General features: G+C 35.5%; 1 protein-coding gene, 2 non-coding genes and 1 pseudogene across 3 annotated transcripts; 1 reads left to right on the top strand and 3 right to left on the bottom strand.

The window, feature by feature from the left end:
* The first annotated feature begins 26,969 nt into the window (after positions 1-26,969).
* LOC107915584 (trans-resveratrol di-O-methyltransferase-like) lies at positions 26,970-39,327 on the top strand (annotated as a pseudogene).
* Positions 38,380-38,486, bottom strand: LOC121222717 (small nucleolar RNA R71). The gene has a single exon (XR_005920083.1). It is a non-coding gene; the product is annotated as a small nucleolar RNA R71 (small nucleolar RNA).
* A 4,261-nt stretch (positions 39,328-43,588) lies between the features above and the next one.
* LOC121202825 (probable O-methyltransferase 3) lies at positions 43,589-45,284 on the bottom strand. The gene is made up of 2 exons (XM_041103456.1): positions 44,343-45,284; positions 43,589-44,160 (listed from the first exon to the last, which is right to left on the bottom strand). The coding sequence occupies exons 1-2, from the start codon at positions 45,120-45,122 to the stop codon at positions 43,843-43,845; spliced, it is 1,098 nt and encodes a 365-aa protein (XP_040959390.1). The 5' UTR covers positions 45,123-45,284; the 3' UTR covers positions 43,589-43,842.
* Positions 45,285-48,706: 3,422 nt separating this feature from the next.
* On the bottom strand, positions 48,707-48,813 carry LOC121222767 (small nucleolar RNA R71). Its single transcript, XR_005920138.1, has one exon. It is a non-coding gene; the product is annotated as a small nucleolar RNA R71 (small nucleolar RNA).
* Positions 48,814-72,089: the final 23,276 nt, after the last annotated feature.

The raw sequence follows: 72,089 nt of genomic DNA, 5'->3' as shown, positions 1-72,089 counted from the left end.
GGTTATTTTGAAAACTACTATTGTGAGTTCCGATATATTAATGGTGGTTGCTTTGAAAAATTAATACTTTGAATTGTTGTCTAATTGTGAATATTTTATGCAATATTATCTAATGCATCTTACTAACTATTGCACTAATTTTCTTGTGATTGAACTCACACTAAGCGTTATAGCTCACTCCCCCCTTAAATTTTCATCCTTAAAGATAACCCACCAGGTTAGGAACGCAGAAGTGGCAACCGAAGTGTCTCGGCTCAGTTTCAAAATTTCAATTTATTAAGACTTATAATTTGGGGTATGCTATTATTATAGTTTGTACTACATTATTTCAAACTATGGCATGGAACCTAGGTTTTAGATTTGAAAATTTATTTTGCATGACATTTTATTTAAAATTTTAAGATATTATGCTATAATTATTAATTTGTATGCATGAACCCCCAGTTTTCCTTAAAACCAATCGATATCATTTCTTCTGCTAGTAAATTAAAATTAAGATTTTGAGGAATAATAAAACGGTTTGTAATCGAATTTTTCTACTAAATTAAACGAAGGTTTTAAAATGGTTGTTTTCTAAACTTCGATAACCCTGGTAGGCTATCTCGATGGCTGATGTTGTCTTCTAGATTCGGTCTAGCATCTAGGTCAGGTCGGGGAGCTTACAACACCGGTGGGCACACTATTTTTCTACTAGAATTGGTACATAACAGTACCGATCTATTTCGATATATGATTTCAAATTTATCGATATTTTAAAAAAAGAATTTAATACAAATAAATATTTACAAATATGAAATAAATGATATTGAATAAATTTCAAATATAAAATATTCATCAATTATATAAAAATATTTATTAATGAACTCCACAAATAAAAATTCTGTCATTCAAGAAATTTAAAATTAACAAGGCAAAAGAATGTGAATATTGATGCAGAATTTACCATAATATAATTAACAAAGATTATTAGATTTTCAGTATCTAGATTAGATTACTTATGTAGGATATATTAAATAATATGATACAAAGGTAAGCACTTACGTACTAAGTCGCGGATTGAGACAAGGCAACCGTCCTCGCCGTTTTGTCTTGATAAATTAATGACCTCCACAAATAATAATAGTAACACATTTGCGTTCATATTAAAAAATGATCCGTGTTAATCACACCAAAATATAATATTAAATGGACAAATAATTGCTGCTTACACCAACTAAGCTAAAATCTCTAGTTATTTAAAAATAAATAAAACAAACAACGGTGTTAGTCAACCGAAGACATTTTTGCTGATGTTCATGGCGTAATTACAGGGTAGACGGTCACCCTTTACCGGCATAATATCTCTTTCAGTGTCTTTTAGTTATGAATTATTTAATTTAAGTTTCTTTTAACAATTTTTTTAATTTTAATCCCTCAAATTTTTAAAATTTTATTTTGGCTTCCCGTAATGAATTGTTGGCTTCGCTCCTGATGGGGTTTAATCGTCAAATTCAATAGTTAATAAATTATTAATTTGAGATTTGAGTTTTTTCATAATCCAGACATCCATCATTGAAAACAGTGCCACAAGTGCTTTCTAATATGGTATCAAAGTAGGCTTTTGTTTTCTTTTTTTTTTTGCTTCTAATTTCTCCGTTAGCTATGGATGCTGCGACCTTTAACACATCAATACTTGGATGATTTAAAGCATTGATCACACTTTGACAATCAAATTCAATCACAATATTATCTAACCTCTGAACACAAAGCCACGGTAACGCTTCGTAGACATCAAATATCTAAATAGAACGAGTGTCCCAATATGCAATTATTTAATATTTATACTATATTAAAGCTTTTTGCTTAGTTCATGTCACAAGTTAACTTGAAATGTCATAAAAATCAATATGAGTATATGATACCAAATGCAATTAAAGATAATTATATCACTAAACTTTAAATTGTGACCTATTGATCTAGTTGTTCACCTTTCCTAGGACTAGGCTAGGGAAAATATTCGTTGTACAAAAAAAAAATTATATCACTACTATAAAAAAGGCTTAGTTCAATGCACAACCCTCAAACTATAGCACTTCTTTTGGTTAGATACATTTTTTTTGTCAAATCCAGTACTTAAATTATAATTTTGTAACCATTATGGGCCCATACCATTATCACTGTTAAAAAAATACCCTTTAGCAAATTAGTAGTTGACACGTGGAATTTTTAATAATATAATAAAAATAGTAATATTAGATATTTGAGCACCATCTCTGTCTAAGTGTTATGATCCAAACCAGTCCATTGTCCTCCACTTATGCAAAGATTCATAAGCAAAAGTATATGTTCTTTAATTGGAGTACCAAGCTTTTCCTTATAGTTCATCAATTTCGTAAGCTTTTGCAACATAGCAAGAGGGTGTCGCGACACAATCCTAAAATCAAGCCGTAGCTCGTAAACTACCATTAGTGTCTCGACACAGGCCAGAGGGTGTCGCGACACCGACATGACATGAGGAATTAATTAACCAAGGGTGTTTGCACAACAAACTTCAATGCAAAACGTCAGCCGAATTAGGTCAATGATTGATGACCAACCCTAGGCCTACAAATAGAAGGATCTAAACACTTCATGAATAGTTTTTATTTAGCTTTGCATTCAGTTTAGTTTTTCATTAAGTTTTCATTAGTTCGTGCTTCTGTTATTAAATTATCAGGATTTTTCTCATCTCTACTCTTGATTTTTTTATAATGTTTATATTTTACTCTCAATTTCTTTGCATGTGTTAAATCCATGGAGAACTAATCTAGTAAGGAAGATTAACGAGTGGATGTGGGATTCATTAACTTCTATTTAGAGATTCTTAGCAAATCAGCTGGTTGAGGATAGGAAGAACTTAAAACCCTAGGCTTGATGACTCTAATAAGTCATATAGGTGGGAATGAACCCAAAATCAGTATTACCTATTCGTTAAAACCTTAACCCCATTTAGTCTGGACTGTGGGATCGAGAGATAAGTAGTTTTTGCCGACACATTAGGTTAGTGGAAGATAGAGAGGCCTTATGTAGAACCCTAAGTAGAAGCTAATTATGAACACTAAAACGAGTTAGTCTTCCATCATTAGAATTGATAGAATCTGCACTCTATTCCCATTCTTAATTATCTTATTTTTATAAAAGATATTTTCTCATCACCTTAGGATATATTGTAATATAATTTAATTTAATTACTAACTAGACCCATCAACGTAGAAATTAATATTAGTTTAGTCTCACCTCCCTAGGGTACGATCCTCAGATACTTTCATACTTTGTTGTAAACTATATTACAACCTGACCATATACTTGTGGACACCGCCTTAATTCCTATCCTTAGTAGCAGTATTCACACCTCTGGTGTTGGTACGTTGGGAGGCGGTTAGTAACTAAGTCGCACAATTATTTTATTTAGAGTGACTAAATTGAGAAAAAAGTTAGAGTAATCAAAATAGGACAAACCCTATTTGAGTTTTAGCGAATCTAGTAGAAAATTCTAGTTTTTAGAAAAGCTAGTTTTGGACCTGCATTTTGGTTTGAATTAAGATGTGTTTTGGCTGCTAATTGCTTGTATATGTTGTGTGGTTATATATGTAAAGCTTTGGAACTGTTGAGGCCCTCTTCGAGTAAGGCAAAAGGTGAGAAAAAACTAGTTTGAGCTTGTGATTTTCAAGTGAAAATTTGAACGATGAGTGTTTTGGAATCATTGCTTGTAGGTATGATTCATAGTGTTAAACGAGAGCTAAACCGCTATCATAAGTTTTGAAAGTAAGCCTTCCTATCCCATTTGTTTCTTTTTTAATTGTGATGAATATGTGTAGTGAGTTGTGATAATTGATATAACAAAACAGTAAGGAATATGTGAATTATTTTAGTATGTGTTATGTGATCTAATGATATTGTGGCTTATGGAGCATTGTGATTGTACTTGTAAGTACATCAATTGTCAGTATGATAAGCAAGCTATGTGATAGTGATAATGTTGCATATTTTTTTATCAATAACTAAGGTTGTGTGTCTTAAAATGGTAAGTAAAAATGAGTGAAACAATGGATATTTTGGCCTTGTGATCTTTTGAAACCATTGGATATAGATGACATGCCATAGGATTTGTGAGTACTCACCCTTGTGTTGTGATTTGGGGCATTGAGGCCCTCGATGGATTGGAGAAATAAGGGCATATGAGCTAAGCTCCATTTACCGGGATATGTTGGTGTGTTGGACAGTGATAGCTTGATGCTTCACTTATGGGATATTTTGGACTCTTTGAGTCGTTAATGTGTTGGAGATTCGTGTATCCGATGTGTGGTGATAGAGCCCACTTTTATGTTTCATAGTCTTAAGTGGCCAACTTATCGTGAATGATTTTATGTTTATATATATGTTGTAGGTAGGTTTATGAGAAATAGTAGCTAGTTTGATTTAGTTAATGAAACCTGTTTATAGTAAATATCTTGTTATGAATGTTTCTGAAAATGTTCATGACCTAACCTATGTTGAAATTGTAACACCCCAGAATAGAGTCTAGGAGTTTTAGGGATTTTAGCCTTAGAGTGCTCGAAATTTCATAGCGTGGTAAATCAGAATTATATTCAACTGGCATCTTAGCTGCTAAATAAATTTTTGAAAATAAGATTTAAAAGTCTTTCAATTTGGGCCAAGGGACTGATTTGAAAAAAATGGCAAAGCTAGGAGTTTTTAAGAGGCAATTAGCCTAAATTTTAAAATTTCAGCCTATTTCCTGCCTCAATAGTAAATTTATTGTACTTTCTTCTTGACCTCTCCCTTGTGGTAGGCCCTTACTCTTCCAACACTAAACCACTTGATTTTGATTTCCAAACTATAAGCTGTTGATTTCCCTCAATGCCTAAGCCTTAAACACTCATAAAATCACTTCAAAAAACACCCACAACTCCGTAGATTTTATCATCTTCTCCAAACGTGGATTTTCTTGGGTTTGCATCAAAAGTTTGATTTTCGGCCATCAAAGATAATTTTTTGAGTTCTTATGAGTTTTTCATGATATCTAGTCCTTAAAATTAAAGTATTAGCCATTGAATCGTAAATTTTTAATAAAACCCAAAATTTGGGACATTAATGGTGGATTTTTGAATTTTGAGTAAAAACGTGGTTTTGAAGTGTTTTTCAACTCATTTTATCATGGTTAGAAGGTTTTTAAACTCAGTTTGAAGTTTTGTTGATGATTACTTACGTTTTAATGAATTTTGTGAAAATTGCCAAAAAGATGTCAAAAAATTACGATAATATGAATTGGGCAGTTTTTAGTAGTTTAAGAGTTGAGGATTTGACGTAGATGACTAATTAGATGAACATAATTCATTTGGGCAAAAAGGTTAAGTGTAGACCGAGTTACGAGCATTATAAGTTTGTTATGTTAAATTTTGGTTACATAAGAACTTAAAATAGGTTGATGTTTTAGTTGGTTTAAGTGAGTCCTTGGCTACAATCTGGTTGTGAATTTTGTATGGTTATTATGTGTTAAGCCTCGGATTCATTGGAGCCTTCTACAAGTTAAAGGAAAAGCTAGTTGAGTTTTTGAATTCTCAACAAAAGCGTAGGGGTGAATGTTTGGAATCACTGCTCATAAACACGAGTCAGGTGTTATTGGAGAATCTAGTAGTAGCCTAAATCTCTATTCTAAATTCTGAGCATAAGTTTTCTTGTATCTATATTTGTTTTGTGGATTTGTGCTTATATGATTATGAATTTGTGCATGGTGATAAGAAGCTCAAGTATGTGATATGTGGATATGGTATCTGTTGTGAAAAGTGAAAATGTATACATGACATATATGTTATATGAAAGTGATAGTATTTTGTAAAAGATGCTAACATGCAGTGATAGTGCACAAATAATCAGTAAGTGTTATGTGTTTAATTTCAAATATTTTGGCCTTGTGATTTTGAAACCATTGGTGTAACACCCCTAACTCGTCTCTGTCACCAGATTAGCGTTATAGAGCATTACCGTTAGCTATGGATGCTACGACCTTTGACAGAATCAACAATCAAGAAATTTTTCATTGCATTTGCTTTTTGTTTCACATAAAGTAGTAGTGCTTATCGATGACAGTACCTTCTTGGCTTGGAAGTAGTATGTTTTACTGGTAATCAAAACTCACAAATTACATTCTTTTGCTAATGGACCAGTTCATATACCCTCAAAAGAAGATGATGCAGCCAATGGTCTTACTGTTGAAAACGTAGCGTATGCACAGTATGAACAACAAGATTCAACGTTGTGTGCTTAGCTTCTTTCCACAGGAAGTGCTTCGCTGCATAATTAGTTGACTGGGATTCATCTTCTGCGTTTGAACTTTGGGGGTGCTCTCATGCAGATTTTTGGAACTCAATCTGCTACTAAAGCCATGAGGTATCATTCTTTGCTACATAATTTTAAAAAGAATGAGCTTTCGATATCAGCCTATTTGGCTAAAATTAAACACCTTTGCTATTCAATGGATAGGTGCGATCAGCATATCTCTCTAGAGGAGTATCAATCAACCATTCTTAATGGCTTTCCTCCAGAATATGACCATGTCATTTCTATAATAACGACGAGTCAAGTGCCATTCAATTTACAAGGCATAATGATGATGCAGTTGGATGCTGAGCCCATCAACAAGTACATCTATCTCAGGTCACATTTTCAGCCACTCTTGTGATGGAGAACAAATCATTATCATTTGCTTCTCCGTCTACTATGGCCATTCTTGCGTATGTTGGACAACCACTGCCTCAGGAATTTCGTTCCAATAAAGTAACTAGGTTCGTGGTCAGGGGCATGGGAGATTTGGTGATGGAATGTGGCCTCAATGTCAGATTATGACAAGGTTGGTATCTAGAATGTACCCCAGAGCAGAAACTAAAGGGTACAATATCCTTATTAAAGGAAAAGGCCTATCATTGGTGGCAGGCTGTTGAAAAAGGTACTTAGGTTGAACGTATCAAATGGAAATATTTTTTGGAAGCTTTATAAAGAAGTTTTGTGGGTGCAAGATATGTGGAGGCTCGCAGACTTGAATTTATTGAACTGAAACAGGGTGATAAGTTAATAGCTGAATATGAAGCTGAGTTTTTAAAACTTAGTCGTTATGCCCAGGAAATGATAAGCACTGAACAGGTTAAAAGTTTGTAATTTGAAACTGGGTTGCAAAGTGATATTAGTATACATGTTGCCACTTATTAGGAAAGGGTATCTAAAAGTCTGGTGGAGAAAGCCAAAACTGCTAAGAAGATTAAATAGACAACTCATATTGAATGAAAGAAAAGCTAAAGTTTAGTTAAAAGATATTCTGGTAACTTTGGTTTGGACATCCGTATTGTCAAACGGACTAGAGAAATTAAACCACAACAAAAGGGAGCTGAGGTGAATGATAAAAATGAAAAACCCAAATATGATTACTGTGGTAAGCCCCGGTGAGTATTGGAAAAAGAAAGGCATCTATTATGTCTGTGGTTCAATGGACCACCTTATTAGAAATTGTCCGTAACGTACAGGTCTAAACCAAGCTCCAGCCCAAAATCAGATAGAAAACTAGAAGCCGGCCCAACCACCTTCGAGGGGCCAAGGCCAGAACTAAAATAATAATGCCAGTGCCAATTGAACTAAGGCTAGACAACCTACCCTAGTCTACACCGTAAGAGGTCGTAAGGAAAAGGATAATGCCAATGTTATAACATGTACATTTATTGTTAACTCCACCCCTTGTTTCACCCTAAGTGATATAAGTTCCACCCACTCCTATGTATATTGTGAAATGTCAGAAAAGCTAAGTGTTAGGGTAGAAGAGACCACTACTATCGTAACTATGTTAAGCCCTTTGGGACAATCTGTTACCGCTAATAAAATCTATAAAATATGTTCGTTAGAGGTTTCAGGGGTTGTGTTTCTTACTGACCTTATAAAGTTACCTTTTGGGGAGTTTGATTTAATACTAGGTATGGGTTGGCGAACTTAGATTGTGCCACAAAGATAGTAAAGTTAAGAACAACCGAGGGTAAAGTTAAGAACAATCGAGGGCAAAGAAGTTGTCATGTTTGGGGAACATAGAGGCTATCTATCTAATGTTGTGGCAGCCATGGTTGTCGAAAAGTTAATTCAAAAAATGTGTGAAACTTACTTAGCCTATGTATTAAATGGGAATACCGATAGTAATGCCTTAGAAAGCATTTAAACTATTAAAGTCTTTCCTGATGTATACCCCAAATAATTACTAAGAATACCCCTAAATCTTGAAGTAGAATTCAAAATTGAAATTATGCCCGAAACCAATCCCGCATCTATAGCTCCTTATCGTATAGCCCCAAAAGAATTGCACGAACTGAAAATCCAACTTCAGGAACTTTTGGATCGCGGGTTTATTACGCCTAGCATGTCACCATAGGGAGCGCCAATCTTTTTTGTGAAAAAGAAAGATGGAACCCTTATACTTTGCATTGATTACCATAAGAAACAAATATCCTTTACCTAGAATAGATGACTTGTTTGACCATTTTAAGGGAGCCACAGTGTTTTCAAAGATAGGTCTAAGACTAAGGTATTTCTAGCTTAAAGTTAAAGAAGAAGATGTACCTAAAATTGCCTTTAGAACTTGTTACGGGTACTGTGAGTTTCTTGTAATGCCATTCAGTTTAACCAATACCCCATTTGCTTTTATGGACCTTATGAATTGTGTATTTGAACCCTTCTTTGATCAATTTGTTATGGTATTAATTGATGACATCTTAGTCTATTCTAAAATCAAACTTGAATATGATGCACACCTTAGGAAAGTCTTACAAATCTTCGTGAAAAGAAACTTTATGCCAAGTTGAGTAAATGTGAATTTTGACTTAAAGAAGTTATGTTTTTGGGACATGTGGTATCCGCCAAGGGTATCTTAATAGATCCTAAGAAAGTGGAAACAATCCTTGAATGGAAACAACCAAAAAATGTTTTAGAAATCCACAGTTTTTTAGGCTTAACAAGGTATTATCATAGATTTGTTGAAGAATTCTCCGTAATAGCCGCCCTTCTCACTAAACTACTTAGAAATGATGTTCCTTTTAAGTGGACAGAAGAATAGCACACCAGTTTCGAAAAGCTCAAAATTGTTCTAACTCAAGCACCCGTGTTAATTCAACCTGAATTTGGGAAAGAATATGTCGTGTACAGTGATGCGTCCTATATAGGCCTTTGTTGTGTGTTAATTCAAGATGGTAAGGTACCGCCTATGCGTCAAGACAATTGAAAACTCATGAATGCAATTATCCAACCCATGATCTAAAATTGGTCGTAGTAGCTTTGGCTCTAAAAATATGGAGACATTACTTGTATGGGGAAAAGTGTTACATCTATACTAATCATAAAAGCCTTAAATACCTCCTTACCTAAAACAAATTGAACCATAGACAACGGAGATAGTTAGAGTTGTTGAAAGATTATGATTGTGTGATTGATTGCCATTTAGGGAAAGCTAATGTTATGGCAGATGCCTTTAGCTGAAAGTCGATGACTGAATGAAGAGCAATATTAGCAAGGTTAAGTTTGCATGACAATTGAAGTGTGTTAGCCGAGTTGCAAGGTAAACCTTTAGACATAACCTTGTTACCCCACATTAAGCAGATAGAAGAGAGTAAAATCAAAGATTTCACATTGAATGATAATGGAGTATTGTGTTTCCGATGAAGGTTTTGTGTGCTGAAAGATGAAGAATTAAGACAAACCATGCTTCGAGAAGCACATGCTAGCCCTTATGACATGCATCTCGGAGGAACAAAGATGTATTAAGACATCAAGGAGTTATACTAGTGGCCAGGTTTGAAATGAGATATAATAGACTTTGTAGTTAAGTGTTTGACTTGTCAGCAAGTGGAAATGGAGCATCAGTTTCCTTCTGGGCTATTGCAACTTATTAAAATTCCACAATGGAAGTAGGAGCGCATAACGATGGACTTTTTTAGTGGGTTACCCTTAACATCGACTAAGAAAGATTCAATTTAGGTTATAGTGGATTGGTTAACTAAGTCAGCTTACTTCTTACCAGTACTCAAAGATAGTCAGATTGTATGGAGTACCCTTGTCTATTATTTTAGATCAAAATCTCCATTTTACATCTCAATTCTAGAAGAAACTACAAGGATCATTGAGAACTAGTTTATATTTTAGCACTGCTTTTCATCCACAGTCTGACGGTCAACTCGAGTGGGTAATCCAAATTCTAGAAGACATGCTGAGAGAATTTATTATTGATTTTCGAGGCAGTTGGGAAGATCATTTACCCTTAGTTGAATGTTCGTATTACAACAGTTTTCAAGCAAGCATCCAAATGGCTACATATGAACCTTGTATGGACAAAAGTGTAGAACCCCTTTGTGTTGGATTGAACTGGGAGAAAGAAAATTTCTATGTCCCAAATTAGTTCAAGAGTCTAAAGAAAGAATAAAGCTGATATAGGAGAGATTTTAAGCAACTTCCAATAAACAAAAATCTTATGCAGACCTTAAAAGAAAAGATATCGAGTACAATGTGGGAGATTAAGTCTTTCTAAAAGTATCACCATAAAGAAAGGTGTTAAGGTTTGGTCAAAAAGGGAAACTCTGTCCTTACTTCATAGGACCGCACAAAATCCTTAAAAGAATTGGTCCTGTAGCTTATCAACTTGAATTACCACCTGAATTGGATTGTATCCATGACATCTTCCATATTTCCATGCTAAAATGTTATCGTTTTGATCCATTGCATATTGTGCCCATTGAAAAAATTAAGGTACAATCTGATTTGTCCTTCGAAGAAAAACTCGTTAGAATTCATGAAAAGGATGTGAAAGTTCTGAGAAGGAAGCAAATTCCTTTAACGAAAGTGTTGTGGTGAAACCATGGAGTTGAGAAAGTTATGAGGGAAACAAAGGATTCATTTCATCAACAATATCCTTACTTATTCGAAACAGGTAAAATTTCAAGGACGAAATTCCTTTAAGGAGGGGAGAGTTGTAACATCCCAAATAATATAATGTTAGATTTTTAGTAATTATTAATAATTAAATCATAGCCTAGTGGTTAAGAGCTTGGTAGAAAGTATAGAGAACTAAGAGTTGTAACATCCCAAATAATACAACTGGGCTATTTGCCCATTAGACCTCAAACTCTTGCTCAACCCAATTCTTTAAAAGTCTCTTCCTAATTAACTAAAATTCCCATTTGTTATTTTAGCAAATTAAAAACCTAACCTCTACTTCATAATCTCAAAAAACTCTCTCTTACAATTTTGTTCTCAAAACGTTACTGCTGGAAAAAGAATCTTTGAATTCTTGAATCCTTGCAATCAAGCCCTAATCTAGTGTCTTCATCAAAATCATTGAAGTTTGCAGTACTTACTTGTCAAATCCTTGTAAAAAATCAGTAAGTATCTTGTTCCCTACCAATTAGGACCTTCCAATCTTGGGTAACAACAAGCTTTAACAGATATTTAAATCTGTTATTGAATCTTTAAAGTTTTTGTCAAAACACTCTCAAATCTTGAAAACCCCTTACTGATAATCTCGTTTAGCCAATTGAAAGGCCATTGTAGGTGTTTGGATCAAGCTTGAACGTGGGGTAGTTGCTTGAGATCTCGAAAAAGTAAGGTGGGTGACATTTTATGAAAAATCGGGTCAAAATTCAAAACTGCCAGGTATACACAGTCTACCACAAGGGCTTGTGGCCCACCCATGTAGGTTACACGATCCCTCACAAGGCTATGTTCCCTTGCTTTCCCTTGCATTCATGCTTTGCACATGGCTTGGAGACTTGCACACAGCCTGGTCGCACGGCCATGTGGCTCCTACAACTCATCCCCTTCACATCTTATGCGGCCTATTCCTACACCTTCACCCTTACACATCGCACAGGGCTTGGGGCTTCATACACGGGTTGGTCACACGACGTGTGGCCCTTGAAACATAAAAATTACAGGTTTTCTTTATCTAGATTTATTTTTTAAAACTCAGCCCCTGATTAGGTTTTTAATGGCATCTAGAGAACTAGATTTTACAATTAGGTCCCGGACTAGGAATAAAATGGATAAACACATGAATGAACGAATTTATGATTTAAATATTTATGGTTGATGGCATAAATTCGTGAATGATTTTATGGTTACCAATAGAATATAATTTCTTAGTAATGTTTGTTTAAATTTGTGAATGATTATATATATTTACAAATTGTTATACATGCCAAATAAATTTTTCGTATACCTCAATGATTGATATATTTATTGCCCTATTTCTCCTATGAGGTAGAATGTTGAATGATTATTGAATGAACGAACTGAAAGATCTAATTATATTGTATATGCATGGGGGATGTTATGAAAGGTGGAAAAACGATAGTTCATACTGCATAAATGAATGTTCGCTATGTATTCAAAGTCTTAGTAGATTCCAACTACGACTTTATTTACTGGCCATCCACGATCCCTCTAAAAACTTTTATCTGGGAGCAGTTGTGGATCTTCAACCGAACGACAGCTTTTGTCTGCACCCAAAAGAGTGTAGTGGTAAAAGTCCATGAGGTGAGTAAAAGGTAGAAAGGGTTCTAGGGAAATCCCTGTTTAGAGAGCTAGTGATCAGGGGTAAGATTAATGAATGTTAAAAGAAATGTTAAACAAATGTTGTATTGCATAATATGATCATCATTGAAAGGCACCTGATGAAATAACTGAACTGATAAATGTGCATATACCCACTGTGAATGATATTATGACTCTCTAGTAGAATTGTTCAATTGAATTTGATTGAGTGTTAATGTTTGCTTGTCTAGAGTGACAGAAACTGAATTATCATATTGTTAAGGTTATTATGTGAATTTGATTATAATGATTGACATGCATGTTCAAATATTGAATTGATCTATTGTAAAATGTCTCCCACTAAGCCTCTCTAGCTCACTCTCCTATTTTCCATCTTTTTAGATACTCCAACGGGCTAGAACGTGGGCTCGACATATGGAGGGTCCCAGCTTGTCATGAACTTTATCTAAGAATATTATTATTAATTCGGTTCTCAATATTGATATTGTCATTATTATTGTTTATGGATCCATGGCATGGGATATAATGTTTTAAAAACTGATCATTTAGGATGCATGATATGGATTATTAGGAAGTCTTGAAATTAGTTGAAAAGTTATTTATATTTATTATTAGGGTTTTACGATGAGATTGAGTATGGTTCTTATACATATATGATAAAAACAGTGTTATTTCTTTTAGAATATGTTAATTATTCGCAACTTCTATATTTTTTTGAAAATTTCGCTGGAAAATTTAAGTGTATAAAATAGGTTTAGATTTGAAAATTGATTCCAAACAGTATTACATTTTGTCTGTAGATGTGTTTTCAAGGCACACGTGGATATATTTTCTTCGCAAGAAATCTGATGCGTTGCAAATGTTTTTGAATTTCAAAACTCATATTGAACTTCAGCTAGGTGTCAAGATCAAAAAACTTCAGACAGATGAGAGAGGTGAGTTTCGCAGCTTTACTTCATATATCAAGGGTTGTGGTATAGCTCATCAACTCACTTGTCTGCACACATCTGAGCAAAATGGGATGGTGTAAAGGCGTCATTGGAAGATTGTGGAAACTGGTTTGGTTATGCTTGCTCATGCATCCTTACCTTTGTCTTATTGGACTGATGCCTTTTAATTTGCGTATGTCATGAATTTGCTTCCTACAAAGGTGTTAGGTGGAATATCTCTGAGTGAAAAGCTTATTGGTCAGAATCTTGATTATAAGAAGCTTCATGTGTTTGGGTGCTTATGCTCTCCTTTGTTGAGACCATACAACTGCCACAAGTTACAGTATAGGTCCACGCCTTGCACATTTCTGGGCTATGCACCAAATCACAAAGGTTATAAATGTTTGGATAAGACTAGTCGAGTGTACATTTCTCGACATGTTCAATTTGATGAAGAGGGTTTTTCCATTTGCCAAAGTTTCAATTTGGAAGTATGGTGTATCTTTTGATAGTTCCAGTATTGTTACTACTCTTCCAATTGTTATGTTTCCCTCACCTGTGAGTACTCATCCTATGGTTTCTATACCAGCTCCTTCTGAATATTCTATGCAATATCCTTAATAGGACTCTACTGTTTCAGGCTTGTCCGTATCAAAATCAGATGACAGTCAGCATACTCAGACTATAATTCCTTCTACCAGTTCAATGATGCAAGGTTCAACTCAGAGTAATATTCATCCTATGATTACTCGGAGCAAAGTTGGGGTTAACAAGCCAAAGGTTTACACTGCTACTCTTAGTTCTGTTGAGTCGATTGACATTCATGAAGCTATGGCCATTCCCAAATGGAAGGATGTTGTTCATGATGAGCTACAAGCTCTAGTAAAAAAATAATATTTGGGATTTATTGTCGACACCAGCTAACTGATTCCTTGTTGGCTGCAAATGGTTGTTCAAGATAAAAAAGAACCCAGATGGTAGTGTGGCTCGAAACAAAGTTCGTCTGGTTGCTCAAGGTTTTTTTCAAGCTGTTAAATTGGATTATCATGAGACATTCAGTCCTGTGGTCAAAGCAAACACAGTTCGAGCTATTATTGAGCTAGTTGTGTCGAGAAAGGATAAACTACACCAAGTTGATGTCAATAATGCTTTTCTAAATGGTGATTTGGCTAAAGATATAGACAAGAGACAATCACCTAGTTTAGGGGCCTTGGATGTCAATGGGAAGCCTTTAGCTTCTCGACTGAACAAATGTTGAAGTCAACCCCCATGCAGCAGCCAAGGTGACCATGCAAGGTGGCCATGCAGGGATCGTGCTTTAACAGCAAACCGAAACTGCATTATTTCTTTTGGTTACTCAAATGAACATTTTGTGTTTTAGTTTGTTTTGAACCAAGTTGGTAACTGTATTTTGATGTAATTAGGTGCTGAATGACAAGTTTAGGTAGAAGTTTTTGTTTTTCAATCAAGTTTACCAAGTTACTAGGCAATTTAGTGGTGTTAGGTATGTTATTAGGTGATTACTTGTTTGTTTTACTTGTTGACTAATATATGTAATGGCTTAATGCCTTGTTGATGTATCATTGAAAGAAATCAGCTCATTTTCATTCAATCTTCTTCTGTTTTTTCACTAGCTAGTTTCATTTTCTGTTTCTGCTTCCGAGTTTGTTTCTTCACCAAGGCTCGAGGCTTGCTATTCAAGCAAGATACAAAACAGCCTGTTGCTGCCTCTTGCACCAACAATTGGTATCGAGAGCTCTTGTCTTAGTGGACCTATTGCCTCAAATCAAGGAACCTGATGGCTTCTTCAGGATTTTCACCAGCAGCCCCACCAGTCTTCAATGGAGAAGGCTTTCACATATGGCTGGTCAAGATGAAGACTTACCTACAGGCCTTCGATCTGTGGGAAGTTGTTAACACAGATGTTGAGCCAGCACCACTGAGGGCTAATCCCACAGTAGCTCAGATCAGACAACATGCTGATGAGAGGACCAAAAGGCACAAAGCCATGTCCTGTATTCAGAACTGTGTATCAGATGTCATCTTTACCAGAATTATGGCCTGTGAGACTCCAAAACAGGCCTGGGACAAGCTTAAGGGGAGTTTCAAGGCACTGAGAGAACAAGGCAACAGCAGCTGTTGAACTTGAGAAGGGATTTCGAGAATTTGAAGATGAAGGAAGAAGAAACAGTGAAGCAGTATTCAGATAGAATTATGGCAGTGGTTAACAGCATAAGGCTCCTAGGTGAGCACTTTGATGAGGCAAGAATTGTGGAGAAAGTCCTCTCCACTTTGCCTGAGAGATATGAGGCCAAGATATCCTCCCTAGAGGACTCAAGAGACCTTGCTAGCATCTCTTTGACTGAGTTAATCAACACCTTCTATGCTCAGGAACAAAGGAGAGCTAGCAGAGCTGAAGATCACCAAGAAGGTGCATTTCAAGCCAAGGCCAGAGAAGCCTCGAGCACCAATGCTCAAAGAGGCAAAAAGCCTTGGAAAAATAGGCCTAAGCCTGATGCTGCAAGGAGCAATGACCAGCCCTGCAGATATTGCAAGAAGCCTGGCCATCCAGAAGACAGATGCTGGTTTAGGCCAGATGCAGTATGCCAACACTGCAAGAAGAAGGGCCATGTTGAAAGGGTCTGCAAAAACAGGAGTAAGCCAAGGCAGAATCAATTTCAGCAGTCAAAGGTTGAAGCTCGAGTAGCTGAGGACAGTAGTGACCAAGAAGAACAGGTCTTTGCTGTTTCCTGTTTAGCTGCTGAGAAGAAATGCTCAAAAGGCTGGTTGCTGGACAGTGGTTGCACTAACCACATGTCACCAGATGCCTCCTTGTTTAAAACCTTGGACAGAAGTTATAAAACCAAGGTCAAGGTTGGAAATGGTCAGTTTATAAGGGCTGAAGGAAGAGGAGAAGTGCTGATATGTACTCCCACAGGCAACAAGATCATTCCAAATGTGCTGTTGGTGCCAGAGATTGACAGAAACCTTCTCAGCATAGCTCAACTGCTCGAGAAAGGTTATTCTGTTGTGTTCAAGGACAAACAATGCCACATTACTGATCCAAGTGGATCAAGCCTTATGACAGTCACAATGACTGATAAATGCTTTGAGGTTCATTGGGCAAATGACTCAAACTCAGCATACACAACTTCTGTTGATGACTTCAAGCGTTGGCATCAAAGGCTTGGACATGCCAACTTCAGATCAATGGCTCGATTGGCCAAAGAGGGCATGGCAGAGAACTTCACCAGCTCAGTGGAGCATGATGATGTGTGTGAAGTTTGCCAAATGGGGAAACAGGCAAGACTGCCATTTCCTACAAATTCAGCTTGGAGAGCTACTGAAAGACTGCAGCTGGTGCACTCTGATGTATGTGGCCCGATGAGGACTGAATCACTCAGCAAAAACAGGTATTTCATCCTCTTTATTGATGATCTTACAAGGTTTTGCTGGATTTTCTTTTTAAAACACAAGTCTGAGGTAGCTCAAGTGTTTGTGAAGTTTAAAAATGCTGTAGAAACAGAAACAGGTTGCAAGCTGAAATCGATAAGGACTGACAATGGCACTGAGTACACTTCAGCTCAGTTTCAAGCCATTTGCAATGATGCTGGTATCAAACATCAGCTTACAAATGTCTACACACCTCAGCAGAATGGGGTAGCTGAAAGAAAGAATAGAAGTCTGATGGATATGGCCAAATGTCTCCTGTTTGAAAAGAAACTGCCTAAGACCATGTGGGCTGAGGTAGTAAACACTGCTGTTTACCTTCAGAACAGGCTTCCTACTAAAGCTCTTGCATCCGAGACACCTTTCGAGGCTTGGTTCAGTTTCAAGCCTTCCTTGGCACATCTGAAGGTGTTTGGTTGCTTGTGTTATGCACAAATACCAGCAGCAAAGAGAGACAAGCTCTCTAAAAGGGCTCAACCAGGTGTTCTAGTAGGCTACAGCTCAGTCAAAAAGGGCTACAGGGTTTTGGATCCCTTGACAAACAAAGTCCAAGTGAGCAGAGATGTCATCTTTGATGAAAAAGCCTGCTGGAATTGGGAGAAAAATGAGCCAGAAACAATTTTAGAAGACCTAGTGCCTAATCAAGCTGAACTTGAGCAGCTAGGACCTGAAATGGATGTTGATGATGTGCCTGTGAGAGGCACAAGGCTCCTAGAAGATATTTATGAAAGGGCACAGGTTGCAATAGCAGAACCTAGCAGTTTTGAAGAGGCTGAGGCAGATGAAGGTTGGAAACAAGCTATGGTTGATGAAATCAACATGATTGTAAAGAATCAGACATGGGAGTTGGTTGAAAAGCCTGCCAACAGAAAGACTATTGGTGTAAAATGGGTCTATCGAGTGAAGCACAATGCGGATGGAAGTTTAAACAAGCTAAAGGCCAGACTAGTTGTAAAGGGCTTCAGTCAAAGGTATGGTTTGGACTACATGGAAACATTTGCTCCAGTAGCCAGACTCGATACAATCAGATTGCTGATTGCAGTTGCTGCTCAGAACCAGTGGACAATCCACCAAATGGATGTCAAGTCTGCATTCCTCAATGGATTCCTAGAAGAGGAGATATACATCGAGCAACCCCCAGGTTTTATAATGCCTGGTAAGGAACATTTGGTGTATAAGCTAAGAAAGGCCTTGTATGGCCTAAAACAGGCTCCTCGAGCCTGGTATGCTCGAATTGACTCATACTTGGTCAGTTTGGGATTTGAAAGGAGTGCTAGTGAGCCAACACTCTATGTTAAGAGGAATGGAGCTGAAACACAGCTTATTGTGTCACTATATGTTGATGATCTTCTAGTGACTGGAGGAGACAAGCTTGTGATGGCTGATTTCAAAGCAAAAATGAAGGAAATGTTCGAGATGTCAGATTTGGGGTTGATGACTTATTTCCTTGGAATAGAGATACAACAAGCTGATCAAGGAATCTTTTTGGGACAAAAGGCGTCTGCTTTGAAAGTTTTATCCAAGTTTTCAATGCAAAATTGCAAGCCAACATGCACACCTATGGCAGTTGGCATAAAACTGTCGAGCCAAGAAGAACACGAGCCTGTCAATGAATCATTTTATAGGAGCCTTGTTGGTTGTTTGCTGTATTTAACAGCAACAAGACCTGACATTCTGTTTGCTGTGAGCATGCTATCAAGGTTCATGCACTGCTGTAACCAGCAACATTACAAGGCTGGGAAAAGGGTGCTAAGATACATCAAAGGTACCTTAAACCATGGAATACAGTTTAGAAAGACTGAAGAGTTGAAACTGATTGGCTACACTGATAGCGATTGGGCTGGTTCAAAGGATGACATGAAGAGCACTTCTGGCTATGCTTTTACTCTTGGCTCAACTATGATTTGTTGGAGCTCAAGAAAACAAACAATGGTGGCTCAATCGACAGCAGAAGCAGAGTATGTAGCAGCTGCTAATGCTGTTAATCAAGCTATGTGGCTGAGAAAAATTTTGGGTGATTTGAATCTACAGCAGAATGATGCAACTGTGATACATTGTGACAACAAGTCAGTAGTTGCTATTGCTAAAAACCCTATCTTCCATGGCAGGACAAAACATTTCAACATCAAACTCCATGTGATAAGAGAAATGGAACAAACTCGAGAGATCAAGCTAATTCATTGCAGCTCAGAAGATCAAATCGCTGATATCTTCACAAAATCACTTGGTGCATCGGGATTTGTAAACCTAAGGAAGCAACTAGGAGTCTGCTGCATAGAAGCTGAGGAGGAGTGTTGAAGTCAACCCCCATGCAGCAGCCAAGGTGACCATGCAAGGTGGCCATGCAGGGATCGTGCTTTAACAGCAAACCGAAATTGCATTGTTTCTTTTGGTTACTCAAATGAACATTTTGTGTTTTAGTTTGTTTTGAACCAAGTTGGTAACTGTATTTTGATGTAATTAGGTGCTGAATGACAAGTTTAGGTAGAAGTTTTTGTTTTTCAATCAAGTTTACCAAGTTACTAGGCAATTTAGTGGTGTTAGGTATGTTATTAGGTGATTACTTGTTTGTTTTACTTGTTGACTAATATATGTAATGGCTTAATGCCTTGTTGATGTATCATTGAAAGAAATCAGCTCATTTTCATTCAATCTTCTTCTGTTTTTTCACTAGCTAGTTTCATTTTCTGTTTCTGCTTCCGAGTTTGTTTCTTCACCAAGGCTCGAGGCTTGCTATTCAAGCAAGATACAAAACAGCCTGTTGCTGCCTCTTGCACCAACAACAAAGCTATCTATGCTTTTAAGCATGCATTGAGAGCATGGTTTGAAATTTTAAAGGGTTTTTTAGTTCAACAGCTGAATTTTTAGGTTTCACGAGCTGATTCATCATTATTTTTCAAACAAACTCTATCTGGTTGTATTTTTCTTCTTGTATATGTTGATGATATAACCTTGACAGGTGATATATGCTCCGAGTTAGATGATGTGATTCAATGTTTGAACCAAACATTCTCCTTAAGGATTTAAGGGAGTTGAAATATTTTCTTGGCCTTCAAGTGGATACAAATGGAGATTGTATGCATGTGTCTAAGCAAAAGTATGCTGGAGAACTCTTGGAGCGAGCTAATATGGCTAATGCTAAATCAGTTAATACACCTATGGTAAAATCCCCTGCGCTCACTTCGTTGACTGGTTCTCCACTTGAGGATGGTACCAAATATTGGCAAGTTGTTGGTAGTTTGCAGTACGTATGTCTGACTCGACCTGACATAGCATTTGCTGTTAAGAAAGTCAGCAAATACATGCATTGTCCACATGATGTTCATTGGACGGCTGTCAAACGGATCCTACGTTATATTCGAGGTACACTAACTCATGTTCTGGTTTTTCAGCCTTCGAATGTCTCCTTAACAGGTTTTTCTTATGTTGATTGGGCTAGCTCTCGTAAGTCAACATCAGGATTTTGTGTGTATCTTTGCAACAACCTCATCGGATGGACTTGTAAGAAGCAAAGTGTTATATCTCGATCCACCTCAAAAGGCGAGTATAGAAGTCTAGCTAATGCAATATCCGAAGTGACATGGTTTCGTTCTCTGCTAGATGATATAGGTGTGAGGATTAAAGGTACACCAATAATTTGGTGTGATAATTCTAGCATGACGTCTTTGGTAGCAAATCCAGTGTTACATGCTCGTGTCAAGCATGTTGAGCTTGACTTACGTTTTGTGCGTGACAAGATGCTTAACGAACAACTTCAGGCCAACTACGTTCCTTGGAATGATCAAGTTGCTGATGTGCTTACCAAACCGTTAAACATTGGTGCTTTTTCTTGTTATCACATAAATGTAATCGAATATGTAGGGGGAATATCAATAGTAACTAAGAAATGTAAATTAGTTAAGAACAGTTCAATGTTAGTTAAGTAGGGAAGGATAACTTTATATTCTGTTAATGATTATTTTTGGTGTATAAGTATTGAGATCTAATTGTATTTGTTAAGTCAGATTAATAAATTTCCTAATTTTCATATTTCTATTACTTTCGAAGAAATAAATAATTGACTCCGCGAGATTTAAATTATTTTTATTACTATAATATGTACGTTTGAAACAAATAAAACAGTGATTTAAAACTAAATATACTACTCACGTTATCAAAAATAAATAAGTGAATTGACTTTTTCAATGCACCAAGTTGCTTAAAATCAAAGCCATATATATTTTCTCCGATGATGCAATTAATTATTGATTGAGGACTTGGACGGTCATTATAATTTCTTAACGTGTCAAAAATCTGATCCTGTTTTTTAGGCTCGTTTTTGAAATTAATAAATAAACGATAGATGTGATAATATTGTAGCACATATTCGAATAAAAGTATCACCATTTTTTTTTGTATTTTATTTTTCTATTGCAAAAAATAGTAAATTATTCCTAGTTTATTATATAAGTGAGTAAAATAGTTCATTGTTAAAATTTGGTGTTTATATATAAGGTATAAAAATAAATTTAGCCTCAACCTTTATATTTTTATTCAATATGGCCCCTACTCTTTTATTGGTATTAAATTAGAAATTTTTGAAATTAGTAAGGGTAAAGGGTAAAAAAGCCTTTGTAACAAATTAAAAAAAATCAATTAAGTTCTTGTAAAATTTTCTAAAAAATTTCAGTTTACTTTCAATAAAAGAGTATGGGTCAAATTCAATAAATATGTAAAAATTGAAGGCTAAATTTATCATTATATTATATATATAAACACCAAAAAAAAACATTTAATAGTACAACTTTGACGGAGAGACTATTTTTCTTACTTATCTAAGGTACAGGGAATATTTTACTATTTTTTCTTCTAAGAAACTAAAATACAATTTAAAGTATAGTAAAAAAGGTATTCTAATACGTTTACCTTTTTTCTGGATTTTGGGTCTTCAAAATTTTTTTGGTTTTGTTTCTTCTTTATCAATAAGATTTCAATATTGCAGCCTGATAAGAATGAAATGTTATCCGATAAACAAATAATAATATACGTGATCATATTTTAGTTTGCTTATAAAGTTCAAGTCAATTTATTAAATTTTTAGTGAAGATGATTATTTTCATTCAAACGGAAACAACCGTACAACTATATCCTAAATTCGGCCTAAATGTTTCAATTGAATTTAGAAATGTTACGTAAAATAATTATAAATCTAATTTTCGTATATTTTAAAAAACATCGTAAAATTTTGTTACTTAAAAACTCTTTTTATTAGAAAACATATTTGACATTATTATTTGATTGAAAACGTTATTTGTTTACATTTCTAAATAAAACGGATACTTTGCAATGGAAATTCTTAGGTCATTATATTTTAGAAAACCAAGTTTATTTTCTCGAAATCGATTGTTTGCAGGGAAATAGACATTTTTGATAAATCGTTTTATCAGTATCATGCAGAAATAAAAAATAAAATCCAAAACCAAAACGATCCCAGAATATCCAAACAATCCAAATTTTACAAAACACTTAAACCCAATTTAAAATAGTTAAGATGAACAAAATACTAATATAACCGAGCTCCTGTCGCACCGACCCGCCTAAGTCTATGAATTACCTAAAAGTGACAAACAAATAGAGAATGGGTTTTTGTAACTTAGTGTGTAACAACCAACTCAAACAGATAATTATTACCAGACAATTTAACAGTACAGAATCTTAACAAAGCAATTCAGATACAAACATACATATATAATTCTTGCCCCCAACTACTATACACCATCTTCAACAATCCAAAAGCACCATATGAGGTTTGAAACACTCATCCAACCCTACACACCACTTAGTGTCGTTAAGACACTTACAAAATATTTGCATCGGTGCTGCCAGTGTAGAGGGCGAGATGTCACATCTCACAGAAACACTTCCTCCACATAATATATATAACCCATCCTAAAATCAAATAAGATCAGAAAAATCATACATAACATATCAGATACAAATTAAATATTTTGTTCTCAATTTTAATTATCATATCACATCCCAAATACACTTGTGGATAGCAGAAAATATACCAAAAAATGACCAAATTTCATGTTTTATAATATATTTAATCACATATCGACCCTACGGAAGGCCTATAGTCGATCGGAATGACGGGCACGACCTTAGGGGAAATTTCTGAATTTTAGGCATTGATGATATGTTTTGATGATATAAATTGTGGTACCAATGAGGGTACATTGGTTAGTCACCTAAGATGATTGTTTTGGCATGTTATGAGTATGTTTGATCATATTTTGAATAGGTTAAATGATTGGTTTTTAAGGTTCTTAATACCCAAGAAAGTAGGAAATGGTAAACTTGTTGTTTAAGGTACATTTTAGGTCCAAACGGCCAAACACACGGGCATGTGACTTGGCCGTGTGAGACACATGGCTTGGTGACATGGCTATGTGTCATCTGTTGAGTACTGAGGGTGCAAGTCAAATAGCACACGGGTGTGGGACACGGCCGTGTGTCTCAAATTCAAATGTTACACAGGCATAGGCACGGGCTGGGATACTGCCGTATGTCCCTATTTCGATTATTACACAGCCTGAGACATGGGCCTGTGTCTCAGCCGTGTGAGGCACACGGCCTAAATACACGACCATGTGACCCTTATTTTCGAAATTTTGTAAATTTTTCCTAGGGTTTTAAAATGATTTCAAATTGGTCTAGATTTGTTTCTAAAGTATTTTTAGGGCCTCGAGGGCTCGATTTGGGGACAATATGTGTATGCATGAATGATTTAAGTTATGTTTATGCTATTGAATGAAATTAATTGTAGAATTTATAATTGTACAGTCATGCTCGTAACCCTAATTCGTGACGGAGAGGTGTTAGGGGTGTGACACTGTTAAAATTAGGATGCACGATGGGACGATTAGGACACTCTCAAATGTCAGGTATGTTCCTGGTTTACGAAAGAATCTCATCTGCTTGTGTGTTTTAGACTCAAAAGGTTGCAAAATCAACATTGAGTCAAGCATCATTAAGGTGTCTCGTGGGGCTCTTGTTTTGTTAAAAGGTAAAAAGACCGGTAGTCTTTACATTCTAGAAGGTTCTATAGTGACCGATGAAACCAGACATCCCTCGTCCATTACAGAGTCGAAGTCAACTCGTTTGGAGTGGAGGCAACTTGGTCACAGGAGGGAAAAAGGTATGATTGTTTTGTTGAAGAAAGGTTCTCTTTTGGATGCAGGTTTTGAAAAGTTAGGGCACTCTGTTCGTGAAAGTCAGACCCGGGTTAGTTTTGATTTAGCAATAATGTTAGAAGTCTTCCAGCTTCTAAGCATAGATTCAACTTAATTAATTCTCTACATAGTTCAACATAGGCCCGTGGCGAGATTTGGCAAAAATGACGTTGTGAAAATATGAATCAAGGTGGAGATTTGTTGAGTATGCCTTACATTTCAGTCAAATTTGAGAGGTAATCTCTCAGTTAAACTTTGTTTATCTGTTTCAGTCGAACTCTAATTAGTCTAGATTATTTTATTACGAATTTAGCCTATAAATATGCTCTTTTATAACCTTAGAAAATACATCCATTAAAAAGGATTAGAACTCATTACACTTTTGGAGAATTTTGTATTTACGTTTTGAGGGTTCTTTGTTTTGGGGTTTAGTTTTTATCTCCATCTTTTATACTCTTCGTTCTTTTGCCATTATAGTAAAATTACTTTTGCCTGTGGTTTTTTATCTTCTTTAAAGGGGTTTTCTCACGTTAAATTTGTGTACTCAATTTCTCAATTACTTCAGCTATTTTTTATTTGTTTGTTGCTTAATCAGGACAATCCCTACATATTCATATAAAAGAAGATGTATATTTGTATAAAGAATAAGTATAAATAATATATATACTAAACATAGCAAAAAATAAATTAATGTCATTACTCAATCACTTTAACAAGCATGCGGTTAGATAATTTTTTATATACCGTAATACAATAAAATACAAAATATTATTAGGTCACAATAAGATATTAAACTTGCAAAGGTTTAAAATTAAAAATTTCTAACCTCCAACTCTTATAGCATAATTTTAATTCAAATTTTATTATCATGCAATATGGAGTCTTTCTTTTTTTTTTTATAAGACTTTGCCAAATTTAATGTTTTAGACATGCTACAGGCATGAACACAATGCATTCATATTTATCATAATGTTTATTAGCATCATCTTTTTTTTAGCCTTATACTTTTCCACAACTAATAGAATTATAATGTCAATATAAATTGTGACAGTTTATAATTCCGTTGTCACTCCTTTTATTTTGTATCAACTATGACATTTACTTCTAAAAATGTCTAAATCAATGAGAGGTCCATAATGTCATTAACTCAACAAAAGAAATATAATTTCTATAAAACTTTGTGCAATATTCGCTTCAGGGATTACGTCAAAATTGTCAACTTTCCAAATTAATTTCAATGATAAAAAATGATCAAATGTGTATATACACATGTTCCCTTTCATTTTTTTGATGAAACCTTGGAAAAATACACAATCAATATGCACGTGTCAAATGATTTTTGAGTATCACAAAAATATTTTTGTTCTCTTTGAAGGGCTATTTGGAAAACTTTAGTGATTCTCTTATTTAAATTTACCATTCCACTTTATAGGAGAAAAAAGAATTATTATAATCACTATAATTATAGTGATTATTATACCCATAATAGCTCATCAAAGACCATGCTCATAACCGCAGTTATAACTTTGTCATTTTTAAGATTGACATTCACTTTAGAGAATGAAATATATCTAATGATAATTTTTTTATCATAATTTTCTTTCAAAACTAATCCATAATTTTAAAGAATCTTTTACACACTTTCTTAGTGAGGTTGTAGCAAAAAATTCATTATACAATTCTCAAGCATGTATAAATTTAAACTCCAAACTAATTATTGCATATAATATACCTTTACAATAGATAAGAAGATATAAGAACAATAATATATTTTAATCAAAATTAAAACTAAACCAATCAATTCTATAAAAAAAACATATACTTCACGTAGAAATTCCAATTATTAAACTCAAGAAGGGATTGATAAATTCATAGAAATGCAAATAGAGAATTATATAAATTTAACTTCTTAATAGAAATCGAATCAAATTTAAAAAATATATATATTAGACTTACTTAGGTAATTGTGGATGAGAAGTATAGACTATGAGCATTCTTTGTAGTGAAGAGAAAGTGGTCGTCCCCAAACAAATCTCAAGCAACCACACACGATTTTTTAACCAAACAATTAATTTCCAATGCTTAAAGCCCAACAAAATTTTGCACAAACTAAGAACCTATTACTCGTTAACAAAATTGTGCTGATAATGTATTATAAAACAAAAAGAAATATAGAATGAACAAGAGAGAATAACAAAAAAATGAAAGGATTATTCAACTTTAAATTTGGGATATATAGAAGACTTATACATATCTTCTATTTTTAGGGCCTCAACCACCATAAGTTATAAAACTCTAATAAATATAATTAAGGTTCCTTATATATTTTTAGGGGTACGAGAGTTGCAAGAAAATGAATTCTTGGGCATTATGGGGCTGCATGAACATCTATTTTACAATAATAAAAATATTATACTAATAATATCAATTATAATTTAAGAGAAATGATATTTCTTTAATTTCTTAATTATTTTGTTTTAAAGGTTGATTGAAGACAACATTGGATGGAAGATCAATTCGCCTTTGCAATATCTTTAATGATATTTCTTTATGGTAGCGTTGGGCTCATTTACTATTATTACAATGAACAGATTTAACTCTATTATTGAGACGTTACAACATGGGAACCAATGACCACGAAAAGGCATAAAAATATTCTAAAAATAGAAAATTTCAGTGTTGTGCAGATTCAGAGTAAAGCCATACTTACAGATATGTTTCACGGTCTATAAATAGCAAATTCCAGTGTTACGTGGGTTCAGAGCAAGGCCAAAAGACCTTGGCTAAGATGGATATGGTGAATGCGAACGGAGAGTATGTTAATGAGCTACTTCAAGCTCAAACTCACGTTTTGAACCACATTTTGAATTTCATAAATTCCATGTCTCTCAAATGTGCAATTCATTTAGGTATCCCATATATTATTCAAAATCATGGCAAGCCCATAGCCATTACTGATTTGGATGCTGCACTGGCAATGCTCAACCCTACCAAGGCATGCAACATCTACCGACTCATGCGTATTTTAGCTCATTTGGCCTTCTTTGCACAACGAAATTTATGCAATGATGCTCAAGAAGATGGTTATGTTCTTAGAAATGCTTCTCATCTGCTACTTAAGGATAATCCCTTAAGCGTAACACCTTTTTTGAAAGCTAAGTTGGATCCTATTTTAACAGAGCCTTGGCATTGTTTAGGCACCTGGTTCCAAAATAATGATCATACTCCATTTGATACCACACACGGAAAGACATTCTAAGACTATACCGGACATGACCAAAAGCTAGATAGTTTGTTTAATGAAGGCATGGCTAGCGATGATCAATTGGTTAATAGAAATCTTATTGACAAGTGCAAGAAGGTGTTCAAGAGATTGAATTCTTTGGTGGATGTTGGAGGTGGTACCAGAACATTGAGCAAGGCCATTGTTGATGTGTTTCCACACCTGGAGTGTATTATGCTTAATCTTCCTCATGTTGTTGCTAACTGTTGGAACTTTTAGCAGGAAAACAAAAGATAAAGAAAAAAAAACTGAAGCAAAAATAGAATGAAACTTTGCAAGAATGATAACTGAAAAATTCACCTTGATTTTCATTCAAAATTTTAAAAATATAAGAGAGTAACAAAAGAGTTGGACAGTTACTAATGACTTAACTGCTCCCACTAATACATGAGTAATACTAACTTAAATTACACACAAAAGTAAGCTGACATATCAGCTATTACATCAATTCAAATCACAAACTAATCCTACTAACTTTGTGAACAAATTACAAGTAAACTAAACAAAGTTACATAGGAACAAAATAAACTATTGCATTCTGTTCAGTTTCAATGTTGCACTTCAGCTGGAGCTGCTGCTAGTCTTGTGCTGAGTTGCTGCTGGTCTTTTGTTGCAGTTCAGGGCAACGCTCAACACTCCTCCTTAGATTGTATGCAACAAACACCAATTTTGCTTTTTAAAGCTTCAAGTCTAGTAGCTTCTAATGGCTTAGTCAGAATATTAGCCAATTGAGTTTCTGGGCTGCAATGAACAAGATTGATTTCTTTTGACTGTTCAGCCTTTCGAACAAAATAAAATTTGATCTTGAAATGTTTAGTCTTTCCATGAAAGACTGGATTTTTAGCTATGGCAATAGCTGATTGGTTATCAACTTTGATTTTAGTTGGTTCAGCTTGTTCTTCATTAAGATCATACAGGAGCTTTCTAAGCCAAATGGCTTGATTAACAGCGGTAGCAGCTGCAATGTATTCTGCTTCAGCTGTGGACTAAGCAACAGTTTGTTGCTTATTTGATCTCCAGCAGAAAACTCTTGATCCAAGGGTAAAGAAATAACCAGAGGTGCTCTTCATGTCATCTACAGAGCCAGCCCAATCACTATCAGAGTATCCTGATAGCTTAAACTCCTTTCCATTCTCAAACTTAACTCCATAGTTCAAGGTCCCCTTTACATATCTGAGGATTCTCTTAGCTGCTTTGAAATGAGTCACATCATAGCAGTGCATAAATCTTGATAAAAGACTAACACCAAACATAATATTAGGTCTAGTTGTTATTAAGTAGAGCAAGCAACCTACCAGGCTTTGATATTCTTTCTCACCAACCCTTTTTTGATTTCCACTACTGGTCAGCTTGTCTCCTTGTGCTACTGGTGTGCTGACTGTTTTGGAATTCAACATGCAAAATCTGTTGAGAATCTTTAAGGAAAAGGCATGTTGGCCAATGAAAATGCCTTGATTAGATTGGTTCACTTCCATACCAAGAAAGTATGTCATGACTCCCAAATCTGTCATTTCAAACACTTCTTGCATTTGCACTTTGAATTCACTGATCAATTCATCTTTGCTTCTAGTCACAAGTAAGTCATCCACATAGAGAGATATAATCAACAAGGTCTCACTTTCTGACTTTTTCACATAAAGTGTAGCTTTACTAACACTTTTCTCAAACCCAAGCCTAGACAGGTATGTGCCAACCCTGTCATACCAGGCCTTTGGTGCCTGCTTTAGGCCATACAGCGTCTTTTTTAACCTGTAGACTTTGTCCTCTTTTTCTAGGACCTTAAACCCATCTGGTTGCTCAATAAAAATCTCCTCCGTGAGGAAACCATTCAGAAATGCTGACTTAACATCTAATTGATGAGCCCATGAAATCGATGCCATATTGCTGGCTGTAGCCTTTCACTACAAGCCTTGCTTTGTGTTTGTTTAATGAGCCATCAGCATTATACTTGGCTCTAAACACCCACTTGACACCTATAACTTTCTTTTAATCTGGTCTGTCAACCAATTCCCAAGTGTCGTTCTTATGGATCATGTCTAATTCAGCTTCCATGGCCTTCTTCCGGTACCTCTCATAGGAGCGTCATTAAAATCTTCATTGCTAGGCTCATTTTCAACTGATTCCAGGTTGTTGTCAAGTTGATCTTCTTCAATCAACTTTGCATCTGCATCATTCTAGCTCCAAACCTTCTCTTCATCAAACCTTATATCTCTACTCACTGAAATCCTTTTTGTTGAAGGATCAAATACCCTGTAGCCCTTTTTTGTGTTGCTATACCCAATAAATATCCCTGGAACAACCCTTCTTTCAAGCTTGGTTTTCTTCTCAACTGAAATGAAGGCATAATAGACACAACAAAACACCCTCAGATGTGAAACAATTGGCTTGAGTCCATGCCAAGCTTCAAAATGAGTTTTGTCTTTGACAGCATGAGTTGGTAGCTTGTTGAGCAGGTACACTGAGGTATTGACTGCCTCAGCCCAAAATTTGCTTGATAACTTTTTCTGAAATAATAGACATCTGGCCATATTAAGCGCAGTTCTATTCTTCCTCTTATATACTTCATTTTGCTGAGGTGTATAGACTGTTGTTAGTTGATGATGAATCCCAACTTGTTTACACAATTTCTGAAACCTTTCAGATAGGTACTCAGTGCTATTATCAGTTCTCAAAGCCTTGATCTTGCAGCCAGTATGGTTTTCAACTAAAGCTTTAAACTTGTTGAATGCTTCAAACACTTCAGATTTTTTCTTCAAGAAATAAACCTAACAAAACCTGGTCAGATCATCAATACATAGCACAAAATACTTGTTGTCATTCAAGGAAGGAGTCCTTATTGGCCTACAGATATTAGAATGGAACAACTCAAGTCTGTCTCGAGCCCTCCATGCCTTATTAACTAGAAATGGCAATCTAGCCTGCTTACCAAGCTGGTAGACTTCACATACAGTGAATTTGACTTCAACCTTAGGCATATCTTCAACCAAGTTCAACTTATGCAGCAAGTCAAGTGATCTATGGTTGATATGACCTAGTCTTTGGTGCCATAGGCCAGCATTGTCAACAAGACTTGTGTAAGCCTTCTTCTCGAGTTGATTCACATCGAGCATAAAACACCTATCTGTCATTACTACTGTGACTAACTCCTAACCATGTGAGTCTTTGACAATGGAGGAGCCATTTTTAAAGACCAGTGAATACCCTTTCTCCACTAACTGACCAATACTAAGCATATTCTTATCTATGTCAGGCACAAAAAACACATCAAAAATTACTTTGTTACCTGACCAAGTGTTGATCACAACATCTCTTATGCCTTTGGCTTCAATCAGATTCTCATTACCAATTTTGATCTTTGCAGTAAAACTCCTATCAAGGTCCTTGAACAGCTTCTCATCAGCTGCCATGTCGTGTGAACAGCCACTATCCACTAGCCAGTCACATCTGACTTTGCTTGAGCTTGCAAAGTAAGAGGCTATGAAAACATGCTCCTCTTGAGCTTAAAGATCCTTAGCAGCTAGAGATTGCTGCTAAGCTGGTTCCTTCCCTTTGCTTTTGGACACTTTCTCAACATGGCCAAACTGTTTGCAGCCTCTGCACTAGATGTCTAGCCTATACAAAAGTATTTCTCTAAATGTGTAGTCATTTTGCAGTGAATGCATTATGGAAACCTCTTCTTTTCTGCATCTCTCCTTGATTTTTCCTTCTTATCGAGCCATGGTTTCTTCCCTTTCTGATTTAAACCCGAGCCTCCATTGACCTTTGCTTGGAAAGCTCCTTCAGGATGCTCTTCCTACCTATTGACCCTCCTTTGCTCAAGTGCATACAGGGAGTTTAAAAACTCAGACAATGAGATAGCTGACAAATATCTCGAGTTCTCAAGTGATGAAATTTTAGACTCAAACTTCTCAGGGAGAGTAGTGATGACTTTTTCAACAACTCCGCTCTTACTTAAGTCTTCTCCAAGGAGCCTTATGCTGTTGACAGTAGCCATTATCCTATCTGAGTACTGCTTGATGGTCTCTGACTCTTTCATCTTCAGGTTCTCAAAATCTCTCCTGAGATTGATTACTTGTTGCTACCTTATTTTGTCTGACCCCATGAATTCCTCCTTCAGCTTATCCTATGCTTGTTGAGCCACAGGCCATTATCCTAGTGAAGATCACATCAGATACTCTATTCTGTAAGCAAGCCATTGCTTTGTGCTTCTTGGCACACTCTTCACTGTGCTGCCTAATCTGAGCAATGGTGGGATTGGCCCTCAATGGAGGTGGTTCAACATCATTCTCGACCACATTCCACAAATCGTGTGCCTAAAAGCATGTCTTCATCTTAACCAACCAAATGTGGTAGTTCTCTCTAGTAAACACAGGTGGTGGAGGTGGTGTTAAGCTCATCATGCTAAAACAAATTTTGCACCTTCGATTTCTTCCTTCTCAGGTTTTGTTTTTGACAAAAAACAACCAACAATAGAGGCCCTTAAAGATGATAGGCTTTGATTACCATTTGTTGGAACTTTTGGCAGCAAAACAAAATAACCGAAGCAAAAACAGAATGAAACTTTGCAAGAATGATAACTAAAAAATTCAACCTGATTTTCATTCAAAATTTGAAAAATATAAGAGAGTTACAAAAAAGTTGGACAATTACCTAATGACTTAACTGCTCCCACTAATACATGACTAATACTAACTTAAATTACACACAAAAGTAAGTTGACATATCAGCTATTACATTAATTCAAATCCTAAAATAATCCTACTAACTTTGTGAACAAATTACAAGTAAACTAAACAAAGTTACATAGGAACAAAATAAACTGTTGCATTCGATTTAGCTTCAGTACTGCACTTTAGCTGGAGCTGCTGCTGGTCTTGTACTGAGTTGCTGCTGGTCTTTTGTTGAAGTTCAGGCCAATGCTCAACACTAACTTACAAGATAGTGGGAACTTGAAATATGATGCAGTTGACATGTTTAAGGAAGTTCTAGCTTCAGATGCAATTTTACTAAAGGTTTTTTTCTGAATCTTTTATCAATTATCTCTGTTTTAACAATAATGTGCAATAGATATAATCATATCATTTTGATCAAAGAATAGGTTATGCTTTTGTGTTAATTAAATAGTGGATATTGCATGATTGGAATGATAATGAATGCTTGAAGATTTTGAAGCATTGTAAGGAGGCAATTTCTAGACAAAATAAGAAGGGAGGAAATGTGGTGATAATAGATGTGGTATTGATGAAGAATGATAAAATGAATGGTAAAGCCTTCAACTCGATAGAAACGCAGCTCTTCTTCGATATGCTAATGATGGTTTTGGTGACCAAAAAAGAAAGACAATAAGAAGAATGGGTTAAACTATTTTTTGCTATAGGGTTTAGTAACTACAAAATTACTCCTATTTTAGGTTTGAGATCTCTTATTCAAGTTCTTTTTTTTACAGTGTCATTAGGTGTCACCAAACTGTCGCTTAATAAATATCAAAAGTAAATAAACATGTGATTCAAATTGAATTAAAATTATAATTACATGTGCATGGACTAAAGTAAAACAAATTACGGATAAAACCACCAAACTATTTAAATTGAAATTAAAAATTGCATACCCGTAATTTTTTTTTATAAAAATCAAAATAGGTTTGTCAATTTATTAAGTGATACTACTGAAAAAAATTGCTCACCAAAATAATTGACATATGATTGAGTAGGATTTAAAGTGGTTCCGCCTAATAGCTTGGTGGCACCCAATGAAATTATAAAAAAATACCCACTTTCGTAACTAATCTAATTAATTATTTACTTCAAACTAATTGACTTGGATTGTTATTTCTTTACCATGTTAGGTATTCTTTATTTATTAGAATAAATTAAAATTATATTAACGCAAATCGTTAATCTCATTTAAACTCTATTTACTAAAAAAATCATCATTTGAGGGTTGCCATTGATACCTACTAAGAAAGACTCAGTTTGGGTCATAGTGGATAGATTGACGAAGTCCACCCATTTTGTTCCTATTCATATAGATTATTCTCTTCAAAAGTTTGCTAAGCTCTATATCTCTAATATAGTGAGATTGCATGGTGTGCCAATGTCGATTATTTTAGAATGAGATCCTCGATTCGCCTTGATTCTGGAAGAAATTGCACGAGGCCTTGGGTACTCTATTGGATTTCGGTACAACTTTTCATCCACAATCTGATGGTCAATCGGAGAGGGTTATTCAGATTCTATAAGATATATTGAGGAGTTGTGTAATCAACTTTCAAGGTAGTTGGGAAGAACATCTACCAATGGCAGAGTTTGCCTATAATAACAGTTATCAGTCAAGTATCCAAATGGCACCTTATGAAGCTCTTTATGGTCGCAAGTGTCGCTCGCTTTTATGTTAGACTGAAGTGGGTGAAAGAAAGTTGATTGATCCATAATTAGTCATGGAGATCGAGGATAAAATTTGATTGATTCGAGATATATTAAAGGCAGATTCTGACAGACAGAAGTTGTATGCTGATTTAAAGTGCAAGGACATCAAATTCAATGTGGGGGATTTGGTTTTTCTTAATGTCTCCCCATAGAAGAAAGTTCTGAGGTTCGGTCGAAAAGGCAAATTAAACATTAGGTTCATTGGTCCTTATCGAGTGCTTAAAAGAGTTGGTCTTGTGGCTTGCCAACTAGAATTGCATTCTGAATTGGATCATATTCACAATATATTTCACGTCTCAATGTTGAAATGGTATAAATCTGATCCCTCGCATATTGTCCCTATTGAAAAGATTGAGGTTAGACCAGATTTGACATTTGAGGGGGAACCAGTTCGGATATTAGATAATGAAATCAAAGTGTTAAGGCGAAACCAATTCTATTAGTTAAAGTGCTTTGGAGAAATCATAGAGTTGAGGAGGCTACTTGGGAGCCGGAGGACTCGATTCAACTTTAGTATCCTCATCTTTCCAAATAAGGTAATTTCGAGGATGAAATTTCTTTAAGGGTTAGAGCTGTGGCATCCCAAAATTTAGCTTAATGATAATGCAAAATTATATCAAAAATAAGAAGTTAGGCAAGTGGTTAGTTGTTAAATGTGAAAGCATGGAATTTAATTTGAGGTCCCAAGTTCAAATCCCTTTTATTATAAAATAATTATTTTTTTTTAAAATCTCTTGGTTTTAGTGTATGTGTCGTCCAAAACCTTGTAACCCTAGGTATAAATGTTAATTTTACACAAAATAATCAACATTTATTCTATTTTTTCCTCACCCTAGCGTCCATCCCCTCTCATCTCTTCAGTGATCTTTAATTTTTCTTTCTTCCTCCGTTGTTATCACCCATAACACCTAGTTTTATCATCTTTTTATTTTCTTTTTGCCACAATATTTTGCATCATCTCCTCCATCCTATTGCTATCAGTTTTCTCTAATTAAATCAGCCCCAAATCTAAAATAGTAAGTCTCCAACATCGATTCCTATCATTTCCAAGAAGTGTCATTGCCGCCAATAGCATCTAGCTTGTGTAAGATCTCTTTCTTTCTCCTTCTATATTTTTAATCAATTCCTAAAGTGGTTTAAATCAACCCTAAAATTGGCCACCACAGGTGGTGGTGCATGCGCCTATGGGCAAGAAAGGGGGTTGTTGTTCTTTAATTCTTTCCCATCTTTTTCTAGCATGATTTGGGTTCTGGAACCCCTTCTAATCACACTTGAAACATGTTTTAATTAGGAAAAAAATTTTCTAACCAATTGACAAATCGGATCTGACAATTCGAGAAGCGTAAGTGTGGGTAATTGTAAACTAGTTTGTTGTTTCGACAAAGATCTTGGGAAAAACTTATGGATTACTTAAATGAAAGATTTTAATTAATATTAGCTACTAATTTTATAGTATTTAAATATATTAGGTGCTGACATGAATGCTCCAAATAATCAGTAAAGCCAAAAGACGTTTGTGCATACGGTTCACCTCAAATTAGTGTAAGAAATCTAACTAGTTTAAATTCAAAAAATAAGGGAAATTGTGATGATTGGATTGAACCCATAAGTGGGTGTTTAGGATCTGTATAAGAGGTGTAATTATTGAGTTATATACTAATTTCTTTTAAGTTAGTTAATTTAGGTTCGTTTTAAAGTTTATTAAAGAAACCGCAAGATTTGCTAGTGTGCTGCAAAAAAAGCGTAAATAAGGTGTAAGACCTAAACTCAATAACTTGTTTGGTAATAATACATATTATGATTAAATTGATTATTTATATTGTTGATTGATCTTGGCTTAATAGCTAAGAAATTAAATTTGTAAGTGGCCGAATTAGGTACGTTTTGAGCCCTAACTTTTTGGCATGGTAGTGTTGTTACTAGTTTGATTAAATGATTGACATTGTCATGAATGTTTTGTTGATTTAATGTATGATTGGTGGTATGTATGGCATGTTTATGAATGAAAATAAGGTTTATGCATGATGTATTTGTACAAGTGAATTGCTATGATATGTTTGAAAGACTGTTGCATATGCACACAGAAAAAAAAATGAAAGCACATGAAATTGTGTTTTGGGAATACTATCGTCTTTATGGAAGTTTGAAAGTTGGATTATTGATTCCATATTTTGAAAGTATGTGATAATTAAGGACATGTATTGAGAATGCCAACTAAATGTGAAAATTATTGATTTATGGCTATGTATAAGATAGTATGACATATTGCATGTGCATGATGTGGGATTATGTGGATGACGGAGGAGTTCTGTGGAGTTCTGGTGGCATATTAAGTCCACATATTAGTGCACTGCACCTGGAGCACCAAGAGAATTGGCGATTTTATCGCATTATATGATATTGGAAATTTTAATGCATTATATGTTATACGACAAGTTTACTACATTTATGTTATATGGTGATTTCTACCACATCAAGCTTTGCTCGCAAATGTTGGAGTTCAACAGATGGGTTTTGGGGAACTCGTGGTGTGTAGTGGATGGTTTGGGTAGGAATTCATATGTGCATTGTCTCATGGTCATGATACATAAGAATGTTATTATGAATATTGATTGTGTTATTTGGTTCTATGAAGAAATGCTTGAATGTATGTAATATGCTTGACTGTTTAGACTTACACTGAGCTTGTTAAGCTCACCCTATTACTTAAACTTCTTAGATAATTAACGAACTTAGGATCGAAATTGGTATACAGACGTATCATGAACTTTGAACTTGAAACACCATTATGATTTAATTTATTTACTTTTCTTTCCTATTATTATTCGATTTTTGGACTATAAAATTATTTAAAACTATGGTGACCACAACAACAATTCTTATTATAGGAATGAGCAACATAATGATCAAATCCTAGTAAACAACTCCAGCCAACGACGTCAACAGGTAATGACATCACCGGTTTAACTATGACTTTCTCGACATTATTATTACACTAATAATGCAATAACAAATGGCTCTTAGGGGTAAACCTCAATGACAAATGTAAAACCCACAATAGGAGTAATTTTGTAAGAACTAAAGCCAGCTGCTAAAAGTAGTTTAGCCCATTCTTCTTCTTGCCTCTCTTTTCTAGCCACCAATACCAACATCAACATGTCGAAAAAGAGTTGTGTTTTAGTTAAGCTTGAGGCTTCATCACTCACTTGCTCAATCTCCCTCACAACCATGTCAATTATGATCAACTTTCTTCCTACCTTGTCTTGGATTGAAATGGCCTCTTTACATCGCTTCAAAATTGTCAAGCATCCTTCATCATTCCAATCGTGCAATACTTTCCGTTCAATTATTATTCATAATTAGCTCAAAAAACATAAAACATTAGCTAACCCACAAACTATGATTACATTTGCCTTCAAATCTTTGAATATTGTCATGTGTAATAGAATTTGTTGAATATTCAAGATCACTCTTGGGGTTCAAGATTTTAGATTTTGAGCTGATTTAGATGATGATAAATGGAAGCAATATAATAAAGAAAATGGTGCCTAAAATTGATTCCTTTGTTTATGTATCAATACAACATTTTGATTCAAAATTGAGTTGAAAAAATAGAATGCTGGAATGGTATTGATTTTCTTATTAGTATCGATACCTGACTTCCCAAAATATTGATACGTATTATTGTGTATCGATACCTACATTATTTTTTTTGGAAATTTACTATATGGTCCCTAAGCATGTATTTAAACTATTTTGAATGTCGTATAATGTTTGTCTAGTCGCAATCACCTCTGAAAATGCTTCAACTAATAAAAATTGTTCTTGCTTGAAGTTGTGTATGCATGTGATAAAGTTACGATAATGTTGTAGTGTCATGTAACTCGGGTTTGGCGACCGGGCTGGGTGAGGGGTGTTACAATGTCTGAGTGTGAATTTAATGGTATCTAGTTCTGCATAAGTATTCATCCGTGAAAATTGTCTATGAAGAACTATTTTGAGTTAAGTGTATATGTTAAGGCATGGGACATCGCTAGAGACACCGGTGATAGGTGTGCATTCTTTTACAAGTGACTCGGGGCAAAACCAAGCCTATAGTTGCTACAAATCTAGATCCTGCCCCTTGTACTATGTACAATTATGCCAAGCCCACTATAACTGGGGCTAAATCGAGTATTGTGAGACCCACTATTGCTACAAATAATTGCGAACTGAAGCCGAACACTATTTAGATGATACAACAATTTGTTTTATTCGATAATTTGCAAGATGAAGATTCCAATACTCATTTGGCTAATTTTCTAGAAGTCTGTTATGCTTTCAAGATTAGTGGCATTTCTGATGGCACCATTTATCTACAGTTGTTTCCCCGCTCGTTAAGGAATAAAGCTAAATAGTGGTTGAATTCTTTACCACGAGGTTCTATAACTACATGGGAGCAAATGACCGAGAAATTCCTACTGAAATACTTCCCACCGGCTAAGATGGCCAAGTTGAGGAATGATATCTCTTCATTTGTTCACATCGACTTAGAGACCCTATATGATGCATGAGAGAGGTATAAGGATTAATTGAGACGATGCCCTCACCATGGGTTACCTCTATGGCTGCAGGTTCAAACCTTCTACAATGATTTCAAACCCTCAACTAGGCAATTGATCGATGCAGCAGCCGGTGGTACTCTGAACAATAAAACACCTGAAGCGGCTTATGAGTTTATAGAGGAGATGTCACTGAATAATTATCAGTGGCAAGTCATGAGGACAAAGCCGATGAAAGCAGCCGGTGTTTTCAACTTGTATGCAGTCACCATGTTATCAAATCATGTAGAACTTTTAAATAAGAAAATTGATGGTTTATGTGTTTCTACATAGGTTCATTCGGTGATACAGTACGATGCAAATGGAGGTGGAATAAATCATCTAGAATATTTACCCTTCGGTCCTAGCATGGTGAATGAGCAAATAAACTATATGGGTAATAATTCTAGACCTCAAAATAACTCATATAGTAATAACTATAATGCAGAATGGAGGAACCACCCAAATTTCTCATGGGGTGGTCAAGGAAACCAAAGACCACAACCCCCTCCGAGCTTTCAACAATCCTATCAGCCAGAGAAAAAACTGAACCTTGAAGAGATGTTAGCAAAATTTATTTCGGTGTCAGAGACTCGTTTTCAAAACACCAGGACAGCTTTGAAAAATCAGCAAACGTTAATTCATGGGCTCAAAAATTAAATTGGATAGCTTGCTAAATTGGTTTCGGAAAGGAAACAAGGTAGTTTACCTAGTAATACCAAACCCAACCCAAAAGAGCATGTGAAAACAGTTACATTAAGGAATGGGAAAGTGTTGGCTGAACTCGAAAAGAAGTTGCAACAGGAATCTGAAAAGGCAAATGATGAGAGGGTAAATCCCAAAGTAGTTCAGCCGTAGGTACTTAAAGATTACAAACCACCAATCTCATATTCGAAAAAGTTGAAGAAAGACCGCATGGATGAACAGTTTGGTAAATTTCCTAAACTTTTCAAATAGTTGCATATTAACTTACCTTTTGTTGAAGCTATTTCGTAGATGCCCACATATGCAAAAATTTTAAAGGAGCTATTAACAAATAAAAGGAAGTTTGAAGAGCTATCCACTTTGGAACTCAACGAGGAATGTTCAAATATTCTCCAAAATAAACTACCAACCAAGCTGAAAGATCTAGGAAGTTTTACTATTCCTTGTTTTATTGGTAGTTTAATCATTGAGAAAGCATTAGCTTATTTAGGAGCTAGCATTAATTTGATACCTTAGAAAATGTTCAAGCAGCTTGGCCTTAGGGAACCAAAACCCACTAGATAAGTATTCAATTAGCTGATAGATTTGTTAAGTATCCTAGGGGTATTATTGAATATGTCCTTGTAAAATTAGATAAATTTATATTCCCCGTTGATTTTTTTGTACTTGACATGGATGAGGATGTTGAGGTACCTTTAATTTTTGGTCTCCCTTTTTTAGCTACTGCTAGAGCTATCATTGATGTGGGTGATGGTAAACTTGTGCTTAGGGTAGGTGATGAAGAGATTATCTTTAAAATATATGATACTATGCGATTTTCTAAGAACAGGATGATTCTTGTTATTTTATTGACTCTATTAATCATGTTATTCAAGATTTATTAAAGGAAATCGTTCATAGGGAAATGTTGGAACTGTGTCTGGTTTAAGGAGAGGAGGTAAATGGTGATGATGCTTTAATAAGTAAGAAAAAAAATCAATTTAGACTCTAATGAGCCTTCACTGAGACAAACAAACTATGAGGACATTCAAGGTAAGCAAGGAGTTGAAATTAAAACCTCTATTGAAAAACCTCCCAAGCTCGAACTGAAGCAATTACCAAATCACTTAGAGTATGCGTTTCTTGGAGACAATTCTACATTACCAGTGATTATTGTTTTGGATTTAAAGCCAAATGAGAAAGATGAGTTATTGAAAGTGTTGAAGGAACATAAAATAGCTATAGCCTGGAAGATTTCTGACATTAGAGGGACTAGTCCTTCTTTTTGTACCCATAAAATTTTAATGGAGGATGAATACAAACCATGTGTGCAAGCTCAAAGACGGTTAAATCCTAACATGAAGGAAGTCGTTAAGGCTGAGGTAATCAAACTTCTAGATGTTGGAGTTATTTATCCTATTTTTGATAGTACTTAGGTGAGTCCTGTGCAGGTTGTTCCTAAAAAGGGAGGCATGACTGTTGTAGCTAACGAGAAGAACGAGTTGATTCCGACGAGAACAGTCACGGGATAGAGAGTTTGTATTGACTATAGGAAGTTTAATGATGCCACGAGAAAAGATCATTTTCCTCTACCATTCATAGATCAAATATTGGAAAGATTATCTGGCCATATGGGCATGTAAATTGTTCTTACTTGAAGCTGTGTGTGCATGTGGTAAAGTTACGATAATGTTGTAGTGTCATGTAACTCGAGTCCGGCGGCCGGGCTAGGTGAGGGGTGTTACAATGTCTGAGTGTGAATTTAATGGTATCAAGTTCTGCATAAGTATTCATCCATGAAAAATGTCTATGAAAAACTGTTTTGAGTTAAGTGTATGTGTTAAGGCATGGATTGTTAAAAGTGAACTCCGAGGATATGTTCTGTTGAGAATTATATGTGTGCTTTAGAGGCTTAAGAAATGTTTCGAAGGATCGTCAGTTAATTAGATAAGGAAGATATGAGTATAATAAGAGCATGATAGTTGGCTATAAGGGTATGTTGAAACTGAAGTGATATCTACCCAAAATATTGGTTTAGAAGAATGGTTGGCACGCTATAATTCATACAAGAATGCAAAGTGCCCATCCTGGTGTCTCTGTAACAAAGCTCACTAAGTACTCTTGTACTTACAAGGTTTGTTATTGTTTTCAGGTTTGGAACGAGTTTGCGTCAGGAGAGACGATGTCAAGAGTATGCCAAGGTGTTGGCGGGATGAGCTATTATGCATACAACGGAAAATGGCGTAGTCTAGGACTACGTCATCTGTATATGTCATTAATAAACTTCTATTTTGTAATGTTTCATGTCAAGTCTGTTGTAACTAGTTATTTCGAAACATTTCTCCTGTATTAAAACGTTAATTATTCAGTTAAAATAATAAATAGAATACTTAAGGAAATGAGTAATATTATTTTGTTTTGTAAAATTTGTTAATAATTGGTGTAGTAACATGTGATATTCGGAGCCAGCAAATTGAGTCGGGTTGAGGGCATTACAACCACAACCAGAGTAGCCACCACCCCGACCACCCAAACCATTTCTAACCCTAACCATGGTAGAAGATAATAGAAATAATAGTTGAAAGTCCAAAGATATTTACCTATAAATGATAACTCCTCTTCTCGCTGGTGGTATCTCATGAACTTTCAGAGTAAAAACAACTAGTGAATAGTTTAGGGTTAAGTGAGCGTCATTTTAAAGAAAAAGATCCAAGAAAACGGTTCATTTTTCAAAACAATAAGCCCAATAAGTCGCATAAAATTGTATTCTGCTATTGTTAACAAAGCGTATGTGATAAGCTTTAAAAAAAACTAAAAAGACTAAAAAATATACTCATTTAAAAAAAACTAAAAAAAATCTCAAAATTATACAAATAAACCATATACTCAATTTATAAAACAAACTTAAAAATAAATATAAAATATTTTATAAATTTATAATTGCATTAAAATTTATAAACTAAAATCTTTAAAAAACTTATAGTTGAAGTTAACATGTGTCAAGCATTCACTAGGAGATTTTTTTTTAAATATATGTTATAAATTCACTGCTCTCACGTATGATAGTTGGGTAAAATTATCATGAAAGTTATTGTATTAGGATTTAGATTGCATGTTATCTTCTTTACTTAAAAAAAAAAGAAAAATTGGTCTTTGTATGTTAGATCAAATAGCAAACTAGCCCTTCTATTAAAAATTTAATCTATTTCTATAGTTAAAAATTAGTCGACGTACATCAACATAAGGTACACATGGCACATCATATGTCACTATTCTGTTATTCTGTCAACCAACAATTTTTAACTGTATAAATGGATGGAATTTTTAACAGAAAAGATCAATTTGCACATTAAACCATAATTCACGTATAGTTTTAAGATTTATCGCTAAAAAATAAAAAAATATATAAATATATATAATAAATACGTTTTGTCAATAAAACTTTACACTTTTTGTCATTCCAAAATTTACTGACTTTTTTTACAAATGATGAAATCAAGAGCTTTATTACTTAATTATTTTTTAAAATCTTTCAAAATCTAAAACTATAAAGAATATTGTGTTTTCTCTCATCATCTTCTTTTTATTTTTCTTATTTCTTTTAAACCACTCTAAAAAATATGTAGAAAGCTTCTAGCTGTCCAGTTTATTTATTTCACACCGTGCTTATAATAGGTTTTAGTAATACAATAACTAGATTAGGGGTTCTTTTTAAAAAAATTTATATTGATTTTGAGGCTGGGTGTTAATTTTTTAGGGGTAGGGGTAGTTGGTTTTCTTTTTGCTCGATTTGGGATAGATGAAATTTGGTCTCAAAACCATAAAAACCGGTTGGATCGATTTTCTTTTATCAATTTATTTAGTTCATAGTTGGTGGTCTAATAATAGATTTTTGGATCAATGTACTAGTTGATTTTTAGTCTAATCAGTCATCTAATCTGATTTAAACAATCATGGTTTTTGATGATTAAGAAACAAAAGCAAAAAATGAAAGTATGGATTAATGATTATATTATTTACTTTTGATTTAAATAAGAAAAAGGTTCATGTAATCTTTTGAAATTTAAAATTTAATCCTATAATTTTTTTGTTTGCAACAAATGTCTTGAAAAGTGACAATGACAAGTACATCTTTTGATTTACATTTTACAATGGCAACTGAGATACATTTCTTTCATAGCTGCTTTGACAAACATATTTGTAACCTCTCAAAATAGGGCTCTGATGTGGCACTTTAAACTTGACCGGAACGGTCCGACCTAAATTTCAAACGTCACATTAGTCACCAAAATAACTATCCATTTAAAACCACAAAACACAGTAACCGACCAATCACACCACACAATTAATCATGGAATATTTAATAAAAATCTAATATCATGCTTCCGTTGCGCTGCTCTTATCAACAATCAACAACAACAAGACCACTAAACTATTAAAATTAGAATTATATGTGCATAGACTGAAGTAAAACAAATTACGGACAAAACAACAAGTACAAACCTTAAGAGTAATAACAAACAGGAAAGGTCTATAAGAGTAGGACCATGACAACACAATAGGAATAGGCAACACAGTTAAAATCCCAGCAAACAACTCTAGTAAATGATGTCAACAAAGAACAATTTTACCACTTCAACTATGTATTTCTCGACATTATTATACTAGTAATGCAATAACCAAATGCTCTCAGGGGTAAACCTCAATGAGAGATGTCAAACCCACAATAGGAGTAATTTTGAAAGAACTAAAACCAGCTGCTAAAAATAGTTTATCCCATTCTTCTTCCCGCCTCTCTTTTCCAGCCACCAATACCAACATCAACATGTCGAAAAAGAGTTGTGTTTTAGTTAAGCTTGAGGCTTCATCATTCACTTGCTCATTCTCCCTCACAACCATGTCAATTATGATCAACTTTCTTCCTACCTTGTCTTGGCTTGAAATGGCCTCTTTACATCGCTTCAAAATTGTCAAGCATCCTTCATCATTCCAATCGTGCAATACCTTCTGTTCAATTATCATTCATAATTAGCTCAAAAAACATAAAACATTAGCTAACCCACAAACTATGATTACATTTGCCTTCAAATCTTTGAATATTATCATGTGTAATGGAATTTGTTGTGCATTATTCATAAAAGTAAAAATACCAGAAAAAAATAACGCTAATAAATTTAGTAAAGCTTAACCTTTAATAAAATTGCGTCTCCGGTTGGAAATGCCTCGAACATGTTGCCTCCAACATATTTCAAGTTCTTACTCCCTTGCAAGCCAGCAACAATATTAGGAAGATCAAACACAGTGCACTCCATGAGTGGAAATGTATCAGCAATGGCCTTGGCCGTAGTTCCTGTGCCACCCCCAACATCTACAAGGGAGTCCAATCCCTCAAATGCCCCTTTACACTTGTCAACTAGAACACTAGTAACCAATTGAGAATCACTAGCTAAGCCATCATTTATCAAATCTTTTAGCTGAGGATCATGGGTAAAATAGTCCCACAATGTCTTCCCATATGCAGTAGCAAATGGAGTATGATCATCATTTTGGAACCAGGTCCCTAGAAAACTCCAAGGCTTTGTTATAATAGGATCCATTGTAGCCTTCAATGTAGGCGTTACGCAGAAGGGATTATTCTTGAGCAAAATACGAGAAGAGTTGGTAAGAACATATCCTTCTTCTTGAGCATCAGTGTCTAGCTTTTGGCGTGCAAAGAAGTCCGAGTGAACTAGAATGCGCATGAGCCTATAAATGTCGCATGCTTTAGCAGGGTTGAGCATCTGTAGCGCAGCAACCAGCTCGGTAATAGTCATGGGCTTGCCATGATCATGAATGATATCAAGGATGCCTAAATCAAGTGCACATTTTAGAGACATGAAGCTTACGAAGTTGAAAGCATGTCTCCAAATGTGAGCTTGTGCTTGGAGTGCCTCAATAGCATCCTCCCCATTTGCATTGCCTATATTCATCTTAGCTGAAGTCTTTCTGTTTTGCTATGAATTAACATACTACTAAATATGCTATTTATAGGCTATAATGCTCTTCTTCGACTGAACTAGATACCTATGTTCATGTGAGGCGGCCTCTTCCTCAAGTTATGCTCGAAAAATGTATTTAAAAAATAAGTGGATGAAATGATTAAATTTTTTCTAGAAGTTTAAATGTCCATGTGATGCCGTATGGAATTTGACTTTTTATTGGTGCTTTCAAGCTAAAAAGTTCAAAAGTACACTACGGCACCTGAGCATGAACCTGACCAATTGTAAAATGATAAACAAATACATACAAAACAAAGTTTAGTCAAACTCACGCAACATGAACCGTACCGACTGACAAATAAGTAAATATATTGTTAAAAGATATTTAAAAATTATAAAATGGGTTGAATTTTAACCTTACCGTTAATTCCATCTTTTAACCTTTTTTTTTTAACTATCTATACTAATTGGTTTGTCAATCCATCTTTTATCTCTTATTGAATTGATATCTTAATCGATTTCTAATCAAATTAGACAATTAAGGTTCCGTTTGTTTACATGTAAAATATTTTACTGAAAATATTTTTTTTATTTTCCTGTGTTTGTTTCACAGAAAATAGTTTGATCAACGGGAAATGACTTATAAGTCAACGTAAAATAAGCACTTTTTTCCCTGTAAAATGACTTATCCTTTTGACAATCGTAAGCCATTTTTTGGAAAAAAAAAAGCTCCATTGTATTTTTATATAAAAATTAACTTGAATCAATGTTAATATTTATTATATAAAGTTTATTTTTATTTTTAAAATTATTAAAATTTTAATATAAAATAGTATATTTTTTAATATTATTAAACATACATATTTAATTATTTATATTTAATCATATAATAAATTATTAATATAATTTATTATTTTAATAAATTATTTAATATTTTAATTTTATGTTAATAATAAATTTTAAAAATAATAATTTTAAAAATATTCTTCATATATTATTAAAATATTCAATATTAATATTTTAATAATAAATATTTATTACAAATATAAATATATTAATAATAAACGTTTTGTTGTATAAAGGTTGAAATATGTCATAAGTCTATATATTCTTCACAAATTTGCAATTTAGTCTCTATACTTTTATTTTTAAGAATTTAGTCCTTCTATTTTTTAGATTTGATAATCAAGTCCAATTGTTGACATTTTTTTTTCAATTTTGTTGATATCACATTTTTTAAATAAAAAAATACTCATTTGGTGGTTATGTCACTAAAAAACAACGTAATGAACTTAAATTTAATAAGATATTTTTAATATATGCAAAAACAATATAAAAATAAATTTATAGATATAAAATAAACTCAATTAAATAATGAAAAGATATAAAAATCTCAAATATATGTTTGTCTCATTGAAAACAACTATATTATGAAATATTTTAAAAAATCTGTCAAACAACAGAAATATTTTACACAGATTCATCCAAATACCATAAAATATTAACTTTTCCAAGAAAATAAATCCTTTTCCAAAAATCAATTTTTGGAAGCAAAGTGAAACAAACATACCCTAAGTTAAGAAACACTCATTTTCATGTCAATAAGTGATAAGTTGTAAAAGTAACATATTTTAATCTCATTCTTAATGCTTTTTTGGATGATTAATTATGTAAATTAGTGAATTTGATGCTCCTAATCCTTTAAATTCATGTTTCTATACTTAGGAGAGCATTTGAGAGTGAAAGGAGCGAAAAACGAGCCAAAATTGGACAAATAGAGTTGTTTTCAGGATCCACACAGCCTGGGCATTTCCACACGGGTTGGCCACACACCCATGTGTCAGCGCGTGTTGATATCGCACCTTGCTTCCCAAATACGCGGAAAAACTCAATTTTTAGGCTTTCTGAGCATTCTAAAGTCTATAAATACCAATTAGAAGAAGACATGAGGGGGCACTCAAAGAAGGTTGAAGAAAAGACTTGAAGAATGCCATCGAAATCAACTCAGAAGCTGATCTCCTTCAAGATTGAAGATCTCTATTTAGTTTCCTTCGAAGTTTTATTGAATTTCTTTATGTCTTGTTGTTATCCTAATTTTGAGATGTTTTCATTCTAGATTATGAACTCAACTCCCTAGATACCTAGGGAAGATGAAACCTACGATGAATCTTATTATTTGATTTTTGATTTACATGATAAATACTTGATTCTTGTTTTCAATTATGTATACTTATTTTGTGTTTTAATATTTTTAGGATATTAATTCATGTTTAATGTGCTTATTTCAATGGAGCAAAAGTCTCTGTTTAAAAATAGATCTAATATAATTGAGTGGAGTTGCATGCAATCTTAGAAATAGGATGACATAAATCTATCGGATTAGAGTCAAATCTAATAGGAGAATCCATAGATCGAGTTAATGCAACAATAGGGGTTTTAATTAGAAAGATATTTCAATTAATCAACCTAAAGTCATTTGTTCTTACTCTCGAAAGAGATATTAACATAATTTAGGGATTCCTATGGATCAAGACACAAGTGAATAAATTGTTTAATTTAGATTCAGAATAATATGTGAAGTCTAGGTGGATTCTTTCTTGGGTATTGTCTATCTCATTGATTATCTTCAATTATTTTCCTATTTCATTCTCTGTTGCGTTCGTAGTTAAATTAGATTAGTAAATTTAGATTAAAAACAATCACTTCAATTTATTGGTTAAATAATAGGAAAATGGTCATTACTAGTACTTTTAGTCATCCTGGATACGATATTCCCTACTCACAATAACTATACTATTGTTCGATAGGTGCACTTTCCTTTGTCGTAATTATAGTTAGTTTAGTGACCATCAAGTTTTTGGCGCTGTTGTCGAGGACTAAAATATTAGGGACACTTTTTTTTTATTAATTTAGCCATTTATTTTTATTGTATTTTATTTTTGTATTTAGTTTCATTTTTGTTTTCTAATTTTTCTTTTATTTGCTTCTGGCAGGTTCCTTTAGTTTATGACGAGAAGAAACCCATCAGGACCATTATTGTTTGACAGCGAAATTAAAAGTACAGCTCGTAAAAATCGTAGAGAAGCAAGGCAGAGTCGACTGAGTATAATAGACGAGCAAGAGGACGTTATTATTATTACTGAGGAGATGGGTGATAATCAGAATAATCAGCTACCTCCTATAGTTGCTACAAATCCAGATCTTGCCCCTCGTACTATGTACGATTATGCCAAGCCCACTCTAACTAGGCTAAATCAAGTATTGTGAGACCCACTATCGCTGCAAATAATTTCGAATTGAAGTCGAACACTATTTAGATGATACAACAATTTGTTTAGTTTGATGGTTGGCAAGACGAAGATCTCAATACTCATTTGGCTAATTTTCTAGAAGTCTGTTATACTTTCAAGATTAATGGCGTTTCTGATGATGCCATTCGCCTACAGTTGTTTCCCTTCTTGTTGAGAAATAAAGCTAAACAGTGGTTGAATTCTTTACCACGAGGTTCTATAACTACATGAGAGCAAATGACTGAGAAATTCCTACTAAAGTACTTCCCACCGGCTAAGATGGCCAAGTTAAGGAATGATATCTCTTCCTTCTTTCAAATCGATTTAGAGACCCTATATGATGCATGAGAGAGGTATAAGGATTAATTGAGATGATTCTCTCACCATGGGTTACCTCTATGGCTACAGGTTCAAACCTTCTACAATGGTTTGAATCCCTCAACTAGGCAATTAATCGATGCAGCAGTCGGTGGTAATCTGAATAATAAAACACCTTAAGTGGCAAGTCATGAGGACAAAGCCGATGAAAGCAGCCGGTGTTTTCAACTTGGATGCAGTTACCATGTTATCAAATTAGGTAGAACTTTTAAATAAGGAAATTGATGGTTTATGTGTTTTTGCGTAGGTACATCCGGTGATGCAATGCGATGCAAATGGAGGTGGAATAAATCATCCAGAATATTTACCCTTCGATCCTAGCATGGAGAATGAGCAAATAAACTATATGGGTAATAGTACTAAACCTCAAAATAACCCTTATAGTAATAACTATAATGCAGGATGGAGGAACCACCCAAATTTCTCATGGGGTGGTCAAGGAAACCAAAGACCACAACCCCCTCCGGGCATTCAACAATCCTATTAGGCAGAGAAAAAACTGAACCTTGAATAGATGTTAGCAAAATTTATTTCGGTGTCAGAAACCCATTTTCAAAACACCAAGACAGCTTCAAAAAATTGGCAAACATCAATTCATGGGCTCGAAAATTAAATTGGACAGCTTGCTAAATTGGTTTCAGAAAGGCAACAAGGTAGTTTACCTAGTAATACCGAACCCAACCCAAAAGAGCATGTGAAAACAGTTACATTAAGGAATGGGAAAGTGTTGGCTGAACCTGAAAAAAAGCTGTAACAGGAATCTGAAAAGGCAAATGATGAAGGGGTAAATCACGAAGTAGTTCAACTGCAGGTACTTAAAGATTACAAACCACCAATCCTATATCCGAAAAAGTTGAAGAAAGACCGTATGGATGAACAATTTGGTAAATTTCCTAAACCTTTCAAATAGTTGCATATTAACTTACCTTTTGTTGAAGCTATTTCGCATATGCAAAAATTTTAAAGGAGCTATTAGCAAATAAAAGGAAGTTTGAAGAGCTATCCACTACAGAACTCAACGAGGAATGTTCATATATTCTCCAAAATAAACTACCAACCAAGATGAAAGATCTAGGAAGTTTTACTATTCCTTGTTTTATTGGTAGTTTAATCATTAAGAAAGCCTTAGCTGATTTGGGAGCTAGCAATAATTTGATACCTTATAAAATGTTCAAGCAGCTTGGCTTAGGGGTATTATTGAATATGTCTTTATAAAAGTAGATAAATTTATATTCCCCGTTGATTTTATTGTACTTGACATGGATGAGGATGTTGAGGTACCTTTAATTTTAAGTCTCCCTTTTTTAGCTACTGCTAGAGCTATCATTGATGTAGGTGATGGTAAACTTGTGCTTAAGGTAGGTGATGAAGAGATTATCTTTAAAATCTATGATACTATGCGATTTTCTAGAGAACAAGATGATTCTTGTTATTTTATTGACTCTACTGATCTTGTTATTCAGGATTCATTAAAGGAAATCGTTCATGGGGAAACGTTGGAACTGTGTTTGGTTCAAGGAGAGGAGGTCAATGGTGATGATGCTTTAATAGGTAAGACAAAAATCAATTTAGACTCTAATGAGCCTTGACTGAGACAGACAAAGTATGAGGACATTAAGGTAAGCAAGAAGTTGAAATTAAAGCATTTATTTAAAAACCTCCCAAGTTGGGACACTAAAGAAATTACCAAATCACTTAGAGTATGCATTTCTTGGAGACAATTCTACATTACCAGTTATTATTGCTTTAGATTTAAAGCCAAATGAGAAAGATGAGTTATTGAAAGTGTTGAAAGAATATAAAAGAGCTATAGCCTGGAAGATTTCTGCATTAGAGTGATCAGTCCGTCTTTTTGTACCCATAAAATTTTAATGGAGGATGAATACAAACCATGTGTGCAAGCTTAAAGATGGTTAAATCCTAACATGAAGGAAGTCGTTAAGGCTGAGGTAATTAAACTTCTAGATGCTGGAGTTATTTATCCTATTTCTGATAGTACTTGGGTAAGTCCTGTGTAGGTTGTTCCTAAAAAGGGAGGCATGACTGTTGTACCTAACGAGAAGAACGAGTTGATTCCGACGAGAACAGTCACGGGATAGAGAGTTTGTATTGACTATAGGAAGTTCAATGATGCCACGAGGAAAGATCATTTTCCTTTACCATTCATAGATCAAATATTGGAAAGATTATCTGGCCATATATATTATTACTTCCTAGATGGACTCTCTAGCTATTTTCAAATCCCAATAGCTCCCGAGGACCAAGAAAAAATGACATTTACATGTCCATATGATACGTTTGATTATCAAAGAATGCCTTTCGGATTTTGTAATGCTCCTGCTCCTTTTCAGCATTGCATGTTAGGCATCTTTGATGAACTTGTAGAAGACATTTTGGTGGTATTTATGGACGACTTCTCGATATTCGGTAATTCTTTCCATCTTTGTCTTAAAATTTTAAAAAGAGTTTAAAAAATGTAAGGAAACAAACCTCGTACTTAATTGGGAAAATATCACTTCATGGTTCGAGAAGAGATTGTGTTGGGCCATAAAATTTCTAGAAAAGGGATTGAGGTTGATAGAGCTAAAATTGAAACCATCAAAAAATTACCTCCCCCTAGTTCAATTAAGGCTATTCGAAGCTTTTTAGGACATGATGGGTTTTATAGAAGGTTTATTAAATATTTTTCTAGAATAGCTAAGCCTTTAATGAATTTGCTAGAAAAAGATGTGCCCTTCGATTTTAGTTAGGAATGTTTAGAAGCATTTAATACTCTTAAGGAGAAATTAATTATTGCCCTGATTGTGGTTGCACCTGATTGGAATTTACCTTTTGAACTAATATGTGATGTAAGTGATTTTGCAGTAGGTGCGGTTCTTAGACAATGAAGAGAAAAACACTTTCAGGCAATTTATTATGCTAGAAAGACGTTGACAGGTGCACAAGAAAATTACACTACTACAAAAAAAGAATTGCTAGCTATGGTTTTTGCATTTGATAAATTTAGACCATATTTGATATTATCTAAAGTTGTTGTTTACACTGACCATTCAGCTATCCGTTATCTCCTAACTAAATCAGATGCAAAACCTTGACTTACAAGATGGATTTTATTGTTGCAGGAGTTCGATTTGGAAATCCAGGATAAGAAGGAAGCTAAAAATCTTGTAGCAGATCACCTTTCCAGACTAGAGAATAAGATAAATAACTCGTTTCCTGAGGAACAACTCTTGGTTATAACTGATTCTGAAGTCCCTTGGTTTGCAGATATCGTAAATTACTTAGCTGCTAACATCCTACCAAAAGGGTTAACACATCATCAAAAGAAGCGATTCTTTACCGATGTGAAAATTTATTTTTGGGAGGATCCTTTTTTTTCGTGTATGTGTAGATCAAGTAATTCGAAGTTGTTTTACAAAATCAGAAGCGAGTAAAATCTTAGAACATTGCCACTCAGGACCAACAGGAAGACATTATAATAGGACTAGGACAGCGCATAAAATACTTTAATCAGGTTTTTATTGGCCTACACTGTTCAAGGACGCTAACAGGTATGTTGCTTCTTGTGATAGATGCAAAAGAACAGGTAATATTTCTAAACGTGATGAAATACCTCAATCTTATATACTCTCATGTGAAATCTTTGATGTCTGGGGCATTGATTTTTTGGGCCCATTTCCTAGCTCTTTTGGTAATAAATACATCCTAGTAGTAGTCGACTATATGTCAAAATGGGTAAAAGCTCAAGCTTTACCTACCAACGATGCTAGAGTGGTAGTTCGATTTCTTAATAAGCTCTTTTCTTGATTTGGAACACCTAGAGTGATTATTAGCAATAGGGGTACGTATTTTTGTAATGTTCAATTTGATAAAGTTCTTAAGAAGTATGGGGTGCATCATAGAACATCTACCTCTTATCACCCTCAAACTAGTAGGCAAATTGAAGTTGTGAATCAAGAACTCAAATGTATCCTAGAAAAAATTGTAGAGTCAAATAGAAAGGATTGGACGATAAAAGTAGATGATGCTTTATGGGCTTATCAGACTACTTATAAAACACACATAGGAATATCTCCTTACAAACTTGTATACAGAAAAAGTTGTCATTTACCACTTGAACTTGAGCACAAAGCATTCTGGGCAATAAAATTCCTAAACTATGATCTTAAATTTGTAGGTAAGAAGAGATTGATACAGCTAAATGAGTTAGATGAGTGGTGAGCAAATGCTTACAAGAATTCACAACTATATAAAGAAGCGACAAAGCAACACCGCGATGCTTATTTGAAGCAGCCCAAACAATTCACAGTTGGAGATATTGTTCTTTTATACAATTCAAAGCTCAAGTTATTTCTTGGAAAGTTGAAATCAAGATGGTCAGGCCTATTCGTAGTACAAACTACTTTCCCATACGGTACAATAGAGGTAACCCATCCAACATATGGCATATTCAAGGTAAACGGTCATCGACTCAGACTTTATTGTGGTAACGAATTTAGAGTTGATAGAGAGGAGCTTTGGCTCTACGAACCTTCGTAATTGTGCGCGCAAGGTAAGTCCAGATTAGACTTTAAATAAGCGCTTCTTGGGAGGCAACCCGAGTGCTAACACTGCTAATTTTCTTAATTTTTTTCATGTTTTTTTAAAAAATTAAGTAAATAAAAAAGTGTGTTTTTTGACCCACATAGCATGGACACACGGGCGTGTCCCAGGCCGTGTGCACTATAAGGGGTTCGACAGCGAGTTACACGGCCTGGCGACATGGTGGTGTGACCCACATGGCCTAGACACATGGGCGTGTCTGTGGCCATGTGGATCCTGGGACTTAAATTCTCAAAAATTTGACAGTGAGTTACACGGCTTGGCGACATGGCCGTGTAGACACTGAGACTTAAATATTCAAAAATCGATAGAGACATGGCCTACAATAGTCCACACGACTGTGTGACACGACCGTGTGGCACACACGGCCTGGACACATAGTCTGTCCTAGGCCGTGTGAAACCTGGTTTTTTCATTTTTAAATCAAGTCAGAGAGATACACAGGTAAGACACACGGCCACGTAGTAGACACGGTCGAGCTACACAGGCCTGTGGAGGATCACACAGGCGTGGAAGAAGAGAATGAGGTTATACATGGCCAGGTGACACGGCCGTGTGTGACACACGACCTAGAGACACGGGCGTGCCGGTGCCCGTGGGAAGACTGGGCCTATATTTTTATCACACATGGGCTGAAACGTCTCACATGGGTGTGTGACATGTCCGTGTAGCCCAACACGGGCCTTACACGATTGTGTCCCCCATTTAAAACCTTACTTTTTTATTTTTTATTTTTTTCACTGTCTTTTTCCCCAAGTTCCCCACCAACCCTAACCGCCGCCGTTCCCCTTTCCCCTTCACACCATCCAGCCACCAACCAACCCCACCGCCATCGTCGTCCCTTCACCTCTCCCTCACCCAAGTTATCCTTCTCTCCTCTCCCTTTTCTTTCCGCTTTCCCCCTTATTTCTCTCCTCCCTCACCTCTCCAACACCCCACGACCAGCCACACTAGCCTCTCCTCACGACCCCCGCACCTGCTCCACCGCAACTTAAAATAGCTCCCTCAACTTACCTCATCACCCCCTTCCCTTTTCTTTCTTTCTTTCTTTATTTCTTTATTTGTCTTTAATTATTTTGTTTATTTGTTTTTAGTTTATTTTCTTTTGGTAGTTCTCATTTTTACTGTTTTTCTTATCTTTTTTTTCATTAAGTAATATTCTGCATTTATTTATTTAGTTAGTTGATTTTATTTTTTATTTTACCAGTGTTTTAGTGTTATGTTTTTCCTTATTCTTTTGCATTCCACTATTCTTGCTATTCTTGCTTAATCATTTTTATTACTATTCATTCTTAGTTTTATTTCTTCGTACTACTTTTTTGTTTGGTATTAGCATTCTGCTTATTATTTTTATTATGATCAACATCAATTTCTTTATCAGTCCTATTGTTGAGCTTCACTTAGATTTTTATTTTCTATTAGCTTGGATCTATTATGTTAGTTCCTCTATTTAATTTATTTTGATTGTTTTATTACAGATTCATCATGGCGAACACACGAATCAAGTCCAAAGTCACTGTACTCGCTTCGAAAAAGTGAAAGACCCCTGGCGCGACCTCTTCCTCGAGCGCCTCCACCGACGTTCACCACCTTTATATCTGATTTTTATTAGGTCTACGGGAGGACTTACTTCAGCTATGACCACTCGGCTTAGGCCACTGTATTGATTGGCCCGCTTTGGAGCAGGTCTAGTTAGCTGATCATGTTCGCGTCTTTATTACCACAGCCCCGTGGAACCGATTCTTTTCTATCAATGAGCCCACCTATATGGAGCTGACTTTAGAGTTTTGCTTGACATTTACTCTATAGCATGTCATGATGACTCTAACGAGCTAGGCACCATCATTTTTTGACTTGGTAGCCTAGTGAGCCATATGAGTGTCCCTGAGTTCGGCGCTGCTTTGGGACTATACACTAAGGAGTTTATGAGTGCTAAGAACTTCCTCCACCTACATCAACACATCCACTACTTGCCATCTTATTGTTAGGTAGATCTTATGGTGAGTATGGCACCTTATGATGCGAGTCGCTCGAAGGCAACTTCTCTCCCTCCAGCTTTATGGTATATTCATGCCCTTTTAGCTCACACTTTGACTAGTATGAGAGAGAGCACCAGAGTCATCAGTACTACTGATGCCTATTTTCTATGGTGTATGGCCATCGGGCATTTTTTGATTTAGTCATCGCCCTAGCCTCCTCCCATCAGACAGATCACCACAGAAAGGGTCCTATCTGTTTAGGTCCTTATGTGACTCGACTCGTTCGACACTTCGGTCTCTTTGACACACCAGAGCAATCCTCTACACTTACACTTGCGGACCAGATGTCCCCACAGAGAATATCGAGCATGATCCATATGAGGATGATCAAGCGGCTTCATGGAATTAATCCTCCTCAGTACCGTTTAATTCATTCTGACTCTAAGAATGAACCCGAGGACTTCACTGATGATGTCTCGTTCCATCATGAGGACTCACCTCATCCTCCACCTTCGAGTCACTGTTCTGTTTCTTCTGTTGCTACTTTAGAAGACCTCTCCGAGCAGTTCACTCGCTTCGAGTAGCAATGCTTTCAAAGGTACGACAGTATTTGTAACACCCCAAACCCGACTTAAACGTTATGGCCGTATCTGATGTGTCACATTGAAGTGTCTCTCAAAATTTAGACTTGTTGATAAAACTCATTTCTTAAGTTTGGAAACCTCTTTAGTAATTTTTAACGGAACACTTAACCAAAGGTTTGCCTTATTAACTGCTATTATTATATTATTTTGATTTATATCGCGGAAGCATTTGAAAACTCTAACGTTTAAAGTTTGTGTCTTTGAAAACAGTGATTATTTTGAAAATTCGTTTTCACCTAACTAGCAGTATAAAATATGTAAGCCAAAGCCTAATTAAAATTTAAAACCCAAATTAAAGGCCTTATTACAAAACAAAACCCAACTTAAAGTAAAATAAAAGCAAATGTAAACATCGACAGTAGTTGTGTGGCCACCTTCGAGTCCCTCACAGCCTCGAACCGTCTAAGGTTGAGGATTACCTGCACAGTTAAAAGGATAGGGTGAGTTTACGAAACTCAGTGTGTAATCCCCTACTAGCCAATCACTATGCAACATGCAGAATCAGTCTGAACCTGAGCCCTATACAGTATGAGTACAATGTGGGCCTTAGCCCATTACAGTAACAGTATGGGCCTTAGCCCAATACGATAATCAATACAATGCAGTAATGCAACCCATCCCAATCCAGTCAACACACCACTCCGTACCACCAAGACACTATGTGGGGATAAAATCGACCCACCCAGCCAACACACCAATATCATAGCAAAGGTGCCAGTAATAGTGATGCAGCAAAGCTGCCAGTAACAGTAATCCAACAAAGCTGCCAGTAACAATATATGTGGCAAAGCCACCAGTACAGTATACTTCCCCTATATCAGAATCCCAACCCCATGCAGTATGTCATGTCATAAATCATACGTGTATGCAGGATGCCATACTCTGTAATAGTTGTAGCGACCTAAAAATTGGGCACGGGCGCTAGTCGAAGTAATTATTGAAAATTTGAAAGCTGAATCTCGATTTTATTTGAAAAAGGAGTCGCCACCGATCTTTTTTTTTCTAGGTGTGATCGGACACCTAATAAATTCTCTTTTTAGAAGAAAATTTTATTTTTAAATTTTCTAAAAAAGAGGTAATTTTAGGTCTACGTAAGAATCCAGAGAAAATTCGAGTTCGGGAGTCGGTTACGCGCGAGGAAGGTATTAGCACCCTCGCGACGCCCAAAATTGGTATCTTGTTAAACGCGTGTTATCTTAATTTTCAAAAATACGAGTTCAATTTAATATTTAATCGTGATCCGATTGAAACACGAGAATTTCTTGTTTTGAAAACACGAGAATTTTAAGACATAATATTTTTTTTAAAACCAAAATTTATGAAACACGAGATTTTTTTTGAAAACACGAAAATTTTCAAAACACCGAAATTTTTGAAAACAAGAGGATTTTTGAAATAAGAAAAATTTTGAAAACACGAAAATTTTTGAAACACGGAAATTTTTGAAAACGAAAATTTTTGAAACACAAAAATTTTTAGAAGACACTAAAAATTTTGGAAAATGGATTTTTTTTTTGAAAACACTGGATTTTTTTACACAAAATTTTTGATTTTTTATTAAACACGTATCGTATTTAACACGAATCGGTGATATTCACTCAACATAGCAATGAAATCAACGAATTAGTGTCAAATCGATTCATTGTCTTATTTTTAAAAACACGAATATATTTTTTTGAAACACGAGAAAAATTTTTGAAGGCACGAAAAATTTTGAAAAATAGAATTTTTTTTTTGTAAATATGATACTTTTTTTTAATATTTTTTATTTTAAAAATGGCGTATCGATTTTAACGCGAACCGGTGATATTCACCCAACGTAGCGATGAAATCAACGATTTTATGTTAAATCGATTCGTTGCCTTATTTATTAAAATTATCTAAAATAAAATAAAATTAAAATTGAATTAAAAATATAAATACGAAAATATAAAAATATAAAGATGCATAAAATGTTAATAATATTATAAGGAAACAACATAAAAATACGATGGTTAAATTTAAAATAAAATAAACGAAATTACCGAAAAACTCCCGAAATACGAGCTTCGTCGAACGGGTTACACGAATTGAAACTCTTTTTTTTTCTTTTTTTCTTCTTTTTTCCTTTTTTCCTTTTTTTTCTCTTTTCTTTTTTTCTTCTTTCTTTTTTTCTTTTTTCTTTCTCTCTTTTTTTCCTGGCTTGCTTCAGATTGGGCTGGGACTACTGGGCCTGCTGGGATTGGGCCGCGCGGGCTGCTGATGCTGGTGGGCTGCTGTGGCCTGCTTCTTTTTTCTGGGCTGTTTTTTCTTTTTTTTGGGGGGCCTTTTCTTTTTGGGCTGCTTTTTTTTGCTTTGGGTTTTTTTTTGGGCTGATTTGTTTTTTTTGTGTTGTTTTTTTAATTAATTTTTTTGGGCTGTTGGGTTTGGGTTTGGGTTGCTGCTGGGTCTTCTTGGGTCACGGGTCGGGTCGGGTCGGTTTGACCCGATTGTTAAATTTTTTTTCTTTTTTTCTTTCTTCTTCTTTCTTCTTCTTCTTCTTCTTCTCCTCCTACACGAACCCTAGCCGCCGCCACTGCTTGCGCCGCCGCTACCTCCTCCGACGCTGGTACTCTTTCTTTTCTTCTCCTCTTTCTCTTTTCTTCTCTTTTCTTCTTTTTTCCTTCGAAAAAATCTCTCTTTTTGCAAGTTTTTTGATTTTTTTGTGGGTGTGGGGGTTTGATTTTGGGGTTTTAAACCAATTTTATAGTTGATATTTGCTTCCTTTTTGCAGGTGGTAGGTGAAGAAGGAGCAGCCACCCATGTTTGTGGCCTGAAAATCTGGGAAGTGGGTGCCCCAAATCACGTAACCTGTCTGAAGGACCAAATCACAAATGCAGCAAAACTTCTGGGGCTAAATGTAATTTTTAGAAAATTTAGGATTAAAATGAAATTTAATGAAAGTTTAGGAGTCTAAGTGAAATTTAAAGAAAGTTTAAGGGTCAAAATGAAATTTAGGAAAAGTTTAGGGGTCAAAATGCAATTTTTATTTTTAAAATTTTTTTTTAAAATTTTGAAAATTAAACACAAATTCTAGTCGGACAAAAATTTAGTGCTTACAATAGTCATATATATAACATAAAGCAAATCGGTCATACACATATTTCAACTTCTAAGGGTATAACAGTCATTTTACCCTTTGAGGGTAATTCGGTCATTTTTCCCTTGGGGGTATTTCGATCATTTTACCCTTCGGGGGTAATTCGATCATTTTACCCTTCAGGGGTAATTCGGTCATTTTATCCTTCAGGGGTATTTCAGTCATTTTACCCTTCAGGGGTAATTCAATCATTTTACCCTTCGAGGGTATTTCGGTCATTTTACCCTTCGAGGGTAATTCGATCATTTTACCCTTCGGGAGTATTTCGGTCATTTGAGGCCTGATACGACCTAAGCTCATGAAAACGCTCATGGAGGCCTCTCTAGTCCAACACCGTGTTTTGTGGCCTTAATTTACCACACGAGAGTTCGCACGCCCATACGGTCTCGGTGTCGTCTTTTCCGACTTTTCAACTTTTACCGATTTTCAGTTGAGAGAGGGTGTGATTACACACTTGTTTATGAAAAGAGTGCTATTCCCAACGAACGCCCACCTAGAATCAAACAAGACCTAAAGTTAGATCATTATTGCTAGGGTAAAACGCCCTCTTAATAACACTTAACCTAAAGCACTCACCTTACCTTAATTGAACGTAGAGGCCAAAGATTGACTATTTCAAATATCTTGCAAACCATCACTCCTCGAAGGAAACCCTGAGACCGCAACGAGAAACACCAAAAAGGAAGAAAAAACCAAAGGCAATCAGGGGTTAAGGGAGTAGAGTATTCAGTTTTGAAAAAGAAATGAGGAGAACAAAAATACTCAAATGAGAAATATGACCACTTACCGAAAGTCAGAAACTTGTAGCATAGGAACAGCAAGAAGCAATAGAGAGGATCAATGCAAAGAACGATACAATAAATGGGTAATATTCAGCTAGAAGGTAAGAAAGAAGAAAACATAACAGAGACAAACCGATGAAACAAAGAGATTATTCGGCTAAAAAGAAAAAGAGATGAGAAGAAAGGTTTGGTCAGTAGAAAAAGAGAGAAAAGGGAGGCTTCGGCAAAGAGGGAAAAAGAGAGAAAGAAAAATAGAAAAGAAAAGAAAAGTGATCAAAACCCGAGAAGAACTTTCATACCTTGGCAAAATTCGGCACCAAAACTAAAAAGTGAAACCCGAAACTCACCGAAAATAAAGCAAACTGAGAGAAAAACTAAAAAAAACCAAAATCGAGTACCTTTAGTGTTAAGTGACTAAATTCAGCACAAAACCCTCCCCCAACCGAATTCTCAAAGTTGGAAAACCCCTAAACAACACAAACTCCCCTCTCTTATCAAATTCCTTAATTTTCTCCTAAGAATTCTCCCCTTATCCCTCTTTGATTTTCTCCACTACTCCCTCCTCAAATTCCATGATTTACTCCTCCATTCAAATTCCTCAGTATTTCAGTCAAACTCCACCACCTCACAGCACAGGTGATAAAAATATTCACTCCACAATGCAGGACATGACTCAAACCTCAGACCTCAAGGAAACTCCACATGCCACCTTGCCACTAGACCACAGGCTAATTTTGTGACCTAAACAAAAACTAATATTTATAAGGCCTACCTGCCTAGGTCCAAATTCATTTAAGAGAAAAACAAAAAATTCTGCAAATGCCAAGACTTGAACCCAGGCTTCTCAAACACTTCTATACACACCCAAATCACTTAGCCATTAAAGCAAACAAACAATTTGTGTCAAAACACGCAAAAATTAAAGACTTAAATTTTAGGGCGTTATAGTATTGACGCGAAATTGTAGCAAATTTGTTAGCATCTTCATATCTTGTAACAGCCCATTTTCAGTGAAATCGAAACAGTTACTTCGGGACCATAAATCTAATGTGAGAATATTTTTTAATATTATTTTAATATCTACATTATGTTAGCAAGGTTGTATAAAAATTTTGTTAACAAATTTTATTATTTGCATGCTTAATTTGGTAAAAAGAACTAAATCATAAAAGGTGTGAAAGTTATATTCTATTAGTTAAAGGTATCAAATGGCTATAGAACTTTAATGTAAGAGTCCTTATGTGGTAATTAGAAAATTAGAAAAGTTAGTGGATAATTATGGACATATATTAATTGATTTTAATGTGTTATTAGTAAGGTTAAAATTGTAATTTGTAAAATTAACATAAAATTCAAATAAAGAAAAGAAAGATATCATCTTTCGTCCTCCTTCACCACCGAATTTAGGGAGAAAAAGCACCATTTTTTGTGCTTCAAAGTTTTGGCAAGGTTAGTCCATGCATGAGACCAATTTTGAGGTTAGTTTTTAATGATTTTTATGTTTTCGGGATCGTTGTAGCTTAATCTAGCTAGCTTAGGGACTAATTTAAAAAACTATTAAAATATTAAAGTTTTTCCATGAATGAATTCATATTGTTTGTGAAGGTTGATGGTAGAAAATGAATCTTTTTTGTTAGATAAACAACTTTTGTTAAGTGATTTTTGATGAAATTGTCATTATGAGATTAAATTGAGAAATGTGATAAATTGTGTGGTAAATGTGTGAAATTTGAAATGTATGGGCTACTATAGACATGTATGATATTTAGATAGGTTTGGGTAAGAGTGAAATTGCATGAATTTCATTTTACGATCCTAGGGACTAAATTGTAAAGAAGTCAAAAGTATAAGGGTAAAATGGTAATTTTTCCAAAACATGATTTTTGGATTTAATTGAATAGAATGAGGTTTAAATTAGTTAAATTTGATTATATGGATCAAGAAAAGCAACATTCGAAATTAAATCGGGGAAAAGACAAAATAGTGGACTAAACGCTTATTTTTCTCCGTACGAGTTTTAGTAAGCTCGTATGTTTATTAAGCATTAGATTATATATTTTTTAAATTTTTTATTATTATATTCTTAATGATATGACTCCACGGAAATATTCGACGAGGTTTCGGTGACTTATGGATTCCGACTGAACCTTAGGAATAGATAGTATACAAATGACATGCCATTAGGGTTACTGCGTTTTGGGTACTAGTCTCGTATGTCCTACCAGTGGCTGAGTTTTTGGCATGTGTTGCATTTTCGGCATGTCTCGAGAGAGAGCATTGATATGAGATATGAGATCTTAGTGGTTTCGACCACGTGTTAGCACATAGTGTGCGAGATACCTAAGTATCTGATATTATTCCAAGTGGTTCAACAGGTACAGTGTTGTACAAGGATTATACGAGTTCGATACGAACTAGTACAGGTAATTATGTGAAATATGGAAAGTGGTATATATATTTGACATATGAATTCATGGCTAACTTGGTTTTTGTTTATGTGTTAGGCTTTTGGGCCAAATTGAGCTGCATTATGCCTAAATTTTCCTTACCTAAATTGTAGTTGATTGGTAAGTTGTATTTTTAGTTATACGAACTTACTAAGCTTAAATACTTACTCTATGTTATTTTCCATGTTTTATAGTGTTTTGGAAGCTCATTCGGATTGGAAGTTGTTGGAGATCTCATCACACTATCTATCGGCTATTTTGGTACTTTTGGCTTTATATTTTGGTTAGATGGCATGTATAGTCATTTTGGCTAATGATAGCCTATATGTTTGGACATGTATTTAGCCATTTGATTTGGCTTGTTTTTTGGTATATTTGTTATGTATATATGTGCAGATAGTCTTATTACATGTGATGTATGGTTGCCATGTGAATGCCTTGGTTGTGAATTGGTAATTTGGGTGCCAAATAGTTGAGATTGATAAGTGGCATACATGTTAAGTTTAGGCACAATGATGCATGTATTTATTTGACCATTTAGTTAAATTTTTGGGGACTTTTTTGGCATGTATTCTAATGGCCAATTAAGGTGTCTATATGTATCATGATTGTAGTAATATTATAACATGTTATAAGTTTGATGTTGGTTGGTTTTGAATGCCTATTTATGTCTTGGTCATATGCAAATTGTTGATTTAGGTTGGTACCAATTTTGGGTGAGAAACATAGCTTGAAAAATGACCAATTTTTGTCCACACGGGATTGAATTGTTATCGATTTGAGATTTTTATTGATGTGTTTTGGATTAATTTGTAGATAATTTTGTATTGGTTGATTTAAAATTGAAGACATGAGAGAATCAAGCATGATAGGCTATGTTTCAGAAATTAAAATTTTTAGGTTGTTTCTCTAAATTGAAGTATTACCTTGAAGTTTGAGATTTACAAGATTGACATAAAAAATCATGATTTCTTGTGAGATTTTGAGCCTTTAAAGCATACATTTTTCTTGACCATTCTATTATTGGTTATGAGTGTGTCAATTTGATTTGTTATTCTAGAACTTTCATCGATTATACATGTCGAGACCACGCTTTTGATTTGATATACTGAGATGACAAAGACACTTAGGTTTTAACCCACTTATCCCATAAAAAGCCTACCTTTTTAATTAACCCTTAGTGAACCTCATTGAGCCTAAACACATCGTTTCTTGATTTACCCATTAATGTTAACCCATAACTCAATTTTTTTTGTTGAAACTTTTTCCCGTTTTATTAACTCCCTTTTTGTCGAGATTTGATTTGGTTAGTTGCCTAATTATGCTCTTTTTTTTATTTTTTGAATTATTTCTTATTGTCAAAAAAATAATAATAAATAAAATATCAAAGAAAAAATATATTCATTATTATTTAGTTCTACGATTGAGCTTGAACAGTTAAATTTATATTTTGAGAAGAAGCTCGTTTTCTTATTCTTGAATAGCTCTTAATTTATGCACTTGTTTTTAATTTAGCATTTTTTATTTTTCTAGTTTGGTAATTTATCAATTCAATCTCGATTTTAACCATATTTTTCGGTCTTTCTCCTCACCCTTAACCTAAGCCCCATTACAACCTCTTAAAGACCTTTTGATTTATGTATCATATCATTTTATAGTGGTGGAGATTTGATTTTCATGCAAGCCTGTGGTAATGACTTTTCATGTTTGACTATTGAGTGCTTAATCTTGAACCTTAAACACTTTGAGTGATTTGAGTGAATCTTTAGTAAGGATGTTGATTCTTGTCGATTTTGAATTAAAGGTAATTACTTAGATAAGGAGAAACACCTATGTTTTCGTGTTTAAAAATTTTAGCTTGGATTGTTTGAGACTTTAGTGCTCTTTTAGTTGAATTGCCAATGCATGATTATTTATGGATTATTTTGAGACATTATTGATGGGAAGTACAAGTTGAGAAATATTATTTTTAATGTGAGTTGAGAATTTTGCTTAAGGACAAGCAAACGCTTAAGTGTAGGGATATTCGATAAGTTGTAAAGTAACATATTTTAATCCCATTCTTAATGCATTTTTGGATGATTAATTATGTAAATTAGTGAATTTGATGCTCCTAATCCTTTAAATTCATGTTTTTATACTTAAGAGAGCATTTGGGAGTGAAAGGAGCGAAAAATGAGCCAAGATCAGAAAAATAGAGTTGTTTCCAGGATCCACACGGCCTGAGCATTTCCACATGGGTTGGCCACATGCCAGTGTTGATATCGCACCTTGCTTCCCAAATACACGGAAAAATCCAATTTTAGGCTTTTTGAGCATTCTAAAGTCTATAAATATCAATTAGAAGTAGACTTGAGGGGACACTCAGAGAAGATTGAAGAAAATACTCGAAGAATGCCATCGGAATCAACTTAGAAGCGGATCACCTTCAAGATTGAAGATCTCCATTTAATTTCCTTCGAAGTTTTATTGAGTTTCTTTATGTCTTGTTTTTATCCTAATTTTGAGATGTTTTCATTCCAGATTATAAACTAAACTCCCTAGATACTTAGGGAAGATGAAACTTATGATGAATCTTATTATTTGATTTCTGATTTATATGATAAATACTTGATTCTTGTTTTCATATATGTATACTTATTTCGTGTTTTAATATTTTCAGGATATTAATTCATGTTTAATGTTCTTATTTCAGTGGAGCATAAGTCCCTGTTTAAGACTAGATCTAGTATAATTAAGTGGAGTTGCATGCAATCCTAGAAATAGGACGACATAAATATACCAAATTTGTAACACCCCAAACCCAGCCTAGACGTTATGGCCGAATTTGGCGATGTCACATGGTAGTGTTTTTCGAAAAAGTGAGTTGTCGACAAAAAACCTCTTACCTATATAACCTCTTGATAGTATCTTATGTTAATTTCAGGACGTGTCATTTATTTCAAAACGTAATTCATAAAGTTATTCTCTTTCAAAACGTTATTAATTTTCAAACGTCACTTATTGCATAAGCTTTTTAAAATAGTAGCGTATTTGAGTGAATTTCGTTAAAATGTTTGGTTCTTTTTGAAAAAGTCGATTATCCCTACTACTAGTATTTATAAATCAAAAAAATAAAAAAAATCCCAAATTAAAAATATAAATCCAAAGAGGCCATGATTCAGTAAAAACCCCAATATAAAATCAAAATCAAAATTAAACACTTAAACGGAATGAAGTAGGTTGTGTGGCCACCTTTGAGACTTCCGTCGCACCGATCCTCCTATAACTGGGGATTACCTGTACAGATAAATTAGAAGGGAGAGTTTACGAAAACTCAGTGTGTAATCCCATATATATACAAGCAGACAGAAAGCAATCACAATCTGGGCCTAAGCCCTTTTTCAGTATCAGATCCAGTTTCCATTAGGCCTTAGCCTATTTCAGTATAGGTGCAATCATGCATTAGGGCCTTGGCCTATTACAATATCAAGAAACAGTACAATTTCAGTTATGCGATCACAGAATCCTACCCAGCTAGCCTCTACACTCCATATTCATCCAACCCTACACTCCATGTAGGGATATAATCAACCCACCCATCCCACACTCCAAGTAGCACCGAATGCGGCACTATACAGTAATATGCAGTTGAGCTGCTAGTAAGTTAGGCTCGAAGCCTTTCAGTACACTTCCTCCCATCAATTTAAACCCATCTCCATGCAATGCATCATACAATCATGTCATGTCAAATCATGGTATCATACATGCATTTAGTACAGTTTTAACAGCATGCTTAATATACAGTCATAAATATATATATCGTATATGGATATAATAGTCATTCAGTCAATTAGGGGTCTAGGTAAGCTTACCGACCCTATAGTAGGTTTACAGTCGTTTCGGGCAACCCGTGCAACCTTAACATCAAAACAGTGATAAATAGGCTCACATGCCCATGTTCTTGGCCTCTATGGCCCACAGCCCAAAATGGCCTTGACCATGTGGTTCACACGGCCTGGCCCAATAATTTTACACTCTCATGTGGTTCACCAGTGTGGGCCCACACGCTTGTGTGGCCCACACGGCACAATTTAGTCCGGCCTGTGTATCGCACACGGCCAGCCTCGTCAATCACACGCCCATGTTCAATCACATGGCCGACCACACGGATGGTGTCATGCCCGTGTGCCGTCGATAACCTCACTTTTCAGCTTTTCGCTGATTTTTGTTTACAGTGTTACGGTTACACACCTGTATCGTTTTTGATGCTAAAGCCACCACAAGCACTCCAGAACCTATTATTGACCAACATTTCGATTAATTAGTCATTTAAACAATCAAATTAAACTTAACCTCAAGACGAAAAAGTCATCTTCTAAGCGAAAAAAACCCTTACCTTACGAACTACAGACGATTCCCTCTATAATTTGGCACTAGCACAGCCCTTCACACCAATTTTTTGTCTGTCAACATAGTTAAACAAAGGTTCCCCAATTAATAACTTAAAAATCAAAATTTTAAAGCACCATTATCACTTACTGAACGAGTGTGACTCTATGTTGCACAATATGACGAATTGAAAGCAAAGTTGAAAAGAGAAAGGAAGGAAAACTGTGGATTCAGCAAGAAGGAGGGAAAATTCGGTAGCAAAGGAAAATTTGAAAGGAAAACGGTAGAGACTTCTTGTAGGAGAGAAAAAAAATAACTCGGTAACTTTCAAACCCCTCATTTTTCCTCTTAAATAAAAAAATAACTGGGTAACTCTACCCCCTTAAAGAAAATTTCAGCCTCAAAATTTTACCTAATCAAAACAAATGGGGATACTGCTGACGCATCGCATCCTCAGGCTCCCACATGGCCTCCTCGGTACTATGATTACACTAGAGAACTTTAACCAGTGGAATACCCTTCCTCCTCAAAACTTTTACATCACGATCCAGTATCTGAACCTGATCCTCCTCAAAAGTCAGATCTGGACTAACCTCAATCTCCTCTACTGGAATCATATGCGTGGGATCAAAGCGGTAGTGCCTCAACATAGAGACGTGGAACACATCGTGAATCTGATCCAATTCCGGGGCTAACTCCAACTAGTAAGCAACTGGTCCCACTCGCTTAAGCACACGGTAAGGTCCAATAAATCTAAGGCTCAACTTGCCCTTACGACCAAATCTCAGTACCTTCTTCTACGGTGAGACATTGAGAAAGATGAAGTCCCCCACTGAATACTCCTTAATCTCTCGACGCTTCAGATCCGCTTAGGACTTCTATCTGTCTGATGCCGCCTTCAGTCGGTCTCGAATCAACCTAACTTTATCTTCGGCATCAGAAACTAGTTCAGGGCCCAGAACACGCCGCTCACCCAACTCAGTCCAACATGAAGGTGTGCGACACCTAGGACCATATAATGCCTCGTAGGGTGCCATTTGAATGCTAGACTGATAGCTGTTGTTATAAGCAAATTCTGCCTACGGCAGGAAATCCTCCCAACTGCCTCAAAAGTCAATCTCACAACTTCTCAACATATCCTCTAATATTTGAATCACCCTCTCTGACTGACTGTCAGCCTGAGGATGGAACGCAGTACTGAAGTCCAATATTGTACCTAGAGCTTCATATAGCTTCTTCCAAAATCGAGACGTGAAGCGAGGATCCCTATCAGATATTATTGAAACCGATACCCCATGCAGTCTCACTATCTCAGACACATAAAGTTTAGCCAGCTTCTGCAGCGAGTAGTTAGTACGAACTGGTATGAAATGGGCAGACTTGGTCAATCGATCCACGATGACCCATACAAAATCCTTCTTAGTGGGTGTTAGAGGCAACCCACTAACGAAGTCCATAGTTACGCGCTCCCACTTTTATAGTGGAATTTTAACCGACTGCAGCAAACCCGAAGGTAACTGATGCTCAGCCTTAACCTGCTGGCATGTCAGACATTTACCCACAAAATCTGTAACCTCACGCTTAAGACATGGCCACTTGTATAACTCACGAAGGTCTCGATACATCTTATTTCCGCCAGGATGCATAGCATAGGGGCTACAATGCACTTCTCTTAGTATAGATTGCCTCAACTCAGTATCATTCAGTACACAAATTCTCCCACGGAAACAGAGTACCCCTTCGCTATTCATTCCAAAATCCACAGTATTCCCACTCTTAATTTGTTGGAAGCAAAGACCCAAAGACTTGTCCTCCAACTATTTACCCTTAATCTACTCTATCCACATCGGTTTAACTTGGAGTTCGACCAATAGACTACCATTATCAAATAAACTGAGACGAGCAAACATCACCCTCAGATTAGTCACAGCCCTACTGCTCAGTGCGTCGACCACCACATTAGCCTTACCAGTGTGGTATTCAATAGTACAGTTGTAGTCCATAAATAGATCGGTCCATCTACGCTGCCTAAGATTTAGCTCCTTCTAAGTGAGGAGATACTTGAGGCTCTTGTGATCCGTGTAGATGATACACTTTTCACCATATAGATAATGCCTCCAGATTTTCAAAGCGAACACCGTTGCGGCCAACTCTAGGTCAAGCGTCTGATAATTCGCCTCATGAGTCTTAAGCCGACGAGACGCGTACACTACCACCTTACCCTATTGTATCAACACACATCCTAAACTAACATGTGATGCATCGCTGTAAACAGTAAACTATTTTCCAAACTCTGGCTGTATTAGAACAAGGGCCTCAGTCAGTATAGTTTTGAGCTTCTCAAAGCTCTCTTGCTACGCATCAGTCCAGTTAAACGACACACCCTTATGTAGCAACTTAGTCAAAGGTGCTGCAATCAGTGAAAAACCCTCTACAAAACGCTGATAATACTCTGCCAGTCCCAGAAAACTGCGAATCTCAGATACAATCCTAGGCTGTTTCCAATCCAACATCGCCTCAACCTTTCGAGGATCAACTCTAATCCCCTCAACAGAAACCACGTGGCCTAGAAATGTTACTTCTCATAACTAGAACTCACATTTACTGGACTTGGCGTACAGTTTTTTCTCTTGCAAGATCTGCAGAACCACTCTGAGGTGTTCATCGTGCTCATCCTTGATCTTCGAGTACACCAGTATGTCATCAATAAATACAACCACAAACCGATCCAGATAGGGCTGAAACACTCGGTTCATTTAATCCATGAAAGCTACTGGTGCATTCGTCAGTCTAAATGGCATCACTAGCAACTCGTAATGACCGTATCGAGTCCTAAATGTTGTCTTGTATACATCATTCTCCTTAACCCTCAACTGATGATATCTTGATCGAAGGTCAATCTTGGAGAAAATCGAAGCCCCTCAGAACTGGTCAAACAGATCATCTATCCTCAGTAAGGGATACTTATTCTTGATTGTCAACTTGTTTAATTGTCGATAGTCAATACACATATGCATGGATCAATCTTTCTTTTTCACGAACAGAACTGGTGCTCCCCACGGATACACACTAGGGCCGATGAACCCACGATCCAGTAACTTTTGAATCTGAGTCTTAAGCTCCACAAGCTCTTTCGGCGCCATTCTATAGGAAGCGATGGACACTGGAGGCCAAATACAGAAAAACATCCAGAAAGTCTTTAACCGTCCTGATATCCTTAACCGAAGAATCCCCAGAATCAAAAACACTAATGTAGGCCAAATACGCCTCATAACCCTTATGAACCAACTTTTCTGCCCTCAATGCAGATATCACATTCGATAACTAGTTCTAACATTCTCCAATTATGACTACCTCCCTATCCTCTTTAGTTCTTAGTACAACCCTTTTTGTGGCACAATCTAAGCTCATTTTGTGTTCAACCAACCAGTCTATTCCCAGTATCAGATCAAACTCTTCAAAAGGCAGTTCCATCAAATTAGCCAGAAAGATAACCCCTTAAACCTCTAAAAGAACTTCTCTAAACAACTTATTTACCCTTACTGATTGTCCTAGCGGACTCAGTACAGTCGCCTCACTAGCAGTGCTCTCAAACAAGATACCCAAGTTCTCAGACACAGTGCAAGCTATATAAGAGTGGGTGAATCCTATATCTATCAGTGCAATATAAGGTATATTATAAATAAAGAACATACCCGTGATAACATTCAGAGCCTCTCTATCCTCTCAGTGACGTGCAGCATAAACTAGAGCCGGCTACCTCGCCTCAGTATGACCAGCACCTCTGCCCAATGCTCTCTGACCACGACCCAACCCATTACCACCTTTGGCCCGACCACGGCCTCTCGGTGGCTGCTGAGTTACTCTCAGTAGTGGTACAGTGTCAGTATTCAGAGCTTGCATCTGACTGAAAAATACTCTTTAATACGGTGCTCTAATGAACCGGACCTTAAACATGCCCCAGTTCTTTTCCAACACTCGTTCTGATGGCGTCTACCACAGCCAGTACACAACAGCTATCCAGTAGCAACAATAGAAACCCCAAATCTGATCGACCCATCAAATTTGACCTTTTTTATAGGCCTCTGAATGGAACTTGAGGGCTCTGAATCCCTTTTACTCCTACCTCTCTTTCGGTTCTGGCACTCAGTGCATTTCACTTCCTCGGTGATCTTTTCCTTACCAACCAGTGCCGCAAAGTCTCGCTTCCTCTATGGAGCTATCAAAACCCTCAGATAATCCCTGAGGTCATCCTCGAAGTGAACACATCACTCATACTCAATCGTTACCATACCTCGCGTATAGCGGCTTAATCTCAGAAATTTGGCCTCATACTCAGCCACCGATCTATCTCCTTGAGTCAGATTTCAGAACTCCCTCCTACGGGCATCCACATAACATGCCCCCATATATTTCCCCTGGAAAGTAGTTTTAAAGAACTCCCAAGTCAGTTGATCGGGCTTAGTGCCCTCCTTAACAGTGAGCCACCACTAATACACCTCATCACGTAGCAGCGATACAGCACCCTTTAATTTTTTACTCGAGAGTGCAGTCCAGATTGTCCATAATCCTCTCTGTGGCCTCTATCCAGTACTCAGCCACATTAGGGGCAACTCCAGTAATACCCCTGAAAAGCTTAGCTCCGTTAGACCAGATTCATTTCGTAACCGACCAGTGGCCTCCAGCTCTAGTATTGGGCCCAGAGACCCTCTCTATAATCCTTAACATGGCATGGGACAATGCGTCGTCCACGGTCACTTGATTATGAGACCCAGTCTCAGTCACAGGTGAAGCTAATGTCCACTAGTATCCAAATTAGGTAGACTGCCAGATTACGATGACCCAGCTCGAGCACCTCTACGACCTCTACCACGGCCTCTTGTACCCCATCTGTGAGTACCTCTAGTGCTCATTCTCTAATTACGTTTTATCTGTACTAACAGTTTTATGCATCAATTTACAGTTCCAATTTTTATTAACATATATTTTATGAAAACAGTACCAGAAGCGTAAAGTTTGTTTCGTACATCGCATTGTTAATCAATGTCTATCAATTTCACTATAGTCTCAATATACACTATTTTAAGTGTTTTCAGTATAGTCTATCTATAGTAATTCTCAGTATATACTACCTATAGCAATTTCAGGATATACTATTAAGGACAGTTTCAGTTTAAGTTTAAACAATTCACAGTTTCAAAAAACTTACTAGATCGACGTCGGAGACTTGGTGTACCACACTTTTAGTAAAAACATTTAGAAATCAATTCTTAGAAATCATGTCTTAAAGACCCACATCCACAGTCACGTTTTGTAACTTTACTTTGAAACCACTAAATGTAACACC

The sequence above is a fragment of the Gossypium hirsutum genome, chromosome D10 (genome assembly GCF_007990345.1).
Source record: "Gossypium hirsutum isolate 1008001.06 chromosome D10, Gossypium_hirsutum_v2.1, whole genome shotgun sequence".
In the NCBI taxonomy this organism is placed as follows: Eukaryota; Viridiplantae; Streptophyta; class Magnoliopsida; order Malvales; family Malvaceae; genus Gossypium; species Gossypium hirsutum.
Note: the sequence above shows the minus strand (reverse complement) of the source record. Positions and strands in the feature narration are given on the sequence as shown.

Bases quoted from the DNA above. Each gene is read 5' to 3' on its own strand.
- LOC121202825 (XM_041103456.1), bottom strand. From the start codon at position 45,122: ATGAATATAGGCAATGCAAATGGGGAGGATGCTATTGAGGCACTCCAA. The intron at 44,161-44,342 runs GTTAAGCTTTAC...ATAATTGAACAG, and splicing joins GAGACGCAATTTTATTAAAG to AAGGTATTGCACGATTGGAA.